This window comes from Macrotis lagotis, chromosome 3, assembly GCF_037893015.1.
Source record: "Macrotis lagotis isolate mMagLag1 chromosome 3, bilby.v1.9.chrom.fasta, whole genome shotgun sequence".
NCBI lineage: Eukaryota > Metazoa > Chordata > Mammalia > Peramelemorphia > Peramelidae > Macrotis > Macrotis lagotis.
In genome coordinates this window covers 57,692,145-57,763,078 of record NC_133660.1, presented here as the reverse complement: position 1 = coordinate 57,763,078, position 70,934 = coordinate 57,692,145, and the positions used below count along the sequence as shown (strand labels likewise).

Here is a 70,934-nt window from a genome sequence, read left to right as displayed (position 1 = left end):
CCTTTTTTGTACCCATCCATCAAAAATGTCTCTGAATCTACTTTGACTTCTTTAAGTAATACCTCTTTTCACAGAAAAAACAAAAATCACAGCATCTCAGAGTTGAAGACTTCAGAGACCATCTAATCCAACCAGTGAATAAGAACCTACAATATAAAAACAATGTTGTAGGGTATAAAGACCATTGGGTTTGGAGTCAGTAGATATATGAGGCCAATCTAGACTCTCCTACTCACTTATCTTTGGAGTGCTTCAGGTGGCAAAGTGGGAAGAGCACTGAGCCTGGGGTCTGAAAGACTCAAATTCACTTACTAACTCTATAACCCCGGGCAAGTCAATTAATTTCTCTCTGCCTCAGTTTCCACTGTTATTGTGAAGGTCAAATGAGATACTTGGCACATTGTGGGTGTTACATAAATATCAGCTATGATGATATTAGAGAAGTTACTTAATCTCTTAGAACCTTAGTGTTCTTTTCTGTAAAATAAAGGTCTAGATGATTTCTAAGGTTTTTTCCCCAGCTCTGCACTATGGTGCTATCCTATGGTCCTCTGATCCTTCAAGACATAGTTAAAGATCTTTTGAAGGAGGGCCCCTTACCTTCCAAGGCAGTTGCATTCACTTTTGTAAAACTCTTGTTCAGTTATTTTAGTCAGAAACAATTCTTTGTGACCTCGTTTGAGTTTTTCTTGGCAAAAATACTGGTGTAGTTTGTCATTTCCTTCTTCGGTTCTTATGATAGAGGAGAAAACGGAGGCAAACAGGGATGAGTGACTTGTCCAGGGTCTCACAGCCAATAAGTGTCTAAGACTAGATTTGAATTTGGTCAGATGAATCTTCCTGGCTCCAAGTCCAGGACTCCATCATTTTGCCACCTAGCTGCCTCTAACGACTAGAAATCTTTTGCCTACAGCAAACCTCTGTCTACTTCAAAACTCCTAACTATTACTCTTGGACTCAAGACAGCAGAGTACTTGACTAAGCAGAACAAGCCTAATTTCTCATTCAAAGATAGAACCAAATGGGCTTATCAGAGATAAGATCAGAGATTAACTATAACCTTTCAATCACCCTTTTCAGTTAATCATACCATCCATTATTTTTTTCTCCAATTCAGATATCTTGAGAATCTGTGTCTCAAATCCCTCAAAATTGCATCATCTACAAAACAGACCTTCACAGTATATACATGATTTGGTTCAGATGCCATTCCTGACTTGGTTTTCTTTAGTTCCATTTCCACTGTTAAATATAGTCATCAGGAACTGGGCTGCTAGAATCCAAATGTGATGTGTCTACTTTTTCAGTAATGTATATTCTATAAATTTTGGCATATCTTCCATTTTTGCCCTTCCAGATTCATATTTAGATGCCTTTTTTTAAAATGTGCTTGGAATGATCTGATTTAATTGGGTCTCATATCAAACTTTGTAAAAACTCTTTTTTTTATAACAACCAAGTTTTATTTTTGGGTTTTTTTAGGGTTTTTTTTTGCAAGGCAAGTGGGGTTAAGTGGCTTGCCCAAAGCCACACAGCTAGGTAATTATTAAGTGTCTGAGGCCAGATACGAACTCAGATGCTCCTGACTCCAGGGCCAGTGCTCTATCCACTACGCCACCTAGCAGCCCCAAAAACTTTTTTTTTAACCTCCATCTTCCTAAGGTTTTGCAAGTGGGTTTGTATTGAAGGCGGCCCCACTTTTTATGTCACCAGAGAGTTTGAAGAGAAAAATGGTGAGCTTTTATTAAAGTTCAAGGTATGTCTTATGGTTTACTCTTATCCTTTTCCCTTCCCCATTTGAGGAGACTAGTTATACTGAATATATGTGAAATTCAGTAAACAAATGCCACATCACTAAATATGAAATACAAATTAAAATAACTTCTTTTGCAAAGTAGTGGGATTAAATAACTTGCCCAAGGTCACACGGGTAACATTAAGTGTCTTAACTTGGATTTGAACTCAGGTCTTCCCAACTCCAGGCCCGGTGCTCTATCTTCCAACTGCCACCTAACTGCTCCCTAGAAATTAAACCAACTTTAAGATCCAACCTCATACCCATCAGATTGGCAAAGTTGACCAAAACAAATAATGACAAATGCTGGAGGGACTGTGGGAAAACAGGTAATATTAATGCACTGTTGGTAGAACTGTTTCAGCAATTTTGGAAAGCAATTTAGCACTGTACTCAAAAACTAATAAATTGTGCATTCCCTCCAACCCATTATCCATTCTACTATGAGATCTGTACTCCAAAGAGTTCAAGTAAAAAGGAAAAGGACACATGGGTACATAGTAGCTCTTTTTGTGGTGGCAGAGAATTTCAATTTTATTCAACTGGGGAATCAAGTTGTGGTATTGAATATGATGGTATATAATTGTACTATAAGAAATAACTAAAAAAGATGGTTTTAGAGAAATCCAGAAAAACCTATGTGAACATGTAGAGTGAAGTGAGCAGAACTAGAACAATTTCAATGTGACAGCACTATTGTAAGGACAAACAACTTTGAAAGACCTAGGAACTCTGATTAATACAAGGAACAACCAGAATTCTATAGACTTCATGCTGAGTCATATCTATTTTTGAGAGATGGCAAATGTGAGAATTTTGTTTGGCCATACCTAGGGTTTTGTTTTTTTTATTTTGAGGGAGGGGAGCAAAGGGAGGGGAAAAGTGAGAGAGAGAAAAGGCAAATTTTCATTTAAAAGAAATTAAAATTTAGAAGAAAGCAAAATAAGACAGGCACATTCAGGCAAACAAGTTTTGTCCAGGCAGAACCACTCCTTAAGTATATCAGTGAGCCATTTGAGGGCTCCAGTGGTCTTTAATCATAGTGTCATTCTGGGGTAGCAGTGTCCTTGACTTTCAATTGGCTTTCATCACTGGCATTTTTTCTCATCCCAACAATCCCTTTCTAGGCAGCTTCAAAGTTCCCTGCTTCTCTCCTGCCTAGCTCCTGCCTCTGACTTTCCTTCAGTCTTTCCTGCCAGCTGAACATTTCCCAGCCACCCTGAAAACCCCATAATAGCAGTTATGGGACCTATACACTGACATTGCTCTTGGCATGTTTTTCTCCACTGAGAAAGGAAATCAAGTCTTTTTCAAATGGACTATTTCTAGACTCTTCAGGGGGACCTCACTGTGCAATTGTTTGACATCAATTAAACTTCATAGTTTGTTTCCTTTCTAGAAAAAAAATTGTTTTTGAAAATGTTTTTCAACATTTTGCCTGGTATCTTCCAAATCTCTTTTTGAATAATGCATTCACAATATGAGATTTTGGCATACACTGCAAGCCTTTGATAGCTTTGATTTCTTGATTCTGAGATAAATTTTCTGATAAACTTTCCCTATATGTATATGGCTGATTTGAAGTAACCAAATTATCAGAGGATCTTACTCAGTTTCTCATTAAATGTGTCTACTTCATTATCCTGTGCAACAGATACTTGTGCATGGAAGACTTTTTGTTGATACTCCTTACCAGTATATGTATAAACAATTTGGCCAGCTCTTACAGCTGTCTCCAAGGACAGAACCTATGAGCCATCCTTCTATTTCCCTGCAACTAACTTCCTCATAGCTTTTGACTTGATTAGAAACATATATAACAATATTCAAATATACTTCCTTGACTGTTTAATCATTCAAGTTTTCAGTAAGAGTCTACAATGTTCTAGAGACTACAGTAAACCAAACTAAGGCAAATTCTCAAGGAGCTCACACAGGATGCAAAAACCTATGTAAAATCAATTGGAGATAATAGAGGGAAGGCACAAACTATTATTTAAGAGGAATTGAGTAGTGGCGGCTAGGTGGCGCAGTAGATAAAGCTAAACCCTGGAGTCAGAAGTACCATGTGGCCTTGGGCAAGCCACTTAATCCCATTTGCTTTGCAAAAAAAAAAAAAAAAACCTAAAAAAAAGGAATTGAGTAAAGCCTTCATATAGAAGATAGTAAAAGAAGTCTGAAGGAGTTAGAAGATAAAGATGGAGAGAATTCCAGGCATGAGTGACAATCTATGAAGTATAAAAACAAGTTAATATCACTGACTAGAAGAGTAAATAGAAGGGGGCAGCTGTGTGACACAGTGGATAGAACCCTAGAGTTAAAAGGACTCAAGTCAAATCTGACCTCAAGTACTAGCTGTGTGAACTTGGATAAGTCACTTAAACCCAATGCCCCCCCACATACATCCCACCCCCCAAAAAGTAAATGGGATTGAAGTGTAAAAGACTGGAAAGATAGAAGGTAGACAGGTTATAAAGAACTTTGAATGTCAAACAGGATTTTGATCCTGGAGGGGATAGGGAGCCATTGAAGTTCATTTGAATGGGGGTGATATGGTCAAATCTGCACTTAAGATCAATTTAGCAGCTGAGTGGAATACGGATTGGAGTGGAGAGAGACTTGAGACAGGAAGACGAACCAGCAGCTAATGCTATAATTCAAGTTGGGGGGAGCAGCATCTATACCAGGGTGATGGCATTGGAAGGCAGTGTTAATTGCAAGCGTGGGGTAAATATAAGAGATTGAAAAGAACTTCACAACAGATTAGATATGGAGGTCAGGAGGTACTTAAAGGATGACAAAGGTTTCAAGCCTGAGTGACTGGGCTCTATATAAATATTAGCAATGAAGATGATGACATTAGGTCACTTAGAACCTTAGGGTATTTCTTTCCATCCTATTTTTCCTCACAATTTTCACCCCATTTAGCCTATTGCCCTTTACTACTCTAATTTATCCACTATTTTACCCTTCTATTTCTTAATCTACCCATCCTCTAAGAGTCCCTTGCTTATCTTCTCCCTCCACTCTTCACCTTTACCTGTCTTCCTAAGAGTTTTTCTCTTATTCCCTTACCTCTCCTAATTCTTATTCTATATACTATTCAATTCTCCCACCCTCTTATTTCTAAATTTAAAAGAATTTTATGCCTTTCTAAATGCATATGTTGTTCCTCTTTAACCCATTTCCAAATGAAAGTAAGGTCTCTTCCAATGCCCTCCCCATTTTCTTTCTTTCTTTCTTTCTTTCTTTCTTTCTTTCTTTCTTTCTTTCTTTCTTTCTTTCTTTCTTTCTTTCCTTCTTTCTTCTTTTCTTTCTTTCTTTTTTTTTAAGGTTTTTGCAAGGCAAACTGGGTTAAGTGGCTTGCCCAAGGCCCCACAGCTAGGTGATTATTAAGTGTCTGAGACCTGATTTGAACCCAGGTACTCCTGACTCCAGGGCCAGTGCCTTATCCACTATGTTACCTAGCTGCCCCCCCCCCCCCATTTTCTTCTAATGTATCAATTCTTCCTTTTAGATGTATGAGATAATTACTTTTTTCTCTCTCTTCAGTTTTATTTTTTAGAATCATCCCATCTGTGGCAGCTAGGTGGCACAGTGGATAGAGCACTGGCCTTGGAGTCAGGAGAACCCGAGTTCAAAAACGACCTCAGACACTTAATAATTAACTAGCTGTGTGACCTTGAACAAGTTATTTAACCCCATCACCTTACAAAAAAAAATCACCCCATCATGCATAGTTCAATCCAAGTTTTTCTTTCAAACTACCCAAATAATGAGTTAAGACTACCAATAACATTTTCACATATAATAAGTCAACAGTTTGACCTTATTAATTCCTTTATAATTAGTCTTTAATGCTTAACTTATATTTTCCCTGGAATTTTTATGTTGAATTTTTCCATTAAGTTCTGATTTTCTTTTTATCATAAATTCCTAAAAATCTTTCAATTTGTTAAATGTCCTTTTTTTTTCCCCATTCAGGATTAGACTTGACTTTTCTGGGTAGGTTTCCCTTGGTTGTAACCCCAAGCTCTTTTGCTTTATGAAATAGAGTTCCAATACTTAACAGTTCTTCAATGTAGAAATTGTTGGATCTTATGTAATCTTAATTGTAGCTCTGTGATATTTAAATTTTTTTCTTGTTGCAATATTTTCTTTTTTGAAATTTTGAATTTTGAAACTTGGCTATGCTATTTTTCTATTTTCCTTAAACCATCTCTTTCAGGTTGGATAGGTGGATTTTTTTCTATTTTTGCTTTAACTTCTTGGGGGTTTTTTTTAGGTTTTTGCAAGGCAAATGGGGTTAAGTGGCTTGCCCAAGGCCACACAGCTAGGTAATTATTAAGTGTCTAAGACCAGATTTGAACCCAGATACTCCTGACTCCAGGGCTGGTGCTTTATTCACTGCGCCACCTAGCCACACCCTGCTTTAACTGCTTGTTCTAGAACTTCAGAGCAATTTCCCCTTATAATTCCTTATATCAAGATTCTTATTTTGATTGTAACTTTCAGGTAGTTCAATGATTCTTACATGGTCTCTCCTTTAGTCCGTCCTCCAGATAAATTGTTTTTCTGGTGAAATGTTTCACATTCTCTTCTATTTCTTCATTCTTTTGATTTTGTTTTACTTCTTGGCGTCTAATAAAGTCATTAGCTTTCCTTGTCCAATTCTAGTCTTCAAGGAATTATTTTCTTCAGTTATTGATTCCCTTTTTTCCAGTTGATTTTCTTTACATAATTTTCTCAATTTTCTGATTGCTCTTATTTCTTCTAGTTTTTCCTTAATCTCTTTTGACTGATTTTAAAATCCTTTTTAAATTCTTTCAAGAACTCTTTTTGAAGTTGTAACATTTCTCATTAAAAAAAAAAAGGAGTGGCTTTTTTTTTTTAGGTCTACTATCTTCTTCCCCATAGTAGCTCTCTGTGGTTGACTTCTCTCTTTGCCTACTCACAAAATTTGCATTTTGTTTTATTCTTAGCAGTTTATTATAATCAGAGTCTAGTCCCAAGGTAAAGGGGATGACATCCCAGGCCTCTTGTTATTTTCTGAGCTCTGTCCCTGGGTTTAGCTTTGGGCACTCCTCTCCCTTAAGCCACAAGCAGCCCCAAATCCCCCTTTCTTCTCCCCCTCCCCCATGCTGATCAGCAAATATTCTTGTTTGCTGTGGTCCCTTTGGTGGCTGCAAACTTCAACTATCTTCTTTGCCCTGGAAACTGAAACTGCTCTTGCAACTGCCCAGTCAGCAGAGTCGTACCCCTCTGCTACCACACTCACCCAGAGTATGCTAGCTCCCTCTCTCCCAGAGATGCAGCTGGACATCTGCTATGGGAGATCGCCTCTAATCAGCCCAGCTGTGTTCAACAGTGTTCCTCAACAGTGGAGGGTCCTTCAGTCTTTTCCTACTCAGCATCCAACCCCACAGGGTCCTTGAAAGTTATTGAGACTGCCTCCCAGCCCAGGGCTTGCTGTTTGTTCATTCCATGGAGTCAGCCAGGGGGTGTTTGGACTTCACTCAGGCCAAACCTCCACCTTTGAGCATCAGCACCTGCCTGGGGCCCTCTCTAGAAGGGCATCTTCCTGATCCTAACTTTTACTTTTGCTATGTTCACTTTGAAGCAATATTTTATTTTTTGTGTAAGAAATTTGGAGAGTTGGGCAGTTAGGTGGTGCAGTGGATAGAGCACTGGCCCTGGAGTCAGGAGTACCTGGGTTCAAATCCGGTCTCAGACACTTAATAATGACCTAGCTGTGTGACCTTGGGAAAGCCACTTAACCCCATTTGCCTTGCAAAAACCTAAAAGAAAGGAAGAAAGAAAGAAATTTAGAGAGTCTAAAGTTTTCTGACCTACTCTGCCACCTTCCCAGAATCCTGTCTAAATATTACTTCAATTAACTAGTATCCTTCAGGATATCCATGTGACTAAGTGGATGGAGCACTGGAGCTGAAGTCAGGAAGAGAGTTCAAATCAAACCTCAGGCACTCACCTAGTTGTATGACACTGGGTATGTCACTTAACCCTGTTTGCCTCAATTTTTTTTTCATTTGTAAAATGATCTGGGGAAGGAAATGGCAAACCAATCCAGTATCTTTGCCAATAAAATTCCAAATGGGGTCAAGAAGAGTCCATCATGACTGAAAAATTATTCACAATAACAAAAAACACCCCTAAAAGGCATTAGAAAAGGTTTGTGAGAAAGAACTGTGTATCTTGTTTCCACAAGAATGAGAATATTGCAAGAATCATAGGTGGCTGTGTGAATAATACATTACAAAAGCCAGGTCTTTGTGGAAACTGAAAAGTTGCCAATCTCTTTGACAAGAAGAAGAAAGATAGACAAAAAGGACTAATTTGTGAGCTAAAAGCCCCTCACCAGATTTCTAGTCGCCTTTCTGGGAGGAAGGAAGACTGTGAATTGGTTCAAACTAGTGCACCTGCTTAGTGAGAGTCTGAGGGGAGGATGTGTCCTAAGAATGTACTCTCAATGATGAGAACCTATTAGGACTTAGAGGGGAGGAGCAGGGGTCTTCTGCCTTATATAATTTTGTACATTATGTGGATTCCGGGTGTCTCTCGCTAAGGAATACCCCTGTCTTGCAGGAGTCATTGATAAATGAATTAATTCTTCCCACACTCTGTAAACTAGTCTCCTTACTTTTGATATTTAGAGCTAATTGCTCCTTCCCATAAATCAGCATCATAACAGGAAAGTTTGGAGTAGCTCAGAACTGCTTGGACTATTTCTCCAGCTCTGCCTAGGGAGGAAAGTACACCCACCTTTTGATAACGGGTTAATTCTTGGAAACTTAAACCTTGACAACAGCATTTCTCTTTGAACTGGAGAGCAGCAAAACCCATCTAGGTGATCTATATAGACAAGACAAGCTATATCTGCCTAGCTTATAATAGCTTAATTTTTAATGTAATATTTAATATTTCAATATGTTTAATATTTTTATGTATTGCATTTTACATTTAATGTGATGTTTAATAAATTTTATTTGGATTGATGGATTGACTCATGAAGTCAGGATGTCAAAACAGTTGCAAAGCCTCTTCTGCTTTCCTTTATCATGACAGAGGAGCTTTGCCTCCATCAACTAAAGGTGAGAATGGACAGTAGTTGTCACTGGCGCTGTTGGTCAAGGAGGTTGATTCTTTCTAAGCCAATCAGGAATCATTCAGCTGAAGATTTCTATCAGCCAAGCTTTTCTAATGGTCACAGTTCAGCCAGAGCAGAGTTTTTCCTGTTGCTGTCACTTCAGTTTTCTCACATTCCTGTTAAGTTGCTATTGCTGCTTCCTCATTCCTAATGACTCATCTTTTACTCAAAAAGTCACAACTCCCCCCCACACTCTTAAAATCAATTATTGTTCAGTTGTCTGACTCTTTGTTATCACATGGAGCATAGCAGGCCAATATTGTCATGGAGTTTTCTTGGCAAGTATACTAGAGTAGTTTGCCATGCCATTCTCCAGGAAATTAAGGCAAATAGAAGTCAAGTGACTTGCCCAGAGTGATATAAGTTATTTCAGACCAGATCTGGAGTCAGGTCTTCCTGACTCCAGATCTAGAGCTCGATCCACTGAGCCAGCTAGCTATCCCCTCAAAAATCAATCGTCTCTTTTAAATTATACCTCCAAACCCAAATTTCTTATTTTCTTAGTTTTATCTCTTTAGTCATAAAACATGTAATATGCAAATTTACTGGCATATTTTATAGCTCTCAAGTCTTCTGACAGTCTTCTTTCTTTGGTGCCTTGACACTGTTTCTTTATATTCACATTTCTCTTGTTTTTAATAAAGAAAAGATTTATATATCTATTTATAATGCTAAGCTGTTCCCACACAATCAAGGGCTTGTTCCAAAAGTGTTAATGAGGAGATCCATGTCCTCATAATTACACCACAGATTATTAACTCTTCAAAGTTTTTCAAATCTCATCTGAAAACAATGTTTCTTTGTACACTTATACTAGCAATGTGTAGTGAAATAAGTTTTTCTCACATGAGATATCAAAATGTTCAGGATATCAAAATGTTCATCCATAATATCCTATATCACTTATCATTATAAGTCTCTTAGACAAAAACTTTTTCCTGCATTTTTAATCACTCTTTATCTTAAAGGGCAGTATATCTTATGCTATACTTATAAGAGGCTACTTTTAAGTTCATGGTTTTCGAGCAGTCTGGCATAATTGAGTTAGTTTTATAGTCAGGAAACTTAGGTTCATGTCTCAAACTCTTCCTACTAACATTATGTGACCCCTATGAAAGTTCACTCAACCTGTCTCTGTTTCCTTTATGTATAAAATAGGAGTAATATTTATACAACTTACTTTACAGGATTATTATAAGATGCTGTCTTTAAGCACTGTGCTACATTTACCTACCTTAGAGGGTTATTGTGGTAACCCAAGTTCCTACTGGTCTTCAAAGCTTTTATTTTTTTTTTTAAGTTTTTGCAAGGCAAATGGGCTTAAGTGGCTTGCCCAAAGCCACACAGCTAGGTAATTATTAAGTGTCTGAGACTGGATTTGAACCCAGGTACTCCTGACTCCAGGGCCGGTGCTTTATCCACTATGTCACCTAGACGCCCCCCAAAGCTCTTTCTAATCTGCCTTTCCTCTAAGTAATTTTATGTCCTATTATTGTCCACCTCCAATACTTTATCCCATCCCCACTGTACTTTATAAATGCTAACTTTATTCCTACCTCCTGGACTCTATATCAAGATGTTGCTCCTTTGTTTGGAATGCCCTGTCTTCATCTCTGTGGATATAATTCTGATGGTCCTTTAAGGTCTAATTCAAGTTGCACTTTCTCCTTAAAACCTTGACTGCTCCAGCCACATTGCTATCAGAACTTTCTCAGGACCTTGACAGTATTCAGACATCAAAATCTTAATTTCATTCAATCACTTTTTAATTATTTTTTTAGTTTGAGTTTGGAAGTAGAGAGGGTTGACACTGAATTATTAAATGAAGTCAATCAAATACATAAATGTCAACTATGTTGATTGACAGTTATAGGTTAGGTGGATAGAGGGCTAAAGGTGGAATCCAGAAGACCTGGGTTCAAATACTGCTTAAGATATTTGTGTGACCCAGATCATATCCCTTAATAATCTTGCTCAAAGGTCCCCTGCAGCTCTAAATTGATATTCTTATGAACAGAGAACTGTGGGTGACACAGAAGGAGGCTTGACCACAAGAATTTACAGTTTGGGTTAATTCCCATGAAATAATTACCCCCCCCCCAAAGAAAAAAAGCAATACAAAATTAAACTAAAATATTATATTACAAATATAAGCAAAAGGAATTTGAGGTATGAAGAAGGGAGATAAGGATAACCTGAGTATTGGGGAATAGTTCCATGAAGCTGACTTTGAAGAATCAATAATATTTGAATACATAAAGGGGAGGAAGTAGGGCTATTTCAGGTGGGAGGACCTAAGCAATGAAGAAGTAGTTAATAATGACAATAATAGCTAATATTTATTTCATGCTTTAAGGTTCAGAGTTAGGGTAAAGTTGATAGAGCACCGGCTCTGGAATTAGGAGGATCCAAGTTGAAATCTGACCTCAGATTCTTACTAGCTGTGTGACCTTGGGCAAGTCACCTTGATGCAGACTTAGGAATATAGGAAATTTGTAATTAGAAAATTTTGAAATCTTTTATGTTAAATTTTGTTAAAGTGCTCCTGAGATGTAAATTGACTCCTATTGTTCCATTGTTAAATGTAAAATTTGTGCCAGACTCCTCATTCCCAACCCCTCCAGCTTCCAACCTTTTTATCTGATTTAGGTCACATAAGTGGGGGGGGGGGAATTTCCCCTTTGCCCTAAGTAGCCAAATAATGGGCAAGACTATAAACCTGGCCTAAAATCCTGGGCCACTGCCCTTCCTGGCCCAGTCAGCTCTCCCTGGCCCAGTCAGCTCTCCCTGGCTGACTCTCTTTCTATCTCTGTCTTCTTTTTGTCTGTCTCTGTCTTGCCAAGCCTTTTGTTTATTCACTTCTGTCCTCAAAGTGCCTGTTGATTCTCTGAGAGAAGAAAACGTTTTTAATCTGTATAATTTGCAGCGATCTATAATAAATCATGAGTAGTTTTTTAAACCCTGGGGTTTATGTGAATTCATTCACTTTTCACTAACTCTCAATCTTCATTTAGAGACCCCAGTTCTCATCCACTACAACCTAACCTTGATTGCCTCATATCTAAGACCATCTCCAGTCATCCTGATTCATATCTGGGCACTGGATCCATATGACTCTGGAGGAGAAAGAGAAGCTGGTGATTTAGCATAGTCCCCTTTACTCAAATCCAATTGACATGCATGTCATGGCATCACCTCCATGATGTTATAATATTCTTCGAGAATGAAGGACAAACAATACTAAAGTTTACAAATATCTCATTTGATTTTCACAGGTAGGCATGGTTGATATTCCCAGGTAAAGATGAGGAAACTATATGCCAGAGACTGTGCTAGGTGCTAGAAAAAATGAAAATGAAACTAACTGCCCTCAAGAAGTTTACATTCTATGGGATGAGACAACATATAAATATGTATGTATGTGGGAAGGAGGAGAGGAAAAATGTGAAGGAGAGGAGCCTCTAAATGTATCTATAAATATATACATACAGACATATAATGATATATGTCATATTTCATATAATTGACTATATAACATAAAATGAGTATACATTTAAAAAAGGTAGTAAAAGTCAGGGAAGTGCTAGCAACTCAAGGAAGCTGGGAGGGTGACTATGTGGATAGAACACCAGACCCGGAGTCATGAATACAAATTCCTGAATTCAAATCCAGCCTCTGAGCCAGGGAAGTCACAACCATATTTGTCTCAGTTTTCTCCTCTGTAAATGAGCAGGAGAAGGAAATGGCAGACCACTCTGGAATCTTTGCCAAGAAAACTCCAAATGGGGTAATGACTGAATAGCAACATTAGCAACTGGGTAGGATCAGGAAAGGTCCCCTTGTAGGAAGCAGAACTCTGAAAGACACTAGAGATTCTAAGAGGCAGAAGTAAGGAGGGGGTAAAACATCCTTCATCATCAAAAAATGAGAGATAAACTGCCATGTTTGTTTTTACCAGTTTGCCTGGAGTATAAAGTGCTAAAGGCTGAAAAATTAGATGGGAACCAGGTTGCCAAGGCTTTAAACACCAAAGGAAATTATATTTTGTCCTAAAGATAGTAGAATGCCTCTGGGTGTGACAGGGAAGTGATATATTAAGGCTGAGTTTAAGAATATTGCTAAGTCAGTGGGGTAGAAGATGGAATAGAGAAGGGAGAGATTTAAGGAAGCATCCAGATGTTGTTCAACCTGAATTCTTGAAAAGGACCAATGATATCACAAAGGTATAATTTGTGCATGAATTAAGATAGAGATGCCCAAAATCATTAGTCTCAATCTCTCCTCCATAGTCATCCAACTACAGTGATAAGACAAAAGTCAAGATGACTTGGTGATGACCCATAATGTGGTGGGTGACCATGGCCTTTCTAAATTAGGTCTTTCCCATAATAGGTGAGAATGGATGAGATCCTGAACAAGGGAGTTGGCTGTGTGAGTGGAGAGCTAGGATTGATGTGAGAGATGTTGGAGTCATAGAATCAACCAGCCTGGGCAACTGAACACATGGAAAATCATGGATGACTCCGAGGTAATGACTTGAGGACTCAGAAACATTATGTGGTCTTTGATTTAAAAAAAAAAAGAATTTCTAATGAAGGGTGAATTTTTTGGGAAAAATAAATTTTGTTTTAGATGCGGTGACTTTGATTTTCCTACAGGATATCCAGTTCAAAATGTCCTATGGGCATCCAGTAATTAAGCACAATTGTAGAATAATTTTGGAGCATGAGAGGGTGAGTTCATGGGATAATGAGTGAGTTTAATTCAAAAGGTTTTTGTTGTGGTCATTTGCATAGGAAATAAGCTTGAATAGGTGGAGGATGTAGCTACATGATGGAGCTTCTTGAAAGCAAGACAAAGCAAGTTAGCTGGATGGGGTGGTAGTAGGATCATTGCAGGCTTTGAGATGGGGAAAAATATGACAGTAACATTTAATGAAGATTACTCTGGTATCATTATTTAGAAAGGGCTAGAAGACCAAATGTCAAAAATTGTGAAGGTTAACTTCCTAGGAAAGTGGCTGCTATAATGGAGAAGAAAAGCTGGAGAGAAGTAAGAACTGTAGGAATCCATAAAGATTTAATGAGAAGATGAATATAGACAATGAAGGTGATGATCTCACATTTATTATGTTAGAATATACTCTTCTTGAGAGCAAGGGCTGTTTTATCGCTCTATTTTTAATAACTCTAGCCCTTAACATAGTGTCCAGCATACAATAGGTGCTAAATGTTTGTTGACTGTCTGACTAGTAATAGTTTATATTTATTCTCTTTTAAAATGTATGTTGCTTGAGAGCAGAGACTGTTTTTTTGCCTCTACTTTTATCCTCAGCCCTTAGCACATAATAAATCTTTCATAAATATTTTTTTTAAAAACTGACTGGGTCACCTTTATTATACTGCTTACATTTTACAGAATACTTTATTCACCACCACCTTCCTTGGAATTTGTATCACCTAGATGAGTTTTCTTTCCAAAACCCCCATTTGCTAGAGGCTCCTCTCCTTCACATTTTCCCTCTCCCCCTACTAAGCCTCCCCCCAAAACCTACTACCTTACATTTGTTTTATCTATCTACAAGTGGATGATAATGGGTATCGGTATTTGGATGCTGAGCAGAGGTGAGTATTTCCTCGTGGCTGGCCCTCATCATCATGTGGGTGATGCCACTCATTCTCAGTTCTGCTCTTTAGTTGTGACTTTCTTGAAATGTTCTTTGGTTCCAACCTTTGGGGAGGGAGGGGAAGGTTTTTCTTTCAATCCTACATAAGAATGAAGGTGATTAACTCAGAAAGACTACTTCAGCTCCTTTACAGACCCTCCCCCACTAGGAGCTATTTCAATTTTGTTATGTTCATAGTGTCTGTCATAGTACCAGTACACAGTAGGTACTTCACAATACTTGCTTGCTTAAACATGGTAAAGTAGGTAGTGAATATATGGTTATCTTCATTTTACACAGGTAGAAATTGAACCATAGAACCTAGTCTAGAGTTGTGTGGTAAGGAGAGATTCTAGGAATCTAGCCTAGGTCTTATGATTCTTGGGTCTATTTCTCTTTCCATTTATAACACACTGCCTTCCAGGGAGGGATATACACAAAGGAGTCAATAAGATACATATTAAGAATTTCTTGGTCTTGATGATCCAAAAGAATGCCAAGATAATCACCTCCAGAGAAAGAACTAATAGAATCTAAATGCAGATTGATGCAAACTTTTTTTTTCTTGTTTTTTTTGTTTTTTGGTTTGTGGTTTTTTAAAACATGACTAACATGGAAATATATTTTGTATGACTGTAAATATATAATCTATATTACATAGCTTGCCTTCTTAATAATTGGGGGAAGGGACAATTGGTCAAAGGCTATGAACAGGCAATTTCCAGATGAAGAAATTAAAGTTGTAGTTATTTTTAAAAATGCTCTAAATCATTGATTAGAGAAATGCAAATTAAAGCTACAACTATGTTGCAGGCGATGTGGGGAAAACTGGGACACTAATGCATGGTTGGTGGAGTTATGAACTGATCCAACCATTCTGGAGAACATTTTGGAACTATACCCAAAGGGCAATAAAGCTGTGTATATCCTTTGATCCAGCAATACCACTTACTAGATTAGTATCCCAAAAAGAACACTAAAAAAGGGGAAAAGACCCACATATACAGAAATATTTATGGTAACTTTTTGTAGTGGCAAAGAATTGGAAATTGAGGGAATGTCCATCAATAAGGGACCAGTTGAACAAATTATGGTATATGAATATGGTGGAGTAATATTGTTTTGGAAAAAATCATGAGCAGATGGACTTCAGAAAAACCTGGAAAGACTTGGCTGATGCTGAGTGAAGTGAGCAGAATCAAGAGAACATTAAATATATTCTCAGTAACACTGTGAGATGATCGACCATGATGGATGCAGTTCCTCTCAGCAGTTCAGTAATCAAGGAAAATTCTAAAACTTGTGATAGAAAATGCTATCCATATCCAGAGGGGAAAAAACTATGGAATTTAAATAAAGAGCCAAGTATATTATGTTCACTTTTTTAAAGTATTTTATCTTTTATGTTTTTTCTTTCTTTCACAGGGGTTTCCCCCCTTAGTTCTAATTCTTCTTTCACAACTTGACTAATATGGAAATATAGTAAATATGATTGTACATGTGCAACCTATATCAGGTTACTCTCTATGAGGAGGGAGATGGGAAGGGAAAGTGGTAGAAAAATATGCAACCCCAAAATTTACAAGATTAATGTTGAAAACTATCTTTGCATGTAATTGGGGAAAAAATAAAAAGGAAAAAATAAAGGGGAGAAAGTTTAAAATTATTTTTTTAAATGTTTGTGGGGGGGTGGCTAGGTGGCACAGTGGATAAAGCACCAGCCCTGGAGTCAGGGATACCTGGGTTCAAATCTGGTCTCAGACACTTAATAATTACCTAGCTGTGTGGCCTTGGGCAAGCCACTTAACCCCATTTGCCCTGCAAAAACCTGAAAAAAAATGTTTGTGGGGCAACTTGGTGGTGTAGTGGATAGAGTACTGGCCCTAGATTCAGGAGTACCTGAGTACAAATCCAGCCTCAGACACTTAATAATTACCTAGCTGTGTGGCTTTGGGCAAGCCACTTAACCTCATTGCCTTGCCAAAAAAAAAAAACTAAAAAAAAAAAGTTTAAAATTTTTACATGTAATTGGAAAAAAAATTTTAATTTTTTAAAGAACTGCTTGTCTTATGACCCAAAGTAGAAATGTGCAGGTTCAGCTTTCCAAAAGAAATAAAAAAACAGGGTTTTTGGAGGAAGAGAAAATGCTGTTTTTTATAGTCACTATGGGGAATTGTGCATAGCAACAGTATAAATGGCATTTACATTCCTTTTAAACCAGTATTTTAAAGTCTTTCCCAATTGTAAGTTCTCTGTTCATGTTCATTGACTTTGTGTGGTGTTCAGTGTTTACCTCCTGGGGATTTAAGAATCAGCTGGACAATTATAGTTTTCCAAATGGAAGGAATTGGACACTACTCCTGCTAACATAATAGGCATTTAGACATTCTAGAGCTACAGTTTCAACCCTTTTTGGCTAACAGCCATGCTTAGTAAGAAGCTATTTTGGTTGGAAAGTTAGCTTTGAAAAACCTTTCTGGCTTCAATGAAAAAAGAAAAAAACTCCTAGGACCATTTTTGAAGAATATTTTACATTTGGTTAGCTTTGATATCAGACTAGCATTTCATGATTTATTTCATACAGTCCAAATCAACAAGCATCAGCAATGGTATCATAAATCATATTATCATAGGTTATAGCTTTAAGGAACTTTGGTTCAAACCTTTCATTTTATAGATCAAAAATCTGAATATGAGAGAGATTAATTACACAGGATCACACAGCTGGGAGAATACCTTCATATAAAATTTTAACTCAAGTTGTGCTAAAATCCAAATCCAGTACTTTATCCATTGAGCCATCTCACAAGACATTGGGACAAACTGGACATTATGTAGTAGTTTCTAGACTGATAAAGTGAGGTAAACTATATATATATATATATATATATATATATATATATATATATATATATATACACATATATGTGTATATATATATATATATATATACAAAAAATTGAATATAAGAAAGTATGCTAAGTGCAAAAGAGCAGTCTAGAGTGGGCAAAGGGCTATAGAAAATTTGACAGGACAGGGATACTAAGAAAATTTCATGGAGAACTTGTACCAAACTTAAACCTTTAAAGAAGAGAAAGAACTTTCTTCAGAGATGAGAATAAGTATATAGAATAGAGAAGAAGCAAGGAGAAAGAATTGTGTAAAGAAATGAATGGGGAAGGGAAATAGGATGGAAATAAAATAGAAAGTACTTCAGTTTGGCTGGCATTCAGGGCATGTGAAGGGAAGGACCGTGAATTAGACTAAGATAGGTTGGAGTCAGATTGTGAAAAGCTTTGAATGTCAGTCTTATGAATTCAACTTTGAAGACAATGTATAACAAATGAAGATTTTTGAGTAAAGTTGAAAGTTTTAAAATCAAAGCCATGTGTTAGGATGATTACTCCAGTAGTGGTATGAGTATCATTTGAAGAAACTGATAGCCCAACTAGCAGGTCATTTTAATAATTAATAAATAGATAATAAGGGTCTAAAGTAAAATAAAAGACAATAGTATAAGAAAACTAGGAGATCAAGGAGTAGTTTGCCTGTCAGATCTATGGAAAGGGAAGCAGTCTATGACCAAGGAAGAGATGGAGAACATCATTTAAAACAAACTGGATAATTTTGATTACATTAAATTAAAAATCTTTTGCACAAACAAAAGTTCTGTAGCCAAGATCAAAAGAAATGTAATAAATTGGGAAACTTTTTACAACTAGTATTTCTGACAGGACTCATTTCTAAAATACATAGAGAACTGAGTCAAATTTATTTAAAAAAAACCAAACCATTCCCCAATTGACAAATGGTCAAAGGATATGCAGAGGCAATTTACAGATGAGGAAATCAAAGTGATCCATAGTCATATGAAAAATTGCTCTAAATCATTACTGATTAGAGAAATGCAAATTAAAGCATCTCTGAGTTACCATCTCACACCTATCAGATTGGTCAATATGACCAGAAAGGACAATGTTCAATTTGGAAGGATGTGGGAAATATGGGACACTAATACATTGTTGATGAAGCTGTGAAGTCAACCAAACTTCTAAAGCACAATCAGGAATTATGCCCAAAGGGCAATAAAAATGTGCATACCCTTTGATCCAGCAATACTACCACTGGGTCTATACCCTGAAGATATCATGCAAAAAGTTTAAAAACATCACTTGTACAAAAATATGCATAGCAGCCCTGTTTGTGGTGGAAAGAATTAGAAATCAGGGGGATGTCCATCAACTGGGGAATAGCTGAACGAACTGTGGTATATGTATGTTTTGGAATGCTATTATTCTATTACAAACCAAGAGGGATGAAATTTCAGAGAAGCCTGGAAAGACTTGCATAAACTGATGATGTTGGGTGAGAGGAGCAGAGCTAGAAGAACATGGTACACCCTAACAGGAACATGGGGGTGATGAACAACCTTAATGGACTTGCTCATTTCATCAATGCTATAATCAGGGGCAATTTTAGAGTACCTGTGATAGAATACCATCTGTGTCCAGAGGAAGAACTGTGGAGTTTAAACAAAGACCAAAGTCTATTACCTTCAATTTTTTTTTAAAAAAGTGTCTTATGTAGTACATAATTTTGTTATCTCTAATATTTTATTTTATTTTCAAGGATATGGTTTCTCAATGCATCCAATTTTGATCAATGTATAGCATGAAAACAATATAAAGATTATCAGACTGCCTTCCTGGGGGGTGTAGGGGGAGAGGGAAGGGAGGGTGCAGGAAAAAGTGTGAAGTTGAAAACCTTGCAAAAAATGATAGGTGGAGCAGCTAGGTGGTGCAGTGGATAAAGCATCGGCCCTGGAGTACCTGGGTTCAAATCTGGTCTCAGACACTTAGTAATTACCTAGCTGTGTGGCCTTGGGCAAACCACTTAACCCCCATTTGCCTTGCAAAAACCTAAAAAGAAATGATAGGTAGAAACTACTATTGTATATAATTGGAAAACAAATAAAATATTTTAAAAAATCTCTTCTTTTTTAACATTTGTTTTAAAATTTATTTGTTCACTTATTTGTAAAGATAGTTTTCAAACAACTGACCTGGAAAACAGATCTAGGAGATATAATTTTACAATTATTGGGATAACCTTAAAATCATGACCAGGAAAAGAGCCTATACTTTATTTTTCAAGAAATAAACTAGGAAAATTAACCTAATATATTAGAAACTTAGGGTAAAATAGTTATTGAGGAAATCTACCAATTACCTCCTGAAAGAGACCCTAAAATAAAAACTCCCAGGAATATTATAATCAAATGCCAGAACCCAAATATCGTGGAGATAATACAGAATTTAGCAGTATCTATGTTAAGGACTCATAAGGCTTGGAATATGATATTCCAGAAGGAAAAGAGCTTAGTTTATAACCAAAAATAACTACCTGGCAAAACTGAATATACTCTTTCAGGAGAAGACTTTCACATTTTCCTGCTGAAACAACCAGAAAGTTTGATCTTCAAGTAGAGGATTCAAGTGAAGCGTAGATGGATGAAAAGGGCAAAATATGAGGGATTTAATGATGTTGAACTGCTTGTTTTCCTGCATGGGAAGATGATACTGATAAACTGATAAACTCATATAAATTTCCTCATTTTTTATAGCAGTTAGAAGGAGCTTATGTAGACAAGGCACAGGTATAATATAAAGATGGAGTTAATGGGCAACAAAGGAAGGTACTGGGAGAAAGTTATTTCACATAAAAGAGGGAGAAAAGTTTTTGCAATGGAGAGGAAGGGAGGAAAGGTGAGGGGGGAGTGAGTGAGCCTTCACTCTCATTGAAAGTGGCTCAGAAAGAAAATAACATACAAACTTAATTGGATATAGAGAATTATCTTACCCTAGAGGAAAATGAGAGACAACAGGATAGAAAAAAGTGGATGGGGGAGGGGAGAGGATATCAGTATTTGAATAGAGGGAAGACTGTGGAAGAGGGTAGTCGAATACAACACACTTTTGAGGAGGGACAGAGTAAAAGGAGAGAAAGAATAGAACAAAAATGGGGGTGGGGAGGAATAGGATGGAGGGAAATACAACTAGGAATAGCATCTGTGGGAAAAAATAGTGAAGCAATTACTGATGGATTGATGATACAGAATGCTATCCATCCCACTGACTGAAGCATCAAAAAAAAAAGTTTTCAACATGAAGTTTTGTAAAGCTTTCTCCCTCCAACCCTTCCCTCCCCCACCCTGACATAGCAAGCAATCTGATATAGGTTATACATACAATATCATGTTATACAGATTTCCATATTATTTATGCTGTGAAAGAAGAATCAGAACAAAAGGGAAAAACCACAAGAAAAAATAAAAAGAATTTTTACATGAAAATAGTATGCTTTGATTTGCATTCAGACACATAATTCTTTCTCTGAATTTAACATTCATTTTAAAAATTAAATTCTAAATTCTCTCCTCTTCTGCCCCTCCCCCCATTTAGAAGACAAGCAATAGGATATTAATTTATGTGTGAAATCATGCAAAAGATTTCCATATTAGCCATTCTGTTAAAAAAAAAGCAAAAAAATTTAAAAAGGGTTACTTCAATTTGCATTCAGCTACCACCAGTTCTTCCTCTGGAGTTGGTCAGTATTTTTCATCATAGGTTCTTTGGAATTGTCTTGGATTGTTGTATTGGTCAGAACATCTAAGTCTCTCAGAGATGATCTTCATTGCAATATTACTGTTAATGTGTACAGTGTTCTGGTTCCACTCAGTTTACTTTGAATCAATTGAATGAAATCTTCCCAGGTTTTACCATCCTGCTCATCATTTCTTATGACACAAGAGTATTCCATCACAATCATACATAACAACTCCCCCAATTGATGAACATCCCTTCAATTACCAATTCTTTGCCACCACCAAAGGAACTGCTATAATATTTTTGAATAAATAGATCTTTTCTCATTTTCTCTGTATTGTTGAGTCATGTTGAGTTTTATTATCCCTTTGGACATCTTTCAAATTGTTCTTCAGAATAATTGGACCAGTTCACAACTTCACCAACAGTCATCAGTGTACCTATTTTTGCTCATCCCCTCCAGCATTTTTCACTTTCCTTCTCTGTCATGTTAGCCAATCTGATAGGTATTTTAAATTGCATTTTTTTTGAAAGGCAATGGGGTTATGACTTGCTCAAGGTTCCACAACTAGGTAATTATTAAGTGTTTGAAGTTGATTTTGAACTCAGGTCCTCCTGACTCCAGGGTCAGTTCTGTATCCACTGCACCATCTAGCCACCCCAATTTGCAATTTTCTAATCAATCATGATTTAAAGCATTTTTACATGAATATGGATAGCTTCGATTTCTTCTGTTCCAATCCTTTGATCATTTATCAATTGAGAAATGGCTTTTATTTTTTAAAATTAGAATTTCTATAATAAAATCATAAGATTTAAGGCTGGATGGGACCTTTGTCCAGTCAAACCCACATTATTTTTCAAATAAGAAATCTGAGGCCTAGAAGATTTAAATGATTTGTCTAAGGTCACCCAGGTAATAGCATTAAATGAGATTAAGAAAGAGACTAATAGGGGGGACTTCTGACCAAGATGGCAGAGAGAAGACAGGCACAGTTCTAAAGGCTCCTGATCTTTCCCCATCTATCATATGGAACAAACCTCTTAACAGAAATCCGACCCACAAAACCCAGAAAGAAAAGCCAGGAGAAAGAACATCCACCTCAGGATTTGTCTTCTGCAGCTTTGGGCACAGGTGTGTGAGCAGAAGAACCAGCCCAGCTGACAAAAGGAAGGATGACCTCACCCCAGGGTAAAGCCCACCACTGACTGAAGGCAAAAGAATTCCCTTCAAGCAAAGGGAGAAGACCTCAATCAAGGTCACAGACACTCTAGAGAAAGCAACCAGCACCTCCTACTGGCCAGCCAGAGAAATTGCACTCAGTGAGTAAAGCCTCTAGCAATCCCAACACCAAACCCCTGTAAACCAGCCCCTCCCCAACTCAAGGTCTTAGCAAAATGAAGAAGGGTCAGCGTAAAGGTGGATCCATAGAAAAATTCTTGGAAGGAAAAGACCCTAACTCAGAGAGACCTAGAACCTTTGAGGAGAATATGATCTGGTCTCCAGCACAAAAAGACTCCCTTGAAGAATTAAGGAAGGAGTTTTAAAAATCAATTGGAAAATTTGGTAAAAGAAACTCAAGAGAAGATTAATACCCTGCAACAAGAACACAAATCCTTAGAAAATACAATTGGACAAATACAAATGAGAATAAATCTCTCAGATCCTCAATTGGGCAAATACAAAAAGAAAATAATTCTCTCAAAACCTCAATTGGTCAAATGGAAAGCTCTTTCAAAAGTAGAATTGACCAATTGGAAAAGGAATTGCAAAAGGTTAATGAAGAAAACTCCTCTCTAAAAAAAGGAATGGATTCTGCAGAAACTAATGACTTCATGAGACAGCAAGAGCCTGTCAAACAAAATCAAAAAAATAGAAAAAATAGAAGAAAATGTAAAATACCTCATCAGCAAAACCACTGACCTCAAGAATAGGTCAAGAAGGGGCAACCTGAAAATTGTTGCACTTCCTGAAAAACATTGAAGAGAAAAAAAGCCTGGATTTAATATTACAGGATCTAGTGATGGAAAATTGCCCTGATATCATGGAACCAAGAGGGCAAAGTAGATAATGAAAGATTAAATCGATCCCCTCCAGAAAAAGATCCTAAAATGAAAACACCAAGGAATGTTGTGACCAAACTCCAGAACTATCAGATAAAAGAGAAAATCCTGAAAACAGCTAGAAAGAAGCAGTTTAAATATCAAGGAGCCACAGTAAAGATTACACAGGACCTGGCTGCATCAACATTAAGAGATCCAAGGGCTTGGAACGAGATATTTCAGAGAGCAAGGGAGCTTGGAATGCAGCCAAGAATCTACTATCCTGCAAAGTAGAGCCTTCTCTTCCAGGGAAAAAGATGGACATTTACTGAAATGGAAGAATTCGAAAAATTCCTGATGAAAAGACCAGAGTTTAAATAGACATCAAACAGGAGGTTCAAGAAGGGTAAAAAAAAAAAAAAAAAAAAAAAAAGTAAAAGGTAAAAAGAAAAAAAGGGAGAGGCGGTAAAAATAAAAGAAAAAAAAAAACTGCTCTCCAACAAGTTGAAATTGGCTATATCCCAGCATGGGGAAAAAGATTCTCATAAATCTTGAGAATTGTAACTCTAACAGAGGGAATATACCTAGCCAGAAGTGATGGACATTCATGACCTATCCATGAGACTGCTATCCAATGGGATGTAACTGGCTTTAACCCTACTTGGGAGAAAGACCCTAATAACTCTCAAGAATTTTAACTCTATTAGATAGAATGTACTTAGCTAGAAGTGAAGGATACTCAGAATTTTCTATGACTCAGATAGAATGATTTTAAAAACACTACCTCCTTTAAGGGGGGAAAGGAAGAAGATGGGAGGAGGGAGGGGATTGAATGGCACAAATCTCATTACACTAAGAGCTACAAAATACCTATGGTAATAGAGGGGAAGAAGGGAGGAGATGAGAAACATCTGAATCTTCTTCTCATCAGACTTGGCTTAAAGTCAATTTACACATACTTAGTTAACTTAAAAAGCATCTAACCTTTCAAGTATTAAAAGGGGAAAAGGGGAGTGGGGAATGGAGAAAGGGAGGGGGAGGGTGAAAAAGGGGAACTAACAAAAGAAGGGAAGGGAAAAAGGAAAGGGGAAAGAAAGGGGAGAGAGTGATATAGGAGGGCAAACACACTGAAGGGGGGTGATATTCAGAAACAAAATACTGGGGAATACAGATAAAGGGAGGGGAAAGGGGGCGGGGAATACAAACAGAGGGAAGATAGCATGGAGGGCAATCAAGAATAAGTTATCATAACTTTGAATGTGAATGGGATGAACTCTCCCTTAAAATTTAAGTGAATAGCAGAGTGGATGAAAAAACAGAACCCTACAATATGATTTCTCTCTCAACACACTCAATTTGGATCAATGTATAACATGGAAACAAAATAAAGACTGAAAGATTGCTTTTTGTGTGGTGGGGAGGTAAGATTGGGAGAAAAATTGTAAAACTCAAATAAAATCAGCAGCTTTGCTGCTGCATCCTAAGCATCATGGAACCTGACTTGGCGCTGAGACCTGTCTCTCCATTTAGAATATGAGCTCCTTTGTACAAAATATTTATAACAGTTGTTTTTGTACTGGCAAAAATTGGAAATTGAGGGGATGTCCATCAATTGGGGAATAGATGAACAAATTGTGGAATATGAATGTGATGAATACTATCATTTTGTAAGAAATATGAGCAGTTGGATTTCAGAAAAACCTGGAAAAATTTAATGTCAACTGATGCTGAGTGAAATGAGCAAAACTAGAAGAATATGGTAGACATTAACTCCAACAATGTGCGATAATCAACTATTGAAGACTCAGCTCCTCTCAGTAGTTCAGTGAGCAAGCAAAATTCTAAAAGATTTGTTATGGAAAATGCCATCCACATTCAGAGGAGTCTGAATACTGACCAAAGCTTACTGTTTTCACCTTTTTTCCTTTGTTTTATGTCTTTTCTGTTACTTATTTTCTCCTTTTTGTCCTTTTTTTTTAAGGCAATGGGGTTAAGTGACTTGCCCAAAGTCACACAGCCAGGTGCTTTGAACTTAGATCCTCCTGACTCCAGGCCCTTGTTCTATCCACTGCAGTACCTAGCTGCCTCCTTTTTTTTTTCTGATTCTTCTTTCACAATATGACTAATATGGAAATATGTTTAACATGACTGTATATGTAAAACTTAAATCAAATTATTCGATTTCATTGGAAGGGGGAGAGGGAAGGGAGATAGGTAGAAAAGTGTAGGGGCAGCTAGGTGGCTCAGTGGAGAGCCCAGGCCTTGAAGTCAAGAGGACTTGAGTTCAAATTTGACCTCAGACCCTTAATAATTACTGAGCTGTGTGACTTTGGGAAAATCACTTAAACCCATTGCCTTGCAAAAAGAAAAAGGAAAATGTGAAACTCATAATCTTACAGAAAATTTACATTGAAAACTATCTTTACATGAAATTGAAAAAAATAAAATTAAAATTAAAGAAAATGCAGGACCTGTTTTACTTGCCTGGTTGAAATGCCAATATTGTTATGTAAATAAAAAACAATAATCAATAGTTGATTTAAAATAATATGAGATCCTTGAGAAGGGGAACTGAATTACTAAGCACAGTATTTTTTTTACACATAATAAATGCTTAATAAATGATTCATTCATTCTTTCAATAGAGCTAAGATTCAAATCTATAACCTCTGAGCCCAGCTTCATTGCTCTTTCCACTATTTCATGACTCTCCCTTTTAATGGCAATGTGGAGAGAGAGGAGTGGACAGATTCATGACCCTGGAATCATCTGGGTCAACAATTATTTGGATAAGAAGTATGAGAAAGAGTTAAAGAGACAAAGATGTTAATTTAGGGAAAAAACTGCTATCTTATTCTCTGACCTTGTTATCTCTAATACTTTATGTTTCTTCCTTAAGGATATCTTTTCTCTCTCATCACATTCAATTTGGATCAGTGTACAACATGGAAACAATGTAAAGACTGGAAAATTGCCTTCTGTGGGGTGGGGGAAGGGAAGTAAGATTAGGGGGGAAATTGCAAAACTCAAAATAAATAAAATCTTGATAATTAAAAAATAAAATAAGTGGTTCTCCTGGTTTTGTTCAAATAAAGACAAAGCTGATTTTTAGGTTAAAAGCATGGATGACTGAAAAAAATGGTGATGCTATCAGCAAAGATACATATGTTAGAAGGAAGGCAAATTTGAATGGAGGAATGAATACATTAAATTTAAAGTGTATAGAAGATGATATCCAAAGCATATTTGGAGATGTAGATCAAAGTTTTTGGAAAAGTTGAGAATGTCTTTCTGATTTGGGAAGCAACAGTACAGGCCATACAGAAGAAAGGCAAAGAGAAGTTATGAAAAGAAATTAAATTTGGATGAGAAGGCTGAGGGAAGCCAATAGTACATAGGATGGTGAATGTCTTCAAGAACAGAAAATGGGTTTGAAGAGGAAGTGAACTGGGGTTATAAGAGGAGATATTTAATGTGAATACAGTAGCCTAGAGAAGAAAGGACTCAGAGAGGGCATGAACATCATTTTTGGATTTTTGATGGGTTGTGAAATAGAAAAACGGATTAGATAGATATTCTATTTATTTCCATAGAGCAAAACCAGAAGCACTGAGGTGGCAGTTGCACATGCAAATTTAGGCTTAATTTTTTTTTTTTAGGTTTTTGCAAGGCAATGGGGTTAAGTGGCTTGGCCAAGGCCACACAGCTAGGTAATTATTAAGTGTCTGAGACCGGATTTGAACCCAGGTACTCCTGACTCCTGCTCTATCCACTGTGCCACCTAGCTGCCCCAAGAATTAATTTTCTGAAAAACTTCCTGACATTTGGAGCTGTCCAAAAGTAAGGCAGCAAGGTACCACAGTGATAAAGCACTGGACTTGGAAAGAGGGAGACATCTGTCTCAAACATTTGCTATTTGAGTGTCTTTGGGCAAGGCACTTAATGCTGTTTGTCTCAGTTTTGTCATCTATAAAATGAGATGGAGAAGGAAATGGCAAGCCGTTTCAGTCTCTTTGCCAAGAAACACCCCAAAAAGGGTCAGAAAGAGTCAGACACAAGTGAAGTGACTCAACATCAATAAAAGTGCCTTGAGAGGGAGTAGGTTCTTTCTTGTTAACCTTAATCATTTGTTGAGTCTCGGTGAGGTTCAGGTTGGTCTATAATGGGCACCCAGATGAGTCTCTTCCAATTTTGGCTGTGCCACCAAGGGATTGAAGATGTTCATAGACTGGAGAGAAGATGAGATTAGGGAATGGGACCATAGTGTGTGTGTGTGTGTGTGTGTGTGTGTGTGTGTGTGTGAGAGAGAGAGAGAGAGAGAGAGAGAGAGAGAGAGAGAGATTATATTGGACCTTGGTAATGCTGTCTTGAGAGGAGAAAAAAGTCGATTCCAGCTTGATGCAAAAAATTGTTCATGTCTGTTCACTACAAGTCTCCAAAAGAGAGAGGCTGGAGCATCCCCTTCCTAGAAGTTGAGGGCAGGTTTCCAATTCAGCCTGCAAGGCTTCTTCCAATTCTGTGGAGTCTCGAGGTCATCCTTTCCCCCGCATTTCACCTTGGTAACTTGTCTCCAATAAATCCACCTTCTGGGGCACTGGAATTTGAATTCGGGGCACCTAGGTGGGAACCACCCCTTAGAGGACTTGGAAATTAGAAAAATAAATGTGGATTTAAATCCCATCTCAGTCATTTACTGTGATTCTGGGCAAGTCGCCCGCCCCCACATTTGGAGAAGGGCTCTCAATGCTCCTGGCTACTGCCTTCCCTCCTGCGGGGCCGGAAAGGCCGCCCCGAGCCCCGGCTTCCCGGGCCGGCTTCTCGGGCGCAGCCGGGCGGCCTCCCGGAGCGGGGCCGGGCGGCGCCTCTGCGTCAGGCGGCAGCCCGGAGCCCCGGGATCCCGAGCCGGGGCCCGCCGTGCGGCGTCACAGGGCGGAGGCGCGGCGGCGTCACGGGGAGCGGGCCGAGGAGCCAATCGGGGCGGCCGCGCGGAGGCTGCCCCGTCCGGCTCCTCCGGTCCGGCCGCGAGCCGCGGAGGCGGAGTGGCCCCGCGGGCATGTCGGCGGCCAGGGGGGCGCCGGGCGCGGGCCCCGGGGGCGCCCCCAGCCTGCCGCCGCCGCCGCTGCTGCTGCTGCTGCTGCTGCCGCCGCTGCTGCTGCTGGCCTGGGGGCTCCTGGCGGGCCGCCGGCGCGGGCTGCCCCCGGGGCCCCGGCCCTGGCCGCTGCTGGGGAACCTGGGCTTCGTGCTGCTGCCCGCGGCGCTCGGGAGATGGGGCGCGGTGCTGCCGCCCGCGCTGCGCCGCGCCCCGCGCCCCGCCGGCCCGCAGCGCACCCTGGCCCACCTGGCCCGGCGCTACGGGCCCGTCTTCAGCTTCTACCTGGGGCCCTACCCGGTGGTGGTGCTCAGCGACTTCCCCAGCGTGCGCGAGGCCCTGGTGCAGCAGGCCGAGGTCTTCAGCGACCGGCCACGGGTGCCGCTCATCTCCATCATCACCAAGGAGAAGGGTAAGGCCCTGGGGCCCGGGGCCGCCGGAGGGGGAGGCAGGGCCCAGGACAGAATTGCGCCCCCCAGCCCGTAGGCGGGACTCGCTGGGCCTCGGTTCTCCTCTCCAGGACCCTGGAGTCCTGGGTCTCTATGGAAGCTGCTAGGGAGTCCCCGAGGCTTCGGTGAAGGATGCGAGCAAAAGCCTGCCTTCCCGCTGTCTTCTTTTTGTGTTTTGTTTTTGCAGGACCATGGGGCTAAGTGCGTCGCCCAAGGCCACACAACTGGGTCATTTGAACCCAGGTCCTCCTGACTCCAGGGCCGGGGCTTTCTCCACTGCACCACCTAGCCGCCCGATCATTTACTTTTTTTTTAGTTTGTTTTTTTTTGCAAGGGAATGGGGTTAAGTGGCTTGCCCAGGGCCACACGGCTAGGTCATTATTATGTGTCTGAGGTCATTTGAACCCAGGTCCGTCTGACTCCAGGGCCGGTGCTCTGGCCGCCCCTTTCTCATTTACTCTTCCACTGCCACATCCCAGCCTCATGGAGGGTGGGGAGATGAAATGCCCAAAGGTCTCCTTCCTCTCTTTCCTTGCAGTCTCTTTAACTAATGCGATCCTGATGCTAAAGTACCCCTGCTGGGACTCCCAGTGCTGGTGAAGTCCTTTTCCAATTCAGAGAGAGGTTGCTTTAACTGGAGTAACAGACTCCTTTTGGCAGTTTGATGGAACATCTGGACTCCTCAGGGTAATGTTTGATATACAGGAATACAAAAGGAAACCAATACTATTAAAATTTACGCATTTTTTTTTAGGTTTTTGTAAGGCCATGGGGTTAAGTGACTTGGCCAAGGCCACAAGCTAGGTAATTATTAAGTGTCTGAGGCCGAAAAAAAAGTGTCTGAGGTCGGATTTGAACCCAGGTACTCCTGAATCCAGGGTCAGTACTCTTATCCAGTACCACCTAGCCACCCCTTAAAATTTACACATTTTTAAAAAAACAACCTTGAGTAACCCAGGTTAAAACCCCTGCTTTAAAAAAGCCAGTAAAAGGGGTGGCTAGGTGGCGCAGTGGATGAAGCACCGGCCCTGGAGTCAGGAGTACCTGGGTTCAAATGTGACCTCAGACACTTAATTAATTACCTAGCTGTGTGGCCTTGGGCAAGCCACTTAACCCCGTTTGCCTTGCAAAAAACAAAACAAAACCTAAAAAAAAGCCAGTAAGATGAAACAGGTTGTTAAGTGGTTGAAGATGGTGAAGTAGCAGAAGAAAGACAATCAAACCTTGTACCAATAATGATGCCCATAGTAAATCCTCCTCCTAGGAGAACTGACTGAAACTCTTCATGCACTCCTCTCCCCTGAAAAACTTCGTGTTGAACCATTTTATAAATTTATCTGGATAACAATTTAGTAAAGAGCCTCTGGAGAACTAGCTTTGGAGCCAGGAAGGCTTGGGTTCAGGTCTCAATGTAAGACCCTGAGTTCCAAAACCTATGAACTTTTGCCTAAATTCTGCTCCTAAGTTTCTGCCTGGTCATCTTTCGGACCTCCCGGAGGACCTGCATTCAATTATAACACGCCACACTATCTCAAGACAACCAGCAGATGCTTGGAAATTCCCTGCTGAACCATATATAAGGTCTCTCCTCACTTTACTCAGGGTTCCACGATCCTAGCCCTGTCTTAGAACGGAACCCTAGCTTGAGCTAGTTTAATAAACCCTTGCTATTGCATCTCCATCGTGTGGAGTGCCTCTGTTCTGTAGTTGGGGACTTTTCTCCGACCTTAACATCACTTCCGGAACATAGTCTGTGTGACTGGAGAAGTCACTGATACTGAGCCAGGTAGCCCTCCATGAGTTGGTAGTTGGTAGAGCAGGTGCTGATCCATATAGAAATACCAGTAAAACCACAAGAAGTGCTCATGTGAAATATTCTTGAGTGTAAAAATGGGCCATGTTCATTTAGTGCGTACAGGTGGCCATAGACGGTTAAAGGATATGTTCCATTTTTCTTTCTGCTTCCGGGTAAGCAATTGTAAAAACAAGAGGCAGCCTTTCTATTTAGGTCTTGTTAATGGATAATCAATTAAGGTTGTAAACATGGCCACAAAGAATTGCAAACTCAAAGAATGCAACCCAAAGAATTAAGGAGCACCAAGATATTAAACTTATTTGAAGCAGCTGCTGTATCACAGATTGCTACAAGAGATAATTTTTATTCTTGATCACAAACTCCTTTCTGAGTTTCATCTTTTTTTTTTTTTCAGTTAGTAATCAATAAGCACCTAATATGGGCTAGGCACTGTCCCTAAGAGTCTTCTTATCTCTTGCCTGCTTGATTTTTGCCAGTCCCATAAAGAACAAGTTTCTTGACCCTAGATTTTCAATTCAGCTCAGTTATTAAAGTTGAAACCTATTGAATCAGGATCACATTTTGTGAAACCAGCAACATCTTAAAAACCCTTTTCCCATCAGCCTGCATTTGGCTGCAACTTCTCTTAGGTCAGTCAACTTGTCCTGTGAGCATTTAAATCTGTTGTTTCATCCTCAGCTAAAATTGCCCAATCGAAATCGATCCGAAAGTCTTTGGGAGAAATCAAAAGTAGCATTGGGTGGGGGGGGGGGGGGTGGTGGAAAGGATAGAGGACTGAATTAAGGAGTTACTTCCTAAATCAAGATCTTCATCTAGAAAGAGACCATTAGTGTGATAAAGTGGATTTGTGGTCAAAGAACCTAGGTTAAAGACGGTTGAAAGATAGTGTTGGTCATGGAAACAAAGTAAAGACTGACAGAGTGCTATCTGTGGGGGTGGGGGTGGGGGGAAGGAAGCAAGATTGGGGGAAAATTGTAAAACTCAAATAATATCTTTAATAAAAATAAATTAAAAAAGAAAGATAGTGTTAGTTTCCTAATTTATAGAAAGAGGAGCTTTAGACTAGATAACATCTAAGATAACCTTCCCTCAGCACAGTGACTGGCCCATAATGTTATTAAATGCTTATTGATTTATGTGAAATACAAAGATTCAAGATACCAGGGTTATAGGTTCTCCATTGACTGTCATTTAACTTCTGTTTTCCCAGTTGCCACAACAATAAAATAGGAATGATAATAGTACCTATCTCCCAGGGTTATTATGCGGATAAATGAAATATTTGTTAATCCCCTGTGCCAGCACATAATGGATACTAGATAACTGATAATTATTGCTATTATTAACAAGAGGATATGTAAGAAAATAAATGTTTCATTAGAATAAGGCAGGGATATCCATTCAGAAAATGGATTTTTGTGAATTGAAAAAAAAATTCACTTTAAGAAAAATTTGAATGGAAACATAAGAAAGAATAGATAAATGCATACCCAGTCAAGACAAATTAGGCATTTGAAAATGATGCTGTTTAGCTCTTCAAAACAAAGCAAGAAGGAGCAGCTAGGTGGCGCAGTGGATAAACCATCAGTCCTGGAGTCAAGATGCCCTCAGACACTTAATAATTAACTTCATTTGTGACCACAGACACTTAATAATTACCTAGACTAGCTGTGTGACCTTGTGCAAGTCACTTAACTCCATTGCCTTGTAAAAACAAACACAAAAAAAACAAAGGAAGAAATATAGAATTGTTCCAAATCTGTGCCCGAGAATGGGAAAATAAGTTCTAAATAATTAAATATTGCATTTGATCTGAGAGTGAAAGAACAAGAGATGCATTTTTAAAAAAATCTATAAAATCCTGGAATACAAATTGAAGTTGAAGATACTGAAAGCAGAGGCAATTAAAAATTGAAACATTAAATTGGGGGAATATTTTATCACAGCTAGAGGACTTGCTCAGAAATAAGAGACAAAGAGAAGAAGCAAACAGACACTTGTTTTGGAATGTGGGTTACATTTTCTTCCAGATATTTGTGATGAGGACTCGTCTCATAGAGCGTTTCTATAAATTAGAATAGTTGGAGAGTAATGTTTTCAGGATCCAGATGCTGATAAAAGATCTGGATACTGGAGGAAAATTTTACTCTGTCAAAGGGGTAAAAAGTGAAAGAATTTCATTGTAGGCATGTAAATATTTAAGGGGAAAATAAAATCAGCTGAGGTATTTTGTCTCAGGAAAGAGACATAGGTACATTATAAACTGCTAAAGAAAATCCACCTTCATGAAAGTTCTGGTCACTAAACTTCATTTATTCAGTCCCTCCTATGTGCCAATCAAGGCAGCTAGATGATTCAGTGGATAAAGACCTGGGTCTGGAGTCAGGAGACCTGAATTCAAATTCAGACTCAGACACTTGCTACTGGGCAAGTCATTTAACCTCTGTTTGCCTAATCCAATGGCAAACCACTCCAGTATCTTTGCCAAGAAAACCCATGGACAGTGGTGTCCTTGGGGTCACAACTGAATGACTGAACAACAACAAATGTGCCAGACATTGATGTTTAGCCATCATTCATGAAGAAGGCCATGATACCAGGGAGGTATCATGACAAGCACATGAATTGGATTTGAGTGAAAGGGGGCTGTGCTAATCACCAGCCTCACTTGCTCCTCCAGGGTCATCTGGGTCCAGTGGCCAGATATGAATCAGGATGACTGGAGATGACCCTGGATGTGAGGCAATCAGGGTTAAGTGACTTGCCCAAGGTCACACAGCTAGTAAGTGTCAAGTGTCTGAGACTGGATTTGAACTCAGGTCCTCCTGACGTCAGGAGGTTCGGTGCTCCACCATCTTCACCTTCTAACTAATCCTAGGTGACAATATTGAGGATGTAGCTCAGTGGAAGAGCACACACTTCACTTGCATGAAGCCCCTGCATTCTATCCCTGGCATCTCTAGCTTTCCAGGTACTATGAAAAATGTCAAGATTATCTAGAGCAGGGCTACACAATGAGAAAAGAAATGATAGACTATGAGTTGTGATGTGTATTAAATGCTTTTTTAAGATGAACAAAAACCTTTCCTAATTTTCCAGTTTTATCTTTAAATATCCTTATAGTTAATATTTATATAGAGCTTACTATCTACTATGTGCTTTACAATGATTATCTCATTTGATCTTTACAATAACTCTGGGACAGAGGTACTATTATTAATCCTGTTTTACAACTGAGAAAGCTGAGGCAAGGAGGAAGTAATTTGCCCAGAGTCATGCACCCAGGTAAGTGTCTGAGGCTGGATTTGAATTCATGTCTTATTCTAATATTTGTCACTCTCCCCTTCAATCATTTTAGGCAATTTCACAGATAGAAAATATCTCAAGATTGCTTTAATTTGCATTTCTCTAATCAATAATGATTTAGAGCATTTTAAATATGATTATACATTGTTTTGATTTCTTCATCAGAAAATTCCTGTTTATATCCTTTGACTATTTATCAATTGGAGAATTAATCTGACAAAGTTCTTTATGTATTTTAGATATAAGACTTTTATCTGAAAAACTGTCTATAACCCCCCCCCATTTTCTACTTTTCTTCTGATTTTGGCTACATTTGTTTTATTTGTACAAAACTTTTGAAATTTAATGTATTCAAAGTTATCCATTTTACAGTTTGCAACAGTAAATGAATAAATATCCAAATTAACTATAGAGAACCTATGAAGGAAAATACTACCTATATCAAGAGAAAGAACTGGTAAGCAGAAATTTGTATAGAATGTTTTTACATTTCTATAAATATATACATATTTAAGTCTAATGATAACTGTCTTTAGGGTTGGGGGGGATAAAAAAGGAAAATAAGAAAGTTATATGATAACTTTATATATTTAAAAGGAATAAAAAAGCAACTTTTATATATAATAGAACTGCAGTTTCATGTGCAATTATTTTTTTCTATTCTACCACCATATGGAAATTCTTGTTTTATTTCTTAAGTTCAGAATAAAATATAAATTAACAAAAAAATAGGAAAATAGAAGAACTCAAATCTTCCTAATTGCAGTCTCAGTGTTCTACCCACTGTGTCACCTAGATGTCTTAGATTGGCTTTATTAGATGGGTCTCTTGACAACTTACATTTGTCCTCCACTGATTCTCTCATTTTTGGAAACAGTATTTTTCATAATCTACAAATTTTCTCCATAAGATCCTGCAAATGAGTTTCTATTCTAAACCATTTTGACCTCAAGTTGACATACCTCCTTTACTCTTGGTAAGGAAACCAGATGTTTGCTGACTAAGAAAATTTCCAGGCTTTCTTGGTGTCCTTGTTATGTTGATTGATTTATATTGGTTTGGGGGCAGCTAGGTGGCATATGGAGAGACCAGGCCTGGAGTCAGGAGGATCTGAGTTCAAATTTGACCTCAGACACCTGATACCTATTAACTTTGACCTTGGCCAAGTCACTTAAACTCATTGCTTGCTAAAAAAAAAATAAAGAGGATTCATTCATACTGGTTAAATGTCCTTCAGAAATATGAATAATCTTTTTCTGCCCCTAACTGTGATACCTAGCTGCCCCTAGGAAGAAATAAATTCCATTTTAAATAAGGATAATTTAATGTACTTGGGATTCTACCTACCAAAACAAACCTAGGAAATAAAAGAATACAATTACAAAACACGTTTCACACAAAAACAAATGATTGGAGAAATATCAATTTCTATTGGGATGGTCAAGACTATATATAATAAAAATATAAATATAATATAAATAATAAAAAAATTCAAATTTACTTTAATTTACTTATTTGGTGCCATGTCAATCAAACTACCAAAATTATTTTATAGAGCTAGAAAAACTTGTAATAAAATTCTTATGGAAGAGCAAAAGGTAAGGAGTATCAAGGAAACATCAATGAAAAAATGTGAAGGAAGGTGACCTGGCAGTTCCAGATTTCAAACTATATTCAAAATGTAATCACCAAAACCAATCTGGCATTGACTAAGAAATGGAATGGTGAAGCAGTGGAATAGATTAGATGTACAGTACACAGTGGTAAAACTACCATAGAAATCTAGGGTTTGATTAACCCAAAGATAAGAATCATTTGACAAAAATTAAACTGGAAATGGCAGTTTCACAAAAACTTGATATCAACATCTCACACCATACACCAAGATAAGGTCTAAATGGGCAAATGATTTAGCCATAAAGGGTGATGATATATAGTAAATTAGGGGAAACATGGAAAAATGTACTTGTAAGATCTATGGATAAAAGAAGAATTTATGACCAAACAAGAAAAGATAGAGAACCCCAAAAGTAAAATAACTTTGATTACATGAAATTATAAGACTTTTTTTTTTAGGTTTTTGCATGGCAAATGGGGTTAAGTGGCTTGCCCAAGGCCACACAGCTAGGTAATTATTAAGTGTCTGAGACCAGATATGAACCCAGATACTCCTGACTCTTAAGGCCGGTGCTTTATCCACTACGCCACCTAGCCACCTCTGTAGGACTTTTTCACAAATAAATCTAATGCAGTCAAAATTGGAAGGAAAACAGGTAACTGGAGAAATTTTTTTGGCTCGTTTATCTCTTAACAGCCTCATTTCTCAAATATATAGGGAAGGAGTCAATTTATAAAAAAAAAATAGGAGCCATTCTCCAATTAATAAGTGGTCAAAGGATATTAACATATAGTTTTCAGAAGAAGCAACTAAAGCTATTAATAATCACATGAAAAAGTGCTATCAACTAGAGAAATACAAATTTCAACAACTTCTGAAATCCCACTTCACATCTGATCTATTGGCTACCATGATAAAGAAGGAAAAAATGACAAATACTGGAAGGAATGTGGAAAAATTAGGACACTTATACACTGCTGATGGAATTATTAACTAGCCCAGATGTTCTGAGGAGCAATTTGGAACTGTGCTCAAATGGCAATAAAACTTCATATTCTTTGACACCCCCCCCAAAAAAAATCACTTTCAGGTCTGTATCCAAAAGAGATCAAAGGGAAGATAAAAGTGCTTATTTGTATAAAACATAGAAATTCTTTTTGTGATGGCAAAGAATTAGAACTCAAGGGGATGCATATCAATTGGGGAATGGCTGAATAAATTGTGGTATATATTTGATACTATAAGAAACATATAAGAAGCAAATATAAGAAACAATGAGCAGGATGGTTTCAGAAAAACTTGAGGAGACGTATATGAATTGATGCAAAGTGAGCAGAACCAGGAGAACATTATACACAGTAACAGCAATTTTGTAAGGATGATCAACCATGAAATATTTAGTTACTCTGATCAAGATGATGATTCAAGATAATTCCAAAGGACCTATGATGAAAAATGCTATCTACCTCTGAATGTAGGTTAAAGCATATTTTTTACTTTCTTGGTTTTTCTTCTTTTATTTTTGTCCATTTTCTTTTGCAACATGCTTAATATGGAACTATGTTTTACATGATTTCACATGTATAAATGATATAAAACTGCTTGCCTTCCCAACAAGGGGAAGGGGAGGGAGAGAAGTTTGAATTCAAAAATTTTTTAAATTATTTAAATTTTTTATATATTTACATATTTAAAAAATAAATAAAAATACATTAAAAAATAAAGATGGCAAAATTAAACCATGCCAAATACATTGTCAGTAGCCTGTAAAAGGTAATGAAAATAAGTGAATTAATGTACTTAGTGTTTCAAGAGTCTGAAAGAGGTTACTGGATAGTGTTCAATTCCTGTAATCAAGGCACAAATTTTTGTCAGAGTCAAAGGTAGTGTCCCTGACCTCAGAACACTCAGATGTTAAATGCTGTGTTAATACAAAAGGAAGGTGAACTGAGCATTTAAAATGATCTCTGCTAACAAAAATATCATAAAACTGTCCCTATTGGAGCAGCTAGGAGGACCTGAGTTCAAAATTGGCCCCAGATACTTAATAATTACTTAACTGTGAGACCTTGGTCAAGTCACTTAATCCCATTGCCTTGCCAAAAAATACAACAAAAAAAAGTTATTATGTGCCTGTAATTAATAAGCAGTAAGGCTAGGTTCTGGACTTGTGACTTCATTGTGTGAGGAGCTCTCTCTATTAATACAGACTGGCAAATGTATAGTCTAAGAGAATTACCTAAAGCCTACAACAAGAATGTGTCAGACTTGAGACTTTAACCTAAGTCTTCCTGGCCATTTCCCTCTCCAGCTCATTTTACAGATGAGGAAACTAAGGCAAACAGGGATAGGTGACTTGCCCAGGGTCACACAGTCAGTAACTGTTTGAGATCAAATTTGAACTCAGGAAGATGAGTCTTCCTGACCCCAGGCCAAGAAGTCTATCCATGGCATTACCTTCCTGTCCTATTTGAGAAATTGGGATTTTAGAATATGACAACACAATATTATTTTCATTCAACTATATTCCGAAAGATAATTGTTAAACTTTAGAGATCAGAAATAGCATCATTTCATTCTTCTTGTGACCCTTGGCACTTATTCATTGCCTTAACGGACAGTAAATATTTGTTGAATTGGATTGAACTTCCATAGACTGCTATCATGCTAAGTAGTTCCTTGTCCTTACTCTCATCCATGATATTAACCTCCTCTCAGGAAAAGAACTTCAAATGGGGAGGAGTCAGGAATGGAGGAGATAGTAAAGAATTATAAAATTTTTTTTAATTTGTCAAAAATATCAGGAAGTTGAGCCTTGCATTAGACCCATATTGGCTGTAGAAGCATGACCCAAGCCTTTTGACCTCTGAGTACTCTAGGGGGAGCTCTCTCAGAATGGTCTTTAGACTATGTTTTATCTGCATGGCTGGAAGGAGTAAACATTGCAAAAATCAATGATTTTTAAAATGTTAGTAATCAGGGAACCCCATAGGGTTCCTCAGGACATAAATCTTTTTACTTCACCAGAAAGCATTGCTTAATAATTTAGATTGTTGTTCCATTAGCTGGGAGAGAGTTGAAGAAATTTATGGCTAGAAAAGATCTGGGCAGATCACTGGTTCTTACTTTATCCTATCCTAGGAATAAAGTTGGTCTAATTCTTCTAGACAAGGTGCCTACCCTGCTTCCAAGCAATTATTATTGTCTCTTAACCTTTATACAACAATCCCCATTATTCAGTATTAAAAAAAGAAACTGAACAATTTTCAAAAATCATGGCAAGCAAGTATAATTTGGTTCATAAGCTCAGTTGTTTACCTTTATTTTTTTTAAAAAAGACTTAAACTCAGTGTGTCAGAATAATTTGCAAATAGTCTAGTGTCTAGACCTATTATTTCATTGATATAGGGAACTCAGAGGAGAAGAAAATATCAATGCAAGTCAGAGACTTCTCTGCATGTCTTATAAAGTTGCCCAGAATGCTGAGATTTGCCCAGGGTCATCCAAATAGCATATATCAGTGGTGGACCTAGGTTCCGGAATCCAAGACCTGTTGTCTCTCCACTGTATCATACCACTTCTCAGTTTGTAGATAATTCTAAATTGGTTCAAAGTAGTTTTAAAATATTACTTTGAAGTTCAAAGGCCTGAGAGTTGCAAAATCATGTTAAAAAAAGAAAAATTTAAAAAGTTTGTTAAGGAAAGAGGAAGGGAAGGGGAAGAGAGAAAGTGTGTGTGTGTGTGTGTGTGTGTGTGTGTGTGTGTGTGTGTGTGTGTGTGTGTGTGAGAGAGAGAGAGAGAGAGAAAGAGAGAGAGAGAGAGAGAGAGAGTCGGAGACAGAGAAAGACAGAGACAGAGTCAGAGACAGAGACAGAGAAAGACAGAGATAGTCCTCCAGAAAGAACATTCAGAGAATGTTAGAGAAAAAAAAAACATTAAGATGAAGAGGAGCCAAAGAGAAAGAGAAATAAATCTGGAGTTATGAGGATTTGATGACTGTGGGACCTCAGATGACTTGGCCTCAGTTTTTCCATTTGAAAAACAAGAGGGTTGCAGATGGTTGCAACTTCTTATCAATGAAGAATTGTACTGACAGTGCATCATAGTCTTGGATTCTCAAAAGGAGTAGGTGGATGTCTCATAAATGAAAGCAGGAAAATAAGACAGGCATTCAAAAAAGTTGAGTGCGAAAGGCCATATTCAATTGCATGTGCAGCATTAGCTTAGGTGATAATTACTTTTTAAAAATATTTAGTATATAATTCATGAAATCTATCTCTAGTTGAATCTAGCCCTCTTTTCTGATTTCATGGATCACATCTCTGTATACAGAACATTTCTGACAATAAATGTTATTGTTTTGTATCCCTTTATTAGCAGTATTATTAAATTCTGAGACTAGCTTAGATATGACGCATCTTGAAAAGAGTTACTTCACTCATTTTCTTAGTTATACAATCTAACTCCCTCAGCCCTGTTGACCATTTCATAACTGTCCTTATAGGATTGCCTATGAGATTGTGATTCTTTTTGAGGGCAGAGTATGTTTTTGGCCATTCTTTGTTTTCCCAACAGTACAGTACCTGGAATATTAGTTACTTAATAAATGCCTATTGGTTTAATTAGAACAAGAGAATGCAGATGGATAACTCAAAACCATCACTGTTAATGGAAATAACATGTAGTCATCCTGTCCTAGTGGTAAGTAAGTAGCATCTTTTTTGAATCAGTGAGAAGGATTACTGTAGTCAGAAATTTCTTTCCATAACCTAACCTAACCTAACCTAAGTACTTTTTGCTACAATTTAAACCTCAAGAGAAAAAGAAAAGAGAAAAAAAAATCTCAAGATGTTTAGGTGCTTAATGGCACCTAGATGATAACAACTCTTTACATATTTGAATTATTTTAAGTTCCCTTTGATGATTTGCTGTACTATTTGCTATTCATTTGTTGTTGTTAAGCTATTTCATTCCCATCTGACTTTTTGTGACCCCATTTGGGTTTTCTTGCCAAAGAAATTGTTTTGCCATTTCCTTCAACTTATTCTACAGTTGAAGAAAGTAAGGCTAACAGGGTTAAGTGACATGACAAGGGTCATACAACTCTAAGTGTCTGAAGCCAGATTTAAACTGATGAGTCTTCTTGATTCCAATGAGTCTAGTGCTCTATGTGCCACCTAGCTGCCCATATTATCCATACATGCCCCCTAGTCCTAACTTAGCCTGTTCTTTTCATAGAATCTTAAATCTTTACTATTAGATATTATTTACTAATAGAATAACATAGCTCTAATCCAGATTAATTTCTGAGGAAGACTTGTTTTTTCCATAATTCAGTGATGTTTATCTTCTTTGGCCTCTGGGTGGCCATGTTCGTTTATATTCTGCTAGGTTCTCTTGGTACCTTAATGAAGTCCATATGGATCTGTTCTAAAAGAGAACCTTCTGTTTCCTTTCTGTCCTTGTAGCTACCAGTCCCATGCAAAATGTCTGTATCAAGCAACAGTAGTTGCTTAATAAGTGGTTGTTTCATCTCAATCACATACCACAATTGGTTTTGGAAGTGAATGTTGAAACTTGTTTTTCTATGTAATGGGGGTAAAATTAAATTAAATTAAAATTAAAACAGCTAAATTTAGAAAACATAAACCTTCTCACCAAATATTTTCAAATGCAGACTATCTTCAGAGTATTAAGCAGATAAACTAACTGAGATCTCAACCAAACTTCTTTGCTTAAAACACACTTTCTTATTATAAGTTACCTGGTACTCCATAGTAAATACTATCAGTATCAGTCTTGTTTGTCTGAACTTCTGTGTCTCATTTCTGTCTTAGAACCTCCAATCTTTTTTTTTTCTTTCTCATCTTGCAAGAATCATGTTAAAAGCTGCTCTTTCATTAGCAGACTCTGTTCTTGGAAAGAGACTAAGATACTTCTAATTTGCTTTTTCCTTTTCCTTTTCTTCCTCCTCCTCTTCTTCCTCTTTTCTTTTCCTAAATCATTAGGCAGAGTTCTATAGTAACAATAACTTTGACTTGGGAATAAGAAAATTTGGGTTCAGGGTACTGGTACTACTACTACTACTACTACTACTACTACTACTACTACTGAAAAAGCCTGGTTATTTGGTATTTTATTTCTCTCATGCTTCCCCCCCTCATTTTTGAGATGGGGATTGATAGCAATCTGCCTACCCCATAGGATTATTAGGAAAATCATGATACAAAAATAATCAACAGATCTATTCAGTGCTAACAAAAACAGGAAATGACTATATAAGAAAAATTCCATTCAACTATAGAATACATTAGCTCTCTGAGAATTAAGTGATGAGATACATTCAGATAGAATATAAAAATAAGGATAGGAACTGGAGCTATGATTTAGTTGGTATAGGAAACTTCCATATAAGAACAGTCCCTTTGTCTAGCATCTTTTCTCTATCTTTTGGGCTCAAAAAGTTGTGTAGAACACTGAGAATAAATGATTCTCTGAGTCACAAAGCCAAATTGTCAGAGGTAGAACTTGAATTCAGAGATCCTTCTTCTTCCCCAGTGATGTCAAACACAAATGGAAGCAGGATCACAAAACCATGCATAAATGTGTGGCCTTGGGCAAACCACTAACCCTATTGCCTTGCAAAAAAGCCTAAAAAAAACCACCATCCTCTCCACCTGGTGCCCTCTCCAGAGCCTGAGCCCAAGCCCAACCGGGCCCTGGGTTTTGCTGCTGGACCTCTCCTTTGCCTACATGTTAAATTAAGGAAACAGCCCTATTAGTCATTGATGTGTTTCTAAAAATTGAAAAGAGACAAAAACATTTACAAGAAGAATGTCCACTTCTAGCTGGAAACAATTTGTCCATGGAGGTTTGGCCTCTGTCACTGCAGAATGTGGTACTTTTCCAATTGATTTAACCAAGACACGTCTCCAGATTCAGGGACAGACTAATGATGCCAAATTCAAGGAGATTCAATATCGAGGAATGTTATATGCATTAGTGAGGATATGTAGAGAAGAAGGGCTAAAAGTACTGTATTCTGGAATTTCCCCTGCGATGTTACGGCACTTCTTATGGTACCATAAAGATAGGAGTTTATCAGAGCTTGAAGAGAGTGTTTACTGATCGACCAGAAGGCTTAACTGTGTATCAGAATGAGGAATTCTGAGTTCAGCCCTATCATCAGAGGGAATATAAGCCTTTTGGGAGGAGCTGGTTCAATTTTCTGTCTGTGCATCCCCATTGTCTAACACAGTACCCAGGATGTTAAATAAATGCTTGTTCATGGAAAAAAAACATGCATAAGGATCTCTTTGGATCATATTTTGACTTAGAAAACCATACATTAACAGTACTGATGTTGTATTATATTTTTCATTTCCCAATGACGTTTCTATTTGGTTCAACTGTGGGAAAGTTGCCTGTCCCTTTGGCACTTCAGATCTACAACAATGCTTTTCTAATCATAGAATTAAAGATAAATATTTGGAGGGAAATTCATTCATTGCTTAGAGTTGGACTATGCCAGTATAATAAAAATGATGACATTCCCTAAATGTATATTCCAATTTGGTTCTATACCAATTTTATCAAGAATATAATTTACGGAACTAGGAAAAACCAAACCCAAAAAGTCTAGAATCTCCATAATGAAAAAAGGAATGAATGGAACAAAATGTTACCAAACTTCAAGCTAGGTAAATCAATGTAGTATATTTAGTATATTAGTATTAATTTTATACTAATTAGTATTAATTTATACTAATGAAATAAAAAAATTATGTGGCACTAGTTTAAAAAATAGAAAATTAAATTAGTGAAACAGATTGAATAAATAAACCCCAGAAATAGTCTAGTACAATTGTCCAGTGTTTGAGAAAACCCAGAACATAAGTTGCCAAGAGAAGGATTCCTGACTTAATTAAGAGTTCTGGGAAATCTAGAAAATAGTTTAGCAAGAAATTATATTTAGACTAATATCTTACATTTATTTCATAATAATTTCTAAAGCCACATGTGGCCTAAATATAAAAGATCATATCATGTAAAAATATTTATTAGAGCATGGAAAGTGGTCATTATGCCAAATATGACTAGGGAGAAATATTGTTAAAAAAAAAAAGAGTGGATCCCCAAAGACAAAGCAGAGAAGTTTACTTACATAACATTAAAAAGACAGGTGTCTTTAAAATATGAGAAACTGGGGGGGGTGGAGATTGATGAAGGAAAATATTTTCATGAGATATATATATATAGATAGATAGATATGTATGATAAAACTGACATTTCTGAATAACTGAGTGATCCAAAGATAAAAATGCACTGTTTTGAAAAGAATTGCACACTGGTAATAGAATATGAAAAAATACCTTAAATAATCAATTGAAGAAGGGAAAGGAATGAGCATTTTTATATGACCTATTGTGCATAGACAGTATGCTAAGGTGTTTTGTTTATAAGTGTTATTTTTTTTTTTAGATTTTTCAAGGCAATGGGGTTAAGTGGCTTGCCCAAGGCCACACGGCTAGGTAATTATTAAGTGTTAGAGGTCAAATTTGAACCCAGGTACTCCTGACTCCAAGACCGGTGCTCCATCCACTGCACCACCTAGCTGCCCCTACAAGTGTTATTTTAAAATAATCTAATATTTTAACATTACAAATATCTAATTTGGTAGTTAACTAAAAATTAAAGAAATGTGCGTGTTTCATTTTCTTTTTCTAAATTTTTGGTTTTTCAGGGCAATGGGGTTAAATGACTTGCCCAAGGTCACACAACTAGGTAATTATTAAATGTCTGAGGCTGGATTCGAACTTAGATCCTCCTGACTCCAGGGCTGGTGCTCCATCCACTGTGCCACCTAGCTGCCCCCTCATGTTTCATTTACAAAGAGGACTATTGACATCATGGGGTGGCCTTGCCTTGTATATTAATTGGATTTAAGTGAGACAGTCATTAGCCTCACTCTTTCTTCCAGAGTTATTTGAAGTCCAGTGATAAGTCAAAAGTCAGGATAATTGATGATAGCCCAGGATGCAGTGCACGATGTTAGTTGCCATCTGCCTATTTTACTGTGAAAAGCGTTCACATGCTTGGAGTAGATATCCCCCTAACTCACTGATGGGTCTGATGCTTCCACCTGGTTAACCTTCAACTTGGTTTAGCCCATTTGCCAAGATGATTTTATTGGGATGTGGCCACTGCAAGCTTCTTGGAGCCACAGATAAAAATTGGGTAAAGATGGATTCACCAGTGGTGGATGAGCAGCTCTGAAAAGGCTGCCAGTTCTCATTCTAGAGGTGCTAGTCCTCCCTGATCACCCCATACACCCCAAATTAAAGAAATATAAATGAAACAATTAGATAACTTCACTCTTATATGATTTTAAAAAACAAATGGAACTAGCTCATATTAGAGATTACTGTGAGTCACTAACCTCTTGAACTTAGCAATTCTCACTGATTCATGCCTAGCTCCTTGGATCACAGATTCCCCTTTCCTTAACTTGAGGGAAGCATAGAGATCTTTTTTTCTTTTTTTAGTTCAACTGATACAATGTTGAATTTTTCAGAGCAACTTTTATTAAAAAATTAAGGAGAAAAGGATGAAAATTGATTCTATAAAAACATGAAAATGAGTATAAGAATAAAAATTTCAGTTCCTAAATTTAGTATCTAGCCAGAGTTGTTGGCTGGATTGGATTGACTTGGCTGATATTGTTTATCAAACAGTCCCCAATTTCTTAATGTAATATTTCTAAAAGTTCTTTCAAGGACCCCTTCAGCAGTTTGATGAAGCCTATGATTTCTTTAAATACTAGTTAATTAAAATTAGTTGTGAATTTACTTTCCCATCCAGTTCCATAAACCTCTGGAAATTCATCTGTGGGAACCAGTTTAAGGATCCCTGTTGTAAAAATAAAAACTTCTAGTCTAAAAGTAAATTGAAGTTTGTCAGTTGTCATAGTCAGGACATGGAGACATGAGAAATTATGATTTGCTATCAATGGCAAGGGAATCAAATTTAGGTTGTCTAACTACAAGACTGTAAGGCAACATATTGACTTAGAAAATCATTGATTAATATTATCTATGATGAATTTTTATTTATTTTGTTAAACATTTCCCTTCAATTGATTTGGACTCATTTGGGAGTTTTATAGGCAAGTGACACCTAGTCTAATGAAATTTTGTATTAACTGTACAATTTAGTATATTAGTATTAATTTATAGTAATGAAATTAGGATCAGACTTTGACCTTTTCTCTCAAGAGGAAAGAGCATAGAATCAGGACTTTACTATCCCCCAGAGAGAGATAGACCAGTATTCAGACATTATATTCCACATGTCAACTTCCTCAATCTCACATTTAAACTTGACTTATGTAGGGACAAAAATCAGGACAATAAAATAACCACCTCTTTTTTACAGCCTCTTGATTTAACTCATTAGCTCTGAAAACTAAGAAATACCCAGAAAATTGTTAACATTTTTCCAGTGGAAAGAGGAATATGGCATCCCAGGTTCTGGGCCTTTTCAATACAATACATTCTGCTTCATATAATAGATACTTACGTACTTGGCATTCCTTGAACTAGACTGTAAGCTCTTTGAGGGTAGAGACTGAGAATTTATTTTTGCATTCCATGTGACCTAATACTAGACCTTTCAGAAATAAGAGTTCAGGGGGTGGCTAGGTGGCGCAGTGGATAGAGCACCAGCCCTGGAGTCAGGAGTACCTGAATTCAAATCTGGCCTCAGACATTTAATAATTATCTAGTTGTGTGGCCTTGAGCAAGCCACTTAACCCCATTTGCCTTGCAAAAAAAACCCTAAAAAAAAAGAAATAAGAGTTTAATAAATGTCAAATGGTCATTTCCATTTGGGTGCAGAACTAGGTCACAGTCAATAAAGAGATGGCCAACTTCATTCATCAGGATGTAGCTTTTGGAACTATTTGTGATACATGCATTGAAGACAGACTTAATTGTGGAAGACAAAGACATAGGAATGCTTCCTATAGCCTGGGAATGGTATGGCACTTGTGTAATGAAAAATTGACTACATGGGCAAGTTGAACACGGACATAAAAAGGAGCTTCCAGAGATAGGGTTAGCTGTTAGACCCCAGAATTAAGAGGAAAAAACAAGGGGAGGCAAAAGAGTCTCTCTATCATAAGAGAAGGCAATAGGAAAAAGTATAGGAGTGCGAAGAAAGCTACCTATGGAAGTTCACAGGTGATTACAAATTGTATATATGGCATTATGTCATATTTATGAGATCTAGGTTAAAAGGACATAGGATTAGGTTGGTTATCTTACTGTAAAAGTATTAGATTTGTGAATATACATATATGTTATACTACATAAATATGCTATAAAAGGATAAGATTTCTGAATATGTACATTTGTGCTATATGTAGATGTGTATAATAATAACTGTTCTTCATTCTCAAAGATCATGACATCAAAGGAGGTGATACCATGACAAAAATATGAACTGGATTTGAGTGAGGGGGTGCCATGCTATGTCATCAACTTCACTTTCTCTTCCAGAGCCATCTGGATCCAGTGACCAGATATGAATCAGGACTACTGGAGATGGCTGTAGATATGAGGCTATCAGGGTTAAGTGACTTGCCCAAGGTCATACAGCTAGTAAATGTTTGAGGATGGATTTGAACTCCTGTCCTCCCAACTTCAAGGCCAGTGCTCCATCCACTGTGTCACCTAGCATATATGTGTGTATAACCACAAATCTGACCCTTTTACATTCTATATACTTACATACATACATACGTACATATATATATGTATATGTATATATATATATATATATATATATATATATATATAATACTGATTTTGTTTTTGCAAGAAAGGTAGTGTTAGGACAGGGTTTCAATGAATTAGAAATCATAAATTTAGAGTAAGGATATAAGAATTCAAGACTGAAGTTTGCTTCTTTTAGGTAACAGTCTTATGGTGTCCAAATGACACAATAAGCCAATAGAGCTGACAGGATCTCTGTGGAAGAAATAAGGTCATGATATGGCTTAGAAAGTTTAAGTGATTTGTCCTTAGTCACAAAGGTGAGATTCAAACCCAACTCTCCTAACTCCTATGTTATATCATCCAATGGGTATGTATAGTCTCAAAACATTTCTAAATTAGGCCTTCAATTGTACAATTTGCCATCAAACCTTAGCTAAGAGAGCCAAATCCTACAGGTATATGAGATTAGAAATTCCCTGAAGGTAATGGCAGTGCCTTCTATTCTTCCCTTTCACCCCATTCCCAGGCCTTAATATAGTTCACTGTTCTACAAAGATGGGAGAGCTTCCAACAGAGAACCTGAGGAGATAAAAATAGTATATAGACTTAGAAGGGAGTTCAGAGGTACCTCATTTTTCAGTTGAGAAAACTGATGCCTAGCTCACAGGGCTAGCGAACATCAGAGTGGCTCACACTGCCTCCCGCAAAAGGATGTCCAGTTTGGCCAAGCCCCCTGTAATTTGCATCCCTTTTTCTTTGCTTCCCTTCCCAGGTATCGTGTTTGCACATTACGGTCCAATCTGGCGACAACAAAGAAAGTTCTCCCACTCCACTCTTCGCCATTTTGGTCTGGGGAAACTCAGCCTAGAGCCCAAGATTATCGAGGAGTTTAAGTATGTGAAGGAGGAAATGCAAAAGCATGGAGAAAAGCCCTTCAATCCTTTCCCCATTATTAGCAATGCTATCTCCAATATCATCTGTTCCATGTGCTTTGGCCAGCGCTTTGAATATAACAACAGTGACTTTAAGAAGATGCTCAGCCTCATGTCAAGAGGGCTAGAGATTAGCATAAACAACCAGATTCTTCTAATCAACATCTGCTCTTGGTTGTATTACCTTCCTTTTGGGGTCTTCAAGGAATTAAGACAGATTGAAAAAGATTTAACTATTTTCCTGAAAGGAATCATTAAAGAACATCGGGAGATCTTGGATAGGGAAAATCCCCAGGACTTCATAGATATGTACCTTCTCCATATGGAAGAGGAGATGAAGAATGACAGCAACAGTAGCTTCAATGAGGACTACTTATTTTATATCATTGGAGATCTCTTTGTTGCTGGTACTGATACCACAACCAACTCTTTACTGTGGTGCCTTCTATATATGTCATTGAACCCTGAGGTGCAAGGTAATTAATGGATTCTTGTTATCTGTGTAAGAGCACACAGAATTGGGGATAGAAATAGCGGGAATAGAAGAAGAGGCAACAGACAATCCCTGACCTCAAGAAGCTTACAATCTAATGAGTGAGGCAACAATGCAAGCAAATAATATATAAAGCAATCTATAAACAGGATATGTTGGAAGTAATTAAAAGTGGGAAGGCACTAGAATAAAGGTAGAATTTTAGGATTTAAGTCCAGAATGCTCTGGTGCAGCCCTCTCATTTTACAAAGAAGGAAATTAATGCCTAAGGAGGAAACAGGGGTTGTGTCAAGGTTTCAAGAGTAGTAAGTAATAGTTGGGATTTGAACATAGGTCCTCTGATCACACCTGGACCCCCCCACCTTTACAGTCTTCTTATCTTATTTTTTTTTAGGTTTTTTTTTTTTTGCAAGGCAATGGGGTTAATTGGCTTGCCCAAGGCCACACAGCTAGGTAATTATTAAGTGTCTGAGACTGGATTTGAACTCAGGTCCTCCTGACTCCAGGGTCAGTGGTCTATCCACTGCGCCACCTAGCCACCCCAATTCTTTCTTCTTTAAGATTTTCCTGCTGGTATTTTCTCTGTATTGATTTTTTCCAACTTATTCTGAGGAGCATATCCTGTTTGTACATCGTTATTTTCATGTTGTCCCCCCTTTAGACTTGTGAGCTCCTGGAAGGTAGGAACTCTGTTTCTTGTCCTAGTACTTTGCAAAGAGCCTGAGACACAATAGGGAACTTAATGATTGCTTGTTGGCTAACTGGTTCAGATTTCAGAGCAGTGTAGGAGGTTGCCTACAGGGAATTTTAAAATCCCAGACAAGTAATCTTTGTTCTGGAATGCTATCTGGGCAGCTGAACTCTGTCCAAGAGTTGGCAAGGCCAAAGTTGTTAGGAGAGGGAAGAACTAATAAAAAAAAAAAAAAGTAGGGAAATATAATGGCAGACAGAGTTAAAAAAAAAAAAAAGAAAACAAAAAAGGGAAAAGTATATATGGTACAGCAAGGTTTTCCATGGTAGCCCACAATAGTGGTGTTATCATAAGTTGCTCACTCCTGATTTAAATCTTTAGAGTATAACACTGATTTTCAAGGCACCCCATAAATGAATAGGTGACAGTAAAAGTATAGTAGTTTAACAGTGAAAGTGACCTTAGATGTCCTAATGTCTAGTCCTATCCGTCTTTTTATTGATGAAGAAAACAAGGCTGAAAGAACTTTAATTTCCTCTATCAGGGTCATATTTCCAGTTATCAGTCATCATTACCTATTTATTTGACAATTCCTTCTGCTTATAAGTTTATAATTAAGCACTTGAGTGATACGGGTGTAGGCTCCCCATTCTTCTGACTTCATATATTCATGCTGTAGGTCTAAAAAGTTCTATTCCCAGCTAGGATAAGGTTCAATGAAAACCAGGTGCTCATTGGGGATAGGGATAACCAGAATCATTTTTTTGCTACGGACTCATCCCAACCAAATTTATTCTTTATTCTTTTCCTTGCCCTCAAGTAACCTATGTTTTACAATTTGGTACCATCCTGACTTCACACTATTTTGGACACTAATGTACAAGTCCCTGTCATTCCCTGAAAATGCCCCCCCACCTTGCCTCCATGTTTTTGCTCAGACTCTCCCTTTTGCCTGAAAAGCCCTTAGCCATTTATGCCCTCCTTTTAAGCAGACCTTAAATGCCACTTCCTCCAGGAAGCCTTCCCTGATCCCATAGTACATAATGACCCTCTTCAGAACTTGCACGGATTTTTTTTTTTGTACATCTCCTATTCTCTTAGATATCATTTTGTATTAATTATTTGTGAATGTGTCATCTTCTGCTACTGTACTGTGAGCTCCACAGGAGCAGGAATTGGGTCTTAATTCAATACACTATAACATATTAAGTGATCAATATTCACTGTACTAGCCACTGGTGATAGAAAGGGAGTTAAGAGGCAGACCCTACCTTCAAGAGAGAATAGCATGCACAAGATAACTATGCTGCAATACTAGAGACAGGTCCAGACAAAGTGTTACAAGAAACTGAGCCAGGGAGAGTATTTTCCTTTGTACTTCAGAGACTCTTGAATTTGGAAGAGATCTGGTCCAACCCAGATTTGACCAAGAAACCTTTCTGCCATGTGGCCTAGCAAGTGACTTGAAGGTCTCCAATGAAGGAGATCCAACTCCCCCATACCAAGGCAGCCCATTCCCACTTGTGAGTAGCCCTAATTAGGAGGAAGTCTTTCTTTATATCAAACCCTAAAATGGCATCATCCAACCATTGCTTAGTTCTATCTTGTGAGACTAGGCAGAATAAATTTAATTTCTTTAGCAATGCGACAATCCTTAAGGTACTTGAGGTCAGAATTCGTGCTGCTCCCTCTTCTCTAAGGTAAACAAAGCTAGTTTCTTCAACATGGCCTGACTTCAAGTTCCTTCACCCTCCTAAATGCTACCTTTAAGAATTTGTTTTTTTGGCAAGGCAATTGAGTTAAGTGACTTGCCCAAGGTCATACAGTCAGGTAATTACTAAGTGGCTGAGGCCAAATTGAATTCCAGTCCTCCTGACTCCAGGGCTAATGCTCTATCCACTGCACCACCTTGCTGCCCCATCTTTTAGAATTAATCAGCTTATCAATGCCTTTCTTCAAATGTAATTCCTAAAGTTAATCACTATGGTTCAAATATGGTCTGACCAGGACAAAGGAGAGTAGGGCTGTCAACTTCTTCATGTTGTACATTCATATAATCTCAGGTTACATTAGCCTTCTTGGCTCATGTGTCATAGTGCTAATTATAATGAGCTTTTGACCCACTAAGAACCCCTCCCCTAAATCTTTTTTTTAAGACAAACTGTTTTCTAGCCATGCCTCCTATTCATGTCCTTCTGAAGTTGATTTTAAGATTTTACATTTATAAGTTTTTAATAAAACTTATTACATTGGATTTGGTTCGTTGTTCCAGGTTAACAAGATCCTTTTGAATCCTGACTCTTACTCAGTGTGCTATTTTTTGCTCTTCAGCTTTGTATCCTCTGCAAATTAGCTCAGTGGGTCATCTTTCCTTTATCCAAATTTTTGATGAAATCACAAATATGCTTTGAGGATTTTTACAAAGTATTCCTTCCCCCATGCAGTTCTCAACCCATCTACAATTTAAGAGATGGTCTTCAAGAGTTTCTGTTACTAAAAAATTTAATCCTATAGCCAATCTGGTGTGAATCTCCCTGAATTTATAATTTAGGCTTTTCAATAAGGTAGCATCTACCGAGACATATTACTGACATTGCCTTTGCCAGCCCAGAATCATCTCATGCCACCATGAGGCATTAGTGTAGGGATTTAAGTGAAGGGCCTTGTACATAAAAGACAATTAAATGTTTGTTGAAGTTGAAGAAGGGCTTTGCAGCTAAATGGCAAAGTGGATAGAGAGCTGGACCTCAAGTTGGGAAGACCTGAGCTCAAATCTAGCCTCAAATATTTACTAGTTGTGTGATCCTGAACCAGTCACTTAACCTCTATCTGCTTCAGTTTCCTAAACTGTAAAATCATGGTGAAAATAGCACTTAACCTCCTAGGGTTGCCATGATAATCAAGCAAGATAAAATTTGCAAAGTGTTTGGCACATGGTAGGCATTTAATAAATACACATTTTCTTTCCTCCTTGCTTATCCTCATATGAAATTGAATGGGACTCTTCTCCAAGTTGTGTTTCTTCCATATCTTCAACTCTCTCCTTTTCTTTTTCATACAGAAAAAGTCCACAAAGAAATTGAAAAAATCATTGGTCCTGACAGAACTCCATCCCTTACTGACAAGGTCCATATGCCCTACACAGAAGCCACCATCATGGAGGTGCAGAGGATGTCTGTGGTTGTCCCTTTTGGAATTCCTCACATGACTTCAGAAAAAACCAGTAAGTCCACCATAGTGGGTTGGTTTGTTGATAGTTATATTTTTGACATTATTTTGTTAAATGATTCTGCCTTCCACTGTGGAGGGTTCTAGTCATGGGGGTGATTTTGTCATCAGAAGCTATCAACTCCATCTGGCTCAAGGTAGATCCAACCATTAGTCATCTTGTATCAGAAAAGGTACAGATAACATGTTACATAACAATCAGGTATGCCTAATATTCCCATTTCAACCTTTAATCACCCATTATTAAATAGTCCTTCAGATAACCCACGACTCATAAGTCTAAGACTGCTTGGAGGTTGTCCATGAAAACTATTGCCTTCTGAAAACTCCCTTTAAGAGTCCAGTTACAGTAACAGAGGGCTGTTTGGGTTGGCATAGCTATGTCAGTAATCAGATTACCCTACTTCTCACCCTCCTTGCTTGCTCCCTGCCTGACTATGGCATAGGACAAGCACAAGGAAATAACAATAATGAGAGGTACAAGTGGAGACAATAGCAATAATAATAATAGCCAGAAGTTATATAGCTTTTTTAAGGTTTGCAAATCTTAGAAAGGGCTGGGTAAAGGTGGAATTAGGGATTTAAAATATATACAGGAAAATGCACTAGATTTGAAGTAGAGAAAGCTGGTCACTTAACATCTCAGAGCTTTAGTATCTTCATCTGTAAAATGAGGAGGAAGGAGTACATAATGGGAAGAAATAAAAACAGTTCAAAAATTTCCAAGCTCTCCAAATTTCTTCACGAGATAGAACATCATTACAAAATGAATGGAGGGAGCAAAAATGAAGGGGTAAAGTGCTTGTCCTCCTAAGACAACTGGAAAGGACCTCAAAAAGGACTTGACCTCCATGGGCTAAAGTTTGACCTGAATGAAATGTAGACACACCAAATCAACAAACAACAGACCCTGAGGGCAGCTCCTGCAGGAAGCAGACTAGATCTCATAAAATTTCACATCAGAACTTTTACTTCACAAACTTTCATCTGAGTCTGAGTAGAGAAGATTGAAGGACCTCTGCTGTTTCTGGACAGACATGACCAGGTTGCAGCTATGGATGCAGACGAGTGAGCACACTCCAGATGAGTGCAGTATAGCAGGGAGCAAGAACATTTTGGGGACAGTAGGGTTAGGGGCTCCAACTGTGGCTTAAGGGAGGAGATTGGTCCTTGAGGTTGAGTCCTTGGCCAAAATTCAGAAAATAAAATTATGGAAGAAAAGTTAGAGCAACATTATCCCCAACTCAGGATTAAGTCTTGATTATAATAATAAGCTGCTAAAAATGCAATAAAACAAAATAATAATAATCAGTAAGCAAAGGATAAAGATCATGACCATAAATAGGTGCTTTGGTGTAAAAAATAAAATCTGGTTTCATAATTAGAGGAAAATAGTGAGGTTAAAAAAGCTACTCCTGCTTTAAAAAGTAACATCAAATAGGCACAAGCCCCAAAGACTTTTTTTTTCAAGGTAATGGGGTTAAGTGACTTGCCCAAGGCCACACAGCTAGGTAATTATTAAGTGTCTGAGGCCAGATTTGAACTCAGGTACTCCTGACTCCAGGGCCGGTACTCTAGCCACTGTGCCACCTAGTTACCCTCCCAAAAGACTTCTTGGAAGAACTTAAAAAGGAATTCAAAAATAAATAAGAGAGATGAAGAAAAAAATTAGGAAACAAATGAAGCAATCCAAGAAAATTATAAAAAGAAAGTTAACAAAAGAGAAAAAGATATCCAAAATCTTAAGGAAGAAAATAACACATTGAAAACTAGAATTTGGCAAGTGGAATCAAGTGACATTAAAAGACATAAAAAACAAAACAGAACTAGAAAAACTAGAAAAGAATGTGAAACATCTCATTTGAAAAACTGGAGAACAGATTGAGAAGAGACAATATAAGAATTGTTGACATTGTGCAACAATCTACTATGATAGTTTTAGCTCTTCTCAACAATACAATGATCAAAGACAATTCTAAAAGATATGAAATAGGAAATGCCATTCATATCCAGAGAAGGAAGTATAGAATCTGAACGCAGATCAAAGACTACTATTTCTACTTTAAATTTTCTTTTGTTTTTTCCCTCCTTATGGTTTTTCCCTTTTTGTTCTGATTCTCTTTTCACAGTATAACCTAAATCAGATTATGACAGTCCTAGGGTGAGGGGAATGAAGAGTGGGAAGGAGAGAATTTTATAAAAATGAATGTTGAAAATTATCTTTAATAACTGGATAAATGAATAAATTGATGGACTGACAGTTATGGTCAAAAAAGAATTGATACAATATTACAAGAATTATTAAGGGCAATTGCTCTAAAATAAGATGGTAAAAAAGAAATAGAACAAAAAAATCTGCCATTCACCACCAGAAAGAGATCATAAGAGGAGAACCAACAGAAATGTCATAGTAAAATTTCCAGGTTTGGGGAGTTTGGGGAGTAAGCCTCAATTTCAATCATGTGGAAACAATTTAAATACTATGAATATACAGTCTGAATTTCAGATGTAAAATCTTTTATATTAAAAGACTAGGGGCCTTGGTACATTATATTTCATAAAGCCAAAGAGCTAGGATTTCGACCAAATGTGGAATACTACTATGCTTTAAGAAATGATGAGCTTTATGATTTTAGAAAAGCATGGATAGACTTACATGAAATAATGAAGAGCAAAATAATCTGAACCAAGAAAATATTCTATACAATATTGGAGTGGGAATAACATGAAGCAAATAAGTAATTTTGATTATTATAAATGCCCAAATTAACTTCAAAAAGCATATTAAGCTATCTGCAATGAAAGAAAGAACTGTTGGGGCGGCTAGGTGGCGTAGTGGATAAAGCACCGGCCCTGGAGTCAGGAGTACCTGGGTTCAAATCCGGTCTCAGACACTTAATAATTACCTAGCTGTGTGGCCTTGGGCAAGCCACTTAACCCCATTTGCCTTGCAAAAAAAACTCTAAAAAAAAAAAAAGAAAGAACTGTTAAATAGAAGAAATTATGAATGATTTTCATATATACATATATAGACACATATATACATTTTTGTGTCTAGTGGAGGTCATCTCTAGAGTTGAGGTAGGAAGGGAAAAAAGGGAAAAGAAAAACTTTCATAGTATATATTTTAAAGGAATGGCAAATTGTTTATAATAGATATGAAGTTTCATGTGCATTCATTCTTTTCTATTATACTATGTTATGAACATGTTTGTTTCATCCCAAAAATTAAATATAAACTATATAGAGTGGAAAAATTACAGTTTGCATTCAGAGTTCATCAGTTCTCTCTCTCAGAGTACATAGCATTTTTCATAATGACTCCTTTGGAATTGTGTTGGATCATTGCATTGATCAAATTATCTTAGGCTTTCGTAGTTCATTATAGTTACAATATTGCTATTAGTGGATACAATGTTCTAGCTCTGCTCATTTCATTCTGTATTAGTTCATATAATACTTTCCAGGTTTTCTGAAAGCACACCCCTCATTTCTTTTCTTTTTCTTTTTCTTTTTTAGTTTTGGCTAGGCAATGGGGTTAAAGTGACTTGCCCAAGATCATGCAGCTAGGTAATTATTAAGTGTCTGAGGTAGGATTTGAACTCAGGTCCTCCAGGACTTCAGGGCCAGTGCTCTGACCACTGCACCATCTAGCTGCCCCCCATTTCTTAAAGCACAAAAATGTTGCTTGTTCTAGTCATTCTCCAAATAATAGACATCCCCTTAATTTTCAATTCTTTACCACCACAAAGAGAGTTACTATAAATATTTTTGTATATATAGTTCCTTTTCCTTATTTTTCAAAGGCAGTGGTTAAGTGAGCTGCCCGAGGTAATTGTTGACTAGGTAATTATTAAGTGTCTGAGGCTAGATTTGAACTCAGGTACTCCTGACACCAGGGCCAGTGTTCTATCCACTGTGCTACCAAGCTGCCCCCACTCTTTTCCTTTTTCTTGGGTATTTTTGGGGCAGAGACCTAATGGAGGTATTGCTGGATCAAGGGTTTTATAACCCAGCTTTATAGCCCTTTAGGTATAACTCCAAATTGTTCCCCAGAATAATTCGAACAATTGACAATTCTATCACCAGTTCATTAGTATCCCAATTTTCCCACATTTCCTACAGCATTTGTCTTTTCTGAAAGATGTGAGGTGGTAACTCTGAGACATTTAATTCAGTTTAAGGAAATTATTGGCTTATCTCCTGATAGGTATCCACACTTATTCCTCCAGATTTTTCTTTTACCTAATGTGTACTTAGGGAAAAGGTTATTTATCTGTAATGCCTTACATAAGTAAGCATATTTCTTGCATTTGTTTTATAAGTTGCATTGGAATTGATCCTCATTTTTGTAAAAAGAACCAAATTAATAAACTAAGTAGATTATTTTAAAAAATTTGGAGATGAAGGACTGATGTACTTACCTTGGCATAATGTGTGTGTGTATTTTTCCAGTTCTCCAAGGATATACCATCCCTAAGGGCACTCTGATTGTAGCCAACCTGTGGTCATTGCATCGAGACCCTACTATATGGGAGAAACCCAACAACTTCTATCCTGAGCGATTTCTTGATAACGAAGGAAAACTTATCAAAAAGGAATATTTTATTCCGTTTGGGATTGGTAAGCTCCAGCATAGAATATTGGCTTTTCTCCAAAGGGAATTGGAACCAGATTGCTTTTTATTATTTCATGAAAAGATGTTAAAGAAGAAAAAAACAACAAAATTAAAACTCAGATGCCTTTTTTTGCTGGCAAACTATAAATTGGTGTAAGATGAGTAATTTAGACAATGTTTCTCTACTATGATCAATCTTGACTTTTAAAAACAAATCTATCTTCATATATTTTCAACTTAAAAACTATTACTTTTAATAAAAAAATAACATTTATATAGATTTTAAGGCTTTCATTTACCATCTCTTTTTATTTGATCCTTACAACAAACCTCTGAGGTAGGTGTTGCTATTAATCCCATTTTACAGTTGAGAAAATTGAGGCTTAGAGTGTTCAAGTGACTGGCCCAGAGTCACACAGCTGTTAAATGGATGAGGCAGTATTCGAATTCAAGTCTTCTTTGAAGTCTAGTGAATTATCCTGCCATCTAGCTGTCCCAATTCTACTCCCAGACATAATGTTCAAAGTTATTCCCATGATATTCCTTAAAGTCACTCACTGGCCTTTTGCCTGAGTTGTTCTTTGGAAGGGATGGAGCCTTCACTACTGCCAGTCCCTATTCTTTTAAAGATCTTAAGTTGGAGAAATTATGATTTCTTTCCAGTTTAAAAAAGAGCTTTCAAAATGTGCTTGGCTTTATTCTTCCTATTAAAATTGAAGGAAACATCTTAGTGAAGTAAACCGGCCTCAATTTGAGTTTAAGCCCTTAAACATATTCCAGTTGCGTGACCCTGGGCAAGTCACTGAAACTGCTCCATGTTCTTAAGACAGAGCAATACTAACATTATTTTCTCAGAGTAATTCTCTATACCAGTAGTGTCCCAACCAAATAAAGGTCACTAAGTTTTACATAAAGCTAATGCATATTGACTTAGAAAACCACAAAGTAAGATTATCGATGTCTTATTGTATTTTTTAATTTATTTTGTTGACTATTTTCCACTTTCATTTTAATCTGGTTAAGGGTAGTATTCCAGGCTCCTTGTTTCACAGCTCTGCTGTCCAGCAATAAAATCACAACTCTTACCCTAAAACAGAAATATGGGAAACATGGGGAAGATAGAGATGGCCTGATATAATGGGAAGGGAGAAGAAGAGAACAAACATTCATTAGCATCTGCTCTAGACTCAGGTCCTCTGCTAAGATTATCTCATTTATGCTGAGCTTTGTTTCTGACATGACTTTGATTTTTCGCCCCATTCTGGGGATAGGTACCCTAAATGCTGCAGAGCAAATATACCCCTGGTGGATTTTATAACATCTGCTCTCTCACATTTTTTTTTTTGATGTATCATCCCTGTTTACTTCTGGCTCTGCTTTTCTGGTGCTCCCCTAAAATCTAGCTGGAAGTAGAAATAAATTCATTAAATTGGACCTTTGAAGGAACCTAAGACATCAACCAGCTTTGTCTTTTAATCTTAGAGATAAAGTAATTGATGGCTATCCAGAAAGATTAAGTCAATAACTCCAGTGTCAATCAACATGGCAGGAAAATTTAAACTTGGGAGCTTTGTTCAGTTGTTTTCTGTAGTGTCCAACTCTTTATGACCCCCTTTGGATTTTTTGGGCAAAGATAGTAGAATGGGTCATCATTCATTTCCTTCTCTATTTTACAGATGAAGAAACTGAGGCAAACAGATTGAGTGACGTGTCCAGGGTCATACAGTTAGTAGATGTTTTGAACTCAGTTTTTTTCCTGTAGGCAGACCCAGAGCTTTATCCACTGCACCACCTAGCTGCCCTGCACCAACCACATGATGTTTACTACCTAGATAACTGAGTCACTAAATATTGTGGCAGATGAATCAGCTTCTGAAGTGGCAAAGACATTCCCCTGCAATATTATTTTTATTAATGCATAGCTGCATAGAGGAAGTAACATAGTAGATAGGAAGCTGATTTTAAAATCAGATCTCTGTGTTCTAAGACCACAGTGTCACACTTGCTCCAAATCCTTTGGAAACCATAATAAAATGTAATTGGAAAATATTTATCAAATAAAATAATGCAATTCAAATATTGCTAATTTGCTCTTTCTCAAAAAATAACTTTACATCAATCAGATGTATGGGTGAGTGGGGAAATGATTTTACTCATTTACTTTTCATCTCTTCTTTAGGAAAACGTGTGTGTATGGGAGAGCAATTGGCAAAAATGGAATTATTCCTGATGTTTGTAAGCCTTATGCAGACCTTCACCTTTTCTTTACCTAAGGACTCTGAGAAACCAATCTTGACTGGAAGATTTGGCTTGACTTTATCACCACATCCATTTAATGTAATCGTTTCTAAAAGATGAAGACCCAAGAATAAATGATGGAACTGAAAGTAATTTAAAAATGGAATTCTTCTGAAATGCTGATTCTTTCTTCTATGATTACAAAGAACCATTCTGGGCTTAAACATTTCTAGTTCCAAGTCCAGGTTAGGGGAAAGTGGAAGAGGGAAAAGACAAGCGTGGAAACTTAACTTCTCAAATAGAATGCCAGAATCCTAACAGAAATGCCCCTCAAGCATACTGTGGTCTGATCAGTCACAGTATTTGTATATTTACTTAAGTAGATAATGGCCAAGGTTCTGAACTGGAAAACAGAAAACAGATTTTAATCCTGTTGATAACTAATAAGTCAATTCTCTCACCTCCTTGTGCCTCAGTTTTCCCGTGTGTAAAATGGGAATAAGAATTTCTAAAATATGAAGATTAAAAATTTGTTGTTCTCATTGGCATGAGATTTTCGGAAAGCATAGTGAATTTCATGAGAATTAGAGTCAAGATTAGACTGACTTGACTATTTGTTGATTATGACAGTTGATAAAATAATGGAAGCTTTATTCAAACTTGGATATTTTAAAACATCAGTTCTCAAAACTTTTTGTTCTCAGGACCTCTTTTATACTTTTTTTTTAGGTTTTTTTTTTGCAAGGCAAACGGGGTTAAGTGGCTTGCCCAAGGCCACACAGCTAGGTAATTATTAAGTGTCTGAGATCAAATTTGAACCCAGGTACTCCTGACTCCAAGGCCGGTGCTTTATCCACTATGCCACCTAGCCGCACCTCTTTTATACTCTTAATAGATTATTGAGGAATCCCCAAAGAGTTTTTGTTTACATGGATTTTATCTGTCAATATTTACCATTTTTAGAAATTAAAACTTCTTAGTACTATTGATGAAAATAGTTTTAACTTCATAAATCCCCTGAAAGCACCCCCAGATCATATTTTAAAACTACTTCTTTGGAGTTAAGAAGTAATTTCAGTTGGACTTAAAAACTTGGTACTATATTGGGCTAGATCTCAGACTTAACTTTTTCTTTCTTTCTTTCTTTCTTTCTTTCTTTCTTTCTTTCTTTCTTTCTTTAATTCTTTCCTTTTTGTGACCATGAGGAGAAGCATACTTATAAATGTTGAAGAGGAAATTTCAAGATTTAATTTTTACAATTCATCACCATAGTTTAAATCTGTGAATTCATGAGTGATAAGCATAGTTAAATAAGTAAGCTGTGTTAATATTACAGAATTCCCTTCTTTCTGTATTTTACTTGTGACAATGTAGCTTTGCTTCTTGCACCTTTACTGGCTGCAGTATTTGAGTTAGCTTTCATTTTTGGTTTTGATGAAGAGAATAAACATTTACCAGGGATTGGTTCAGGTTTCACATCTCACCATTTAGGTTCCATTTGCCTCTTGTTGATCTTTCCAATGCATTCAAGCCTTTCCTTAGAATCCTTCATGGGCCCAAAACAAAACAATAATGACAAAAAAAGCATACTCATCTTACTCATAGAACCTGGCAACTGTTTTTAAAAAAAAAAAAACCTGATGCTTTAAAATACTCTATGTTAAGGATTCTTAACCCAGGGACTATGAATTTAGATGAGAAAAAAAAACTTTACATCTTTCTTTTCTTTAACCTTGTAATCCTATCAGTTTTATTTTAGACACTTGAAACTGTTCTTTTGAGATGGCATTCTTAGGCTTCTCCAGGCTACCAAAGTGGTCCAACACACCAAAAAAGAATAAATGACCAGTTTCTTTGTTTAAATGCAACTATTTGTGAAAACTACTGTTTTATTCCAGTCAACCAGGTAGGCAAAATCCTTAAAGTCAAATTCTATTTCTTTCTCATTATGGAGATGAAAAAAGACTTTTGGAAAATATTCTGCACTTTACTAAAAGAGATCAAGTATGTTTTTTTCCTTTTCTATTGTAAATATAGAAATGAATATAAGAATAAGTATTTATTAAGCACTTACTATATATAAAACATTGACCTAATTCTGGGGAGACACAAAGAAACAAGACAACCCCTGCTGTCAAGAAACTCACATTTAATTTTTTTATATATTTTATTTATTATAATTACATATAAAAACAATTCTTAACTCTAAAGTTTTAAATTCTAAATTCTTTCCTTCCTTCTACTCTACTCTCCTTTAAGAAAGTTAGCAATTTGCTAGGGATCATACATGTACAATCATGCAAATCGTCTTTCCATCTTATTCTATTAACAAAAATAAAAATCAAAACCCCTTCAACAACAAGAAAAAGAAAATAAAGTATGTTTTGGGGCAGCTAGGTGGTGCAGTGAATGGAGCACCAGCCCTGGAGTCAGGAGGACCTGAGTGCACATCCAGCCTCAGACACTTAATAATTACCTAGCTGTGTGACCTTGGGCAAGTCACTCTTAACCCCATTGCCTTAAATAAATGAAATTTTTAAAAGCATACTTCAATCTGCATTCATACTTCATCTGTTCTTTCTCTGAAAGTGGATAACATTTTTCATCATAAGTTCTTCAGAATTATCTTGGATCATTGTATTGCTGAGAATAGCTAAGTCAATCACAGTTGATCATTTTACATTATTGCAACGTTACTGTATACAGTGATCTGATTCTGCTCATTTTACTTTGCTTCAGTTCTTGTTAATCTTCTCAGGTTTTTCTCAGAGCATCCTACTAATCATTTCTTATAGCACCATATATTCTATTACATATACCACAATGTATTCAGCCATTCCTCAATTTCCAATTCTTTACCACTACAGAAAGAGCTGAGAAGCTCACATACTAATGAAAGAGTCAGTCAATATGAAAACTATCAGATCTCACAGTTTTTAGGATATAGCAGTAAAGTAAGATGGTAAGAGCTAATATAGGCCTGGTGCTGATAATGCATTGATGAGCTAATTTATTTGAAACAGAAATTAATCATACTTCTATAGATCCATATTTTATATTCATTCATTCAAAACCTTTCCACATTTTTTATTCCACGAATGAAACTAGATTAGTTTGAATGAGGAAAATAAGCTTGAAGAGGACAGGGGTCCTATTTGGAGCATATAAGACTGAGTGTTCTAACTTTAAGGAAAGTGTTAAATTGGTTGATCTTTGTATTGTTTGAAAATACCATAACTCTTAAATGGATATCATTTATTTGAATTGCTTAGAGCTGCTTTTGTATTGCATACCAGTCTCTGTTGCACATCAGCTGCCAGCATAAATAAAGTGAGATAGCAGCCTAAGATACAAACACAGGAAGTATTACATGATGTTGCAAGGTATGGTCATTGGAAAGTTGCAAAATCCACTTCAAGAGGTTAAGTAAACAAGTAAGGCATAGGATTTTAACCTCCCAAGGGCTCAAACTGTGGCACTTATGCACCTAACTTATTCTGTCTCCCCACTTGAGAAACAGGATTTTTTTTTTTTTTACTTTCCTCTTGGGAAATAGGCAGTTATTAGCTATGGGTACTCTTTGGGAACTATGCATAAAAAGGCTAAAATTCAGTGACTGCCCTGACACATAAAAGGACAGAAAAAGGGCTGAATGATCAAGGGTTCAGTATGTTAAAATTGGATAGGAATGAGGCAGGATCTGGAGCCTTGGTTTCTTGGTGTCAGATACTCAAATTTCTCTTATTCATGTTGGATTTTCTTTTACTCCCAACTGAGTTTATCCAGGTATTCTCATCATCCAGCATAGCTACTATCCTACCTTCTCTTACTGCCAGTTGATTTTTGCTTTATAAAAAGGAAAATAAAGCCAGTTTAATAAAAATGTTGATAGAAAAATAAATCTATTGAGGGGAGATGGAAGTAGTGTATTCCAGACCTTCATAGAGTTGGATTTTTAGATCAGCTATTCTTCTATTAGTTGAAGATATTGACACCTGGATAATTCATATTTGCATTGTTTGTTTAAAATCAAGAAAGTCTTAGGATAAAAGACCTTTGAGCTTGTGTAGCATAGGATAAAAAGCCCCTAAGACATCAGGAAGTCCCGGGGGGCTCTTCTCTGACACATATTGTGAGTCCTGTGACTGTCCTCCCAATTTGTATTGGTAGACTTCTTCGAGAGCTGACTGAAAACAGTCAGTGAATTAGTAAATTTATCCTAGACATCTCAGGAGATGTAAATGTAAATTCTTTTCTCTTAGGAGAAGTAAATAAGAAATTATCTCTCATAGGAGAAGTAAAATTGGCTTGTATTTTGAAAAGTATTGCATCATGTTCATATTTCTGTGTGTTTTTAATTTCCCTTCTGGATCAGGGATAGGTAGATTCCTTACTTAATTTATACAAGAATTTTCATTATTACTAACCAAAGAGTTTTTAGTCTACTTTATTATATCCTGCTTTGTATGACTTTGACAGTTAGCACAGAGGTGAAATTTGTGTTAAAAGTTTAACACTTCAAACTGAATACTTGAAAAATTTATTTGTATAAGAATTTACTTAAATAATTTGTAAACCATATTTTTAATTATCTTTGTAAAAAGAAAATGTTTTATGGTTTTTGAATTTTAAAATAAACTACTTTTTTCTTTTGTCATTTTTTTCATTCATTCAGCAGTTATTAAGGGGCTCTGTGGGCAGAACATTTTCCTTTGAAAATGAGGACTTCAATGGGAAAGAGAAAACTTCCCTAAAAACTGATCTTTGCCCTCCTAAAGCTTTAGAATATAGTAGTGGAGGGATAAAGGCACAAATATAACTTGTATAAAACTTGTACAAAAAGTCTTAGGATAAAAGACTTTTGAGCTTGTGTAGCATAGTGGTTAAAGAGCCCCTAAGGAATTAGAATGTCCTGGACCCCTCCTCTGACACAAAAACAGTTCATGATGAATATAGAATGTTAACACCATAAATATGTTTAAAAATACAGTTTTGTGAGGGAAACAAAGTCCTTTGTGAGACCTAAGAAAGAAAGTCTTTACTGACTAAAGGAGATGGGGAAAGAACCATGGAGGAGGAAGTCCTGGGATGGACTTTAGGGCTAAGAATTCGAAGCCAGGAGAGGGAGGATGCAGAATGGGGTCCTGCCTATGCAGCTGAATTATTAAGTGTGTGAAGAAAAGTATTGAGATAAGGCTTAAAATGCCAGATTCCTATTACTCCTACTGATATTAAAACTAAGGTTTGCAAATACAAATTCACCAATATTGCCTCTTGATCCTCAAATGTGCTATTACTATTCCTCTGTTCCCATCAGGAAACCCTGGTTCTGTGCCCCTTTTGAAAGCCTCAGTAATGACTGGGTGGCACATCTGAAAATTGAATCTTTCTTCAGTAGGAGCTCTGAGAAGAAATGGGAAAAGAGCCTTACGAAATTTGGCAGGGCTCTTCTCTCCTTTGAAAGTGACAGCCTTGGAGTAGCTAGGTGGTACAGTGGATAGAGCACTGGCCCTGGAGTCAGGAGTACCTGAGTTCAAATCTGGATTCAGACACAATAATTAGCTAGCTGTGTGGCCTTGGGCAAGCCACTTAATCCCACTGCCTTGCAAAAAAAAAAAACCTAAAAAAAAAAAGTGTCAGCCTTCCCCTGACTGGTATACCCCTTGGTTAGTAAAAAGATATTTTATTTTATATTAATAGTACTTTATTTTTTCCAATTACATGTAAAGACAATTTTTAACATTCATTTAAATTTTTTTTATTTTTTTATTTTTTTAAATACATGTAAAATTAGTTTTCAGCATTTATTTTTGTAAGATTTTGACTTCCATAAATTTTCTTCTCCTGTCTTCTTTCCTTTTCTCCATGACAGCAACTAATTTGAAATCAATATACATGTATAATCATTTTAGCATTCATTTATTTTAATCTGAGTTCCAAATTTTCTCTCTCCTCCATCCCTAAAAAGGTAAGAATTTTAAATAGGTTATATATGTGCAATCATGTAAAACATTTCTATATCAGCCATGTTGAAAAAGAAGAAATATATTAAAAGAAAAAAAACAAGAAAAAGAACGTGAAAACAGTATTATTCAATCTGCATTCAGACTCCATCAATTTTTTCTCTGGATGTGGATAGCATTCCTTTGAAATTGTCTTGGATCATTGTATGGCTGAGAAAAGCCTACTCATCATTTCTTATAACACAGTAGATTCCATTATATATATTTATCACCATTTGTTGAGCCATTCCTCAATTTATGGTCATCCCCTCCAATTCAAGAAAATATTTAGATGAAATGATAAGGTAGTCCAAATGTGACCTATGACTATAATAGTGCTTAAAGAAAGAAACCATTCATCTGGAGGTTTTCAGTTCCCACCAGAGTTTGGCAGAACCCAATCCTTTGAACATGTTCCTCTTTCATAGTAAATTAGGATTGGAAAAAAAAAATTACATGCTCTCTAAAATCTTTGGGACAAGTCTATAGCATAGCAGAATGGCGAGTAGATGGAAAGACAGCCTTAGATAGTCAAGTCTTATCTCTGATAAATACAAGTTGTGTGACCCTATCCACATGTCACTTCTCAAATTATGGCCTATGAACCTGTGTGGCCCCCAAGATCTCCAGGTCAAAACTTTTTTGTTAGGTTTTTGCAAGGCAAATGGGGTTAAGTGGCTTGCCCAAGTCCACACAGCTAGGTAATTATTAAGTGTCTGAGACCGGATTTGAACCCAGGTACTCCTAACTCCAAGGCCGGTGCTTTATCCACTAAGCCACCTAGCTGCCTGTCAAAACTATTTTCATAAAAATACTATGACATCGGGAGCCAAGATGGCGACATGAAGGGATCCAGTCTTAGGAGCTCTCTGATAAAAACTCATAAACTAAGGACTCTAACTAAACTTTCGAGAGACAGAACCAACAAAGGGACCCAGTGAGGCAGTTCTCCTACTCAAGGTAACCTGGAAAAGAGCAGAAAGGCTCTGCTCCCCAGGGTCAGAGGGGCGGCCGCCAAAGGGGTGGCCCACCAGAGCCAAAGAACTTCAGCCTCCTGGAGGCAGCCCCAGGGCACTGGGAGCCGCGGCTCACAGCAGTGGGGGAGTCTCCTGAGCTGCACCCCGGGGAGCACTGGCACAAAGTGGGGGAACAGCAGGGGACCTCTGCCAGTGGAGCCCAGCCCTCAGGGCACACAGCAAGCAGCTTGGTCTTTCGGCAGCCCAGACCCAGAAACAGAAGCAGGTGGAGCCAGTAAGCAGGAGCACCCAGGGCATGGGCCCATTGAGCTGAGGGAGGGGAATGAAGAGAGACTGTGAACTGGGTCCTCTGCCCCTGGAACAGGACTCTGGGGCTCTGACCACATTCAGATCCTGATAGCAGTCTAGGCCCCCCCATAGAACAGCAGGGCCCCCCCACCTCAGCCCCGTGGCAGAGGGGGGCGCTTATGTCCATTCACAGACCAGGAGGGAGGACAGAACCTCATACACTGAGACCCTTGTGGGAGTGTCCCAAAAGCTCAGGAAGCACCCCAAAAAACAGGCTTAGGCTGGGAAAATGAACAAGCAAAGAAACAAGAGGAAGACCATTGAGAAATATTTTGCAAATGAGCCCAAGAAGGATCAAAATACTCAGTCTGAAGATGAGGAAGCACAAGCTCCTGCTAAAGACTCCAAGAAAAAACAGAAATTGGGCTCAGGCTATGATAGAGCTCAAAAAAGACTTTGAAAATCAAATGAGGGAGTTGGAAGAAAAACTGGGAAAAGAAAGGAGAGAGATGCAGAAAAACATGAAAATGAAGTCAGCAGCTTAGTCAAGGAAATCCAAAAAAAGCTGAAGAAAATAGCATGCTAAAAAACAGCTTAGGGGGGCGGCTAGGTGGCGCAGTGGATAAAGCACCAGCCCTGGAGTCAGGAGTACCTGGGTTCAAATCCAATCTCAGACATTTAATAATTACCTAGCCATGTGGCCTTAGGCAAGCCACTTAAACCCATTTGCCTTGCCAAAAATCTAAAAAAAAAAAAACAAAACAGCTTAGGTCAAATGGATAAAACAGTTCAAAAAGTTATTGAGGAGAAGAATACTTTAAAAAGCAAAATTGGCCAGATGGAAAAAGAGATAAGAAAACTCTCTGAGGAGAACAAATCCTTCAGACAAAGAATAGAATTCAGGGAGATTGATGAATTTACCAGAAATCAGGAATCAATACTTCAAAACAAAAAAAAAATGAAAAATTAGAAGAAAATGTGAAATATCTCACTGAAAAAACAACTGATATGGAAAACAGACTTAGGAAAGATAATTTGAAAATTATTGGAATACCTGAAAGTCATGATCAGGAAAAGAGCCTTGACATCATTTTCAAAGAATTACTACAGGAAAATTGCCCTGATATTCTAGAAGCAGAGGGCAAAATAGAAATGGAGAGAATCCACCAATCCCCCAGAGAAAGAGATCCCAAAAAACCAACCCCTAGGAATATTATAGCCAAGTTCCAGAACTCCCAAGTCAAAGAGAAAATATTACAAGCAGCCAGAAGGACACAGTTCAAATATCGTGGAGCTGCAGTCAGGATCACACAGGACTTAGCAGCAGCTACATTGGAAGCTCCTAGGGCTTGGAATACAATATACCGGAAGGCAAAAGAGCTTAGAATGCAGCCAAGAATGGACCACCCAGCAAGGCTGAATGTCCTCTTCCAGGGAAAAAGATGGACTTTCAATGAACCAGGGGAATTTTAAAGGTTCCTTTTGGAATGGCCAGAGCTGAACAGAAGGTTTGATCTTCAGATACAGGACTCAGGTGAAGCATGGAGATTGGAGGAGAGGGGGGAAATATGAGGGACTTAATGAGGATGAACTGCATGTATAGAAAAATGATACTGATGATATTCATATGAACCATCTCAGTTAATACAGCAGGTAGAGGGAGCTTTTATAGTTGAAGCACAGGAGAAAGCTGAATTTGAAGATAAAATATGGTGTAAAAATGGAGTCAATAGGAAAAAAAGGGAAATGGAATGGGAGAAAGAAAGAGAGGGGGAATAGTCCAAGATATTTCACATAATAAGATTTTTTTTTATTACAATGAGCTATTGCAGTGATATGGAAGGGGGGAGGCAAGGGGGAATGAGGGAACCTCTGCTCTCATCAGAGATGGCTAGGAGAGGAAACAGCAGATATACTCAATGGGGTATAGACATCTGGAGTAAGAAGGAGGGGGGAGCAGGGGGAAGGGGTGGGGATATGAATAAAGGAGGGGAGGATGGACCATGGGGGGATAGTGGTCAGATATAACACATTTTCTTTTTTACTTCTTGCAAGGGGCTGGGATTGGATGGCCTGCCCAGGACCATAGGGCCAGGTGGATTCTGGGCCTAAGGGGTGGTATGGGGGCTCAGGGCTTCTTGGCCCCAGGACCAGGGACCTGTTTGCTGTGCCACTCAGTGACTCTACAGCAGAGTCAGAGTGAAAAGAGAGAGAGAAAATAGAGTACATGGTAGTGGAGAAATAAGAAAGGAGGGAGTTGCGATCAGCAATGGCAATGGTGGAAAAATATGGAAGTAACTTTTGTGATGGACTTATCATAAAGAATGAGATCCACTCACGACAGAGTTGATGGTGTTGGAACAAAGACTCAAGCACATTTTTTGTTATTATTATTTGGGGGAGGGTGCAGGGCAAGTGGGGCTGGGTGGCCCACCTGGGGCCACATAGCGGGGTGATCTTTGGGTGTCTGGGGCCGGATTCGGACCCAGGTACTCCTGGCTCAAGGGCCAATGCTCTGTCTGCCACCCAGCCACCCCTACTATTATTACTATTTTATTTTATTTTGGGTCGTTTTTTTTCTTCTTTTTGGTTTTTGCAGGGCAGTGGGGATCGGGTGGCTTGCATGTCACATGGCTGGGTGATTATTGGGTTTACGAGGCTGGATATGGACTTGGGTGCTCGTGGCTTCAGGGCTGGTGCTTCATCCATTGCGCCACCTGGCCATACCTACAATTATTACTATTATTTTTTTAATTTTAATTTTTTTCTCTCCCCTTTACTTTTTCGCCCAAGCAAGTCTATCTATATTCATGGGGGGAGGGATATTTTGTTTACTTGTAAACAAGTATATTTTATTAATGTAAAAAAAATTTGTACAAAATGAGAATAAAAAAATAAATTAAAACAATTAAAAAAAAGAAATTAGACGTCAGAGTACACAAAAAAATACTATGACATCTTAATTTCTAATACATTATTAGATTTAAATCATAGAAACAAATTTCTTGGGGAAGGGTTCGAGTTTTTTTTTAAATAGATAAAGGGGACCTGAGACCAAAAATTTGAGAACCTCTGCTCTAGTCAATTGTCTTAAGACCACAGGCATTCCTTGGAGATGTTGTGGGTTAAGTTTCAGCCTACTGCAATAAAGCAAGTATTTCAATAGTGTAAAAGTAAATTGATTTTTTGACTTCCTAATACATATAAAAATTATTTACTAAACTGTAGTGTATAATAGCATTATGTCCAAAAAATAATTTAGATACCTTAATTTAAAAATATGACTAAAAAAAGAAAACAGTACTATCATCTTTAGTAAGTTATAATCTTTCTATTTGGTGGAGGGTCTTGCCTTGATAGTGATGGCTGCTGACTAATCAGAATGGTGCTTGTTGAAGGTTTGGGCTAGCTGTGGCAATTTCTTGAAATGAGACAACAGTGAAAACTGCCACTTTGATTGACTTCCTTTCACTTGAACATTTAGAAGACATTATAGGATTATTAACTGACCTCATTTTAGTATTGTGGCCTAGGGACTACGGAGGTCAGAGGAGAGGGAGAGAAGGAAGGAACTGCCAGATAGTGGAGCCATCAGAATACAACCTTTATGATTATATGGTCCCGGTTTGCTGTGCCTCAAAATAATTACAGTACATAGTAAAGTTCAACAATCACAGATCATTATAAGTGATAAAATAATGAGAATGTGAAATATGATCAAAATGGGACAAAGAGACACAACATGAGTACATTCTGCTAGAAAAATGGCTCTCCATAAATTTACTCCAAACAAGGTAGTCACAAACCTTCAGTTTGTAAAAATTGCAATATCGGTGAAACATAGTGTAATACAATGAGGCAGCCTATATAGGTTTTAGAGAGGGCACTGACATACATTGGAAAATGAATTTTTTCACCCTGAGTTTTTTATATGAATTCAGTCCCAGACTATGTAGAGAAAGACCAGGAGGAAGTTACTAAAGCAAGGAAGGATTCTTGGGAAGGTGGGGGGGAGGAGAGAAAGAGAGAGAGAGAGAGAGAGAGAGAGAGAGAGAGAGAGAGAGAGAGAGAGAGAGAGAGTGTGTGTGTGTGTTTTCTGTCTCTCCGGCTTAAGGGTTCAAAGTACACTCTCTTCACCC

General features: G+C 37.5%; 1 protein-coding gene across 1 annotated transcript; it reads left to right on the top strand.

Moving 5' to 3' along the window:
* Positions 1-28,326: 28,326 nt before the first annotated feature.
* On the top strand, positions 28,327-64,179 carry CYP2U1 (cytochrome P450 family 2 subfamily U member 1). The gene is made up of 5 exons (XM_074231552.1): positions 28,327-28,774; positions 48,101-48,736; positions 52,506-52,667; positions 57,128-57,295; positions 59,470-64,179. Exons 1-5 carry the CDS (start codon positions 28,327-28,329, stop codon positions 59,646-59,648), a joined length of 1,593 nt encoding a protein of 530 aa, XP_074087653.1. The 3' UTR covers positions 59,649-64,179.
* The last annotated feature ends 6,755 nt before the right edge of the window (positions 64,180-70,934 follow it).

Coding starts and splice junctions, on each gene's coding strand:
- CYP2U1 (XM_074231552.1), top strand. CDS start 28,327: ATGTCGGCGGCCAGGGGGGCGCCGGGCGCGGGCCCCGGGGGCGCCCCC. Junction 48,737..52,505: donor ATTGAACCCTGAGGTGCAAG/GTAATTAATGGA, acceptor TTTTTCATACAG/AAAAAGTCCACAAAGAAATT. Junction 52,668..57,127: donor CATGACTTCAGAAAAAACCA/GTAAGTCCACCA, acceptor GTATTTTTCCAG/TTCTCCAAGGATATACCATC.